Genomic DNA, 72089 nt, shown 5'->3' on the forward strand with positions numbered 1-72089 from the left:
ATCGGTATATAGCACATGTAGGTAACACCGGCACACAGCGGTATATAGCACATGTAGGTAACACCGGCACACAGCGGTATATAGCACATGTAGGTAACACCGGCACACAGCGGTATATAGCACATGTAGGTAACACCGGCACACAGCGGTATATAGCACATGTAGGTAACAGCGGCACACAGCGGTATATAGCACATGTAGGTAACACCGGCACACAGCGGTATATAGCACATGTAGGTAACAGCGGCACACAGCGGTATATAGCACATGTAGGTAACAGCGGCACACAGCGGTATATAGCACATGTAGGTAACAGCGGCACACAGCGGTATATAGCACATGTAGGTAACAGCGGCACACAGCGGTATATAGCACATGTAGGTAACACCGGCACACATCGGTATATAGCACATGTAGGTAACACCGGCACACAGCGGTATATAGCACATGTAGGTAACACCGGCACACAGCGGTATATAGCACATGTAGGTAACAGCGGCACACATCGGTATCAGAGCCGGATTTAGACCTCATAGGGCCCTAGGCAGGATACTGTTTTTGGGCCCCCTCCCTGGAACAATCCATTGCACTATATTTTTGCAGCCTACCATATACCCCTATAGTTACGTAGACATGAAAGCATGTGCCGCCGCGCAGCGGCGGCACGCCGCCAAAGGAGGTGAGGGCGTGTCTTGCATCTTTGGGGGCGTACCTAACATGTGAAAAGAGCAAGGCCACCCTGCTGCAGAAAAAGGCACCCCTAAATAATTACCAAGCAGTCCCGTTTTTTTAAGTAGTTAGGTCAAAACAACATAATAAATATTGAAGTCAGGGCAGAAATACTTACTTAAGTTGTTTGCAAAAATAATACGCATAAATCCAAGTATGTGCTCTTGTCACTTTTGTCCCTCTATCATCACACTGTGCCCCTTCATTGTCACTTTTGCCCCTTCACAATATCACATGTGCCCTTTCCCCCTCACCTCTGTGCCCATCACCATCCCCACCTCTGTGCCAATCACCACCACCACCAATGTGCCAATCACCATCACCACCTCTGTGCCCATTACCACCTCTGTGCCCTTCACCATCACCACTTCTGTGCCAATCACCATCACCACTTCTGTGCCCCTTCACCACCTCTGTGCCTCTTCACCATCACCACCTCTGTGCCCTTCACCATCACCACTTCTGTGCCAATCACCATCACCACCTCTGTGCCCTTCACCATCACCACCTCTGTGCCCATCACCACCTCTGTGCCTCTTCACCATCACCACCTCTGTGCCTCTTCACCATCACCACTTCTGTGCCAATCACCATCACCACTTCTGTGCCAATCACCATCACCACTTCTGTGCCCCTTCACTACCTCTGTGCCCCTTCACCATCACCACTTCTGTGCCCCTTCACCATCACCACTTCTGTGTTTTACTTACCTTTCTATTGCGCGCTGCTCCTCCTCCGTCAGTCCAGATGTAAAGAAAAAAAAAAAAAAAAGAAAGAGTCACGTGATCGCTCGTCGGGTCCCGGCAGCCTCTCCTCCTCTCTCTATCACTGAGACACTGAGAGGAGAAGAGGCTGCCGGGACCCGATTCGCGGCACCCCCCCCCCCTCCCCCGACTCGCGGCACCCCCCCCCCCCCCGCACGAGTCGCGGGGGGGGGGGGGTGCCGCGAGTCGGGGGAGGGGCCGAATTTTTTTTTTTTTTCATTTTTTTAAAAATTACTCCTGTCCCCCCCCCAGCTGTGCCCCCCGAGAGCCGCTAGGCCCTAGGCAGGTGCCTAGGTTGCCTAGCGGTAAATCCGGCCCCGATCGGTATATAGCACATGTAGGTAACACCGGCACACAGCGGTATATAGCACATGTAGGTAACACCGGCACACAGCGGTATATAGCACATGTAGGTAACACCGGCACACAGCGGTATATAGCACATGTAGGTAACACCGGCACACAGCGGTATATAGCACATGTAGGTAACACCGGCACACAGCGGTATATAGCACATGTAGGTAACACCGGCACACAGCGGTATATAGCACATGTAGGTAACACCGGCACACAGCGGTATATAGCACATGAAGGTAACACCGGCACACATTGGTATATAGCACATGTAGTTAACATTGACACACAGCGGTATATAGCACATGTAGGTAACACCGGCACACAGCGGTATATAGCACATGTAGGTAACACCGGCACACAGCGGTATATAGCACATGTAGGTAACACCGGCACACAGCGGTATATAGCACATGTAGGTTACACCGGCACACAGCGGTATATAGCACATGTAGGTAACACCGGCACACAGCGGTATATAGCACATGTAGGTAACACCGGCACACAGCGGTATATAGCACATGTAGGTTACAGCGGCACACAGCGGTATATAGCACATGTAGGTAACACCGGCACACAGCGGTATATAGCACATGTAGGTAACACCGGCACACAGCGGTATATAGCACATGTAGGTAACACCGGCACACAGCGGTATATAGCACATGAAGGTAACACCGGCACACATTGGTATATAGCACATGTAGTTAACATTGACACACAGCGGTATATAGCACATGTAGGTAACACCGGCACACAGCGGTATATAGCACATGTAGGTAACACCGGCACACAGCGGTATATAGCACATGTAGGTAACACCGGCACACAGCGGTATATAGCACATGTAGATAACATTGACACACAGCGGTATATAGCACATGTAGGTAACACCGGCACACAGTGGTATATAGCACATGTAGGTAACACCGGCACACAGCGGTATATAGCACATGTAGATAACATTGACACACAGCGGTATATAGCACATGTAGGTAACACCGCCACACAGCGGTATAGAGCACATGTAGGTAACACCGGCACACAGCGGTATATAGCACATGTAGGTAACTCTGGCACACAGCGGTATATAGCACATGTAGGTAACTCTGGCACACAGCGGTATATAGCACATGTAGGTAACACCGGCAAACAGCGGTAGCTGAAAGGAAAAGTGGAGCAAGATGGAATTGTCCTTGGGCCCCCCATCAACGATTCAAAGTAGTCACCTGTGAACTGAGTTCAGACACTGATAGCTTGAGCAAAGTGATTCCCTTAATTAGACTTTGGAAAAGCAACTTGAAAAATTGGAGGAGATGAAACAAATAAATTACGCTAAGTATGTCAGACTTGTAGATGAAGTACTTTAATCACTTCGCCAGGATCAAAGAGCTAACCACTACTGGAAATCGTATAACTACATTTTGGTGACTATGATTGATCCTAGGTTTAAGAGCTATGTCTTTTTATTTCCCACTGTCCCAGATCACAAGAGATGCAATGAGCTTCTGGTGAGCAAGTTGACAGCTGAAGTGGTACCTGACACAATTGCGTCCCCTCCTTCAGTTTCTCAGGCTACTGCTACTAGGAAAAAACTAAGCTTTTCTAAGAGACGGTGGATTGCAGCTGGGATTAATGAGTATTGAGTGATGTTGTACACACTGATGAGGGTGAGGATGATGACTGTGTAGATAGCTGGTGCTGGGATTTATCTGAGAGAAGGGAGCTAGCTGATGCTGGCATGTTTGTTAATGTTTTGGGTAGAATGACATGTTGGCAATTTTATGTTTTTCTACAGTAAACTTTCACCTTTATTAGAGGGTGTTTTTTTTCTTTAAAAAGGTACAAGCTTTTTTTTTTACATATTTTTTCCCCTGACTTAAATAAAACCACTTTAGCACATACGTAGAGGGATTAGTATCATGACTGAGACTGGAGAGTGAGAAGGACACTGCCACCCCTCCTGTTTCTGTATGAGCTTTGGCACAGTAGAATGTGACTGGATACTTTAAGAACACTGACAGCCCTATTATTGTAATTTCTGTTTTGGCACTAATCCCTGCCACCTCTCCTGTTTCTGTGTGAGCTATAATAACACAGTACAATGTGACTGCAGATTTTGAAGAACACGGACAGCCCTATTATTTATATTTCAGCAATGACAATTTGCAATGGAGCAATGGCACGTAGACTGTAGACTGGCAACAACACTGGGACCTCTCCTGTTTCTGTGTGAGCTATAGCTCAGTAGAATGTCACTGGAGACTTTTAAGAAAACTGCCACCCCTCCTCTTTCTGTTTTAGATATGACGCTGCCCAACTGTACTAGAGATTGCCAAGAACCGTGCTGCCCCTTCTGTGTCTCTCTGTGAAATGGCGCCAGATCTCCGTGGACGGCGGTACTTATAGAATCCAAAACTTGCGAGATCCACCAATGACACTTTGCCTCATTTTCACTTCCAAGGGCGCACGAAAGTACCAAGCCGGTTCGCCTTGGTACGCGAATCGGCGAAGTTCTGGTGGGTTTGATTCTTGGAGAACCGAGCCTGAGCATCTCTAGTATATACTAAGATCACAGTGTTTAGTATAAACTTAAATATATTTAGATAATTAGTAGAATGAGTTTAATGAGTACAAATAGCGAAAGAGAATTACAGACAAGTGCTGCATTTACTACAAGTAACTACAAGTGGCAGCATGAATATAGGCACAAGTATGTACTTTAAATGGTGGAGGGTGTAATATACAGACAGATACAAAACTACCTTTGGCAGGGGCGGGCTGGGCCGGGGGGCAGGGGGGCATCGGCCCCCCGGGCCCTCAGACTTTCCGCTATTAGGGCCGGTGCAATTTCTCCGGATTTTTACCTGTGGCCGCATCTGATGTCATGCGTCAGCGCACAGGCGGCCGCATCACATGACACGGGATGCGGCCGCGTCATCAATGACGCGGCCGTATCCTGTGTAATGAGATGCGGCCGCCTGTGTGCTCCCCGTCTGAAGTATCCCAGCCCGCGCCTGACCTTTGGCCATTTCTAATTTATTGTTCAGTCTATGCAGGCTGGGGGCTATAGAGACTGACACCAAACTGCCTTTGTCCATTTCTATTTATATTCTACAGTCTATAACGGCTGAATAGTTTTCTATTTTACTAGTAGTGGAGAGGGGGTCTGATGCAGACAGATACCAAACTGCCTTTGTCCATTTCTATTTAACGTACAGTCAATGCAGACTGATTTTTTTCTATTTAACTACAAGTGGAGGGTGTAATATACACCCAAAGATGAAAAACTTTCCTGTATAACCACATAACAATATCTGTTCCTAATTAAATCAGGAATGATTCATCTGCTATCTCCTGGTCTGCATGTCTACCTGTGAATAGGTAAAGACCGGAAAGGACCAATCAGGCAGGTCCTGGAATTGCTGATGAGGTAATTTCTGGGCTTAAAAGACAGCTAGAGAAGACAGCAATTTTGCATTCACTTAAGAGTGATAGCTGAGGTCAGGCTGGCGTTGATCTGTATTAAGCTCTGCCCCTGACAGGAAAGGGACAATCGGTCCCTTGAGTACTGCTGTGCCCTGATCTACCTCTCAAGGTCTTAGGGAGCTGTGTGTCCTCCGAAAGCGGAGTGACAGTGACTTAAGGCCACTACGTTTGCTGGTAGTCTTAAAGGAGAGAGGCAGCAGTCCCTGACAGTAACAAGGATACTGGTGAGGTGTTTTATTATACCCTGTATGTTGTCTATGCCAGACTGTAGTGATATTTGTTGCAAGTTATTATTATTTATATCTGTTTATTGCTGTTTTGTGTTACCATTTTGTTAAATAAACTTATTTGTGTTATTTTCGCATATTTGCCAGGGCGATGTTGAACCTTGGATAGGTACCGAGTAGGCCAGCTCTGTGGTCCAGAAGGTTACGTTAAACCCGGTATCCTCACAGAAGGTAATCCAGATCCAAAACCAAAACCAAAACATGGGGGTCAGTGACCATCTCTAATAATATCTGAAAAGACAGGCTTTATCACTGTAGAAGTCCATTCGTATCATACAGTAAACTTAAATATAGTATATTTCTGATTAAAAATATAAATGAATGGTATAAACATATTTACAATCAGAACAATTCTAGACAGGTAGACAAGAGTCTATGGGGCATTAGCTATATGCAAAGTCCTGTCATAAAACAAACTTTACAAACTGCAGAATCTAAGGGGCTGTTTGGAAGCAATTTGTTATTGCACCACAGCCTAGATCAATTACTGGTGTCCATCTATCATCGCTCCATATCCCATGTCTTCCTCACCTCCTGTAGGATATCGCTCACTACTACAGGGAAGGACTGTTTGTCTGGTGGAAACCTGACTCTGCAGTATCCACAATAAGTACCTAATAACTACAGTAACAGAATGTTCAATACACAATCCTGACAACTGTTGAATGCCCCCAAACACACTCACAGCCCAGAAAAGCATGGGATCCCCAAAATACTCTTAAAAACCTCCACAATAAAGCGATACCTGTGCAAATTTGGGCCATGCTCTTTTTATCTCCCCTAGGTACTCATCCCGTGGACAGCCACACTTTCCCATGACAGGAGAACCAGGTGATATTTATACTTCAATGACATTATCGGAGCCAAACCTGCCCTACAGACACTGCCTGGGTGGTCCCTCAGTGGCAGCAGCTCATCAAAGTTTAACTTCAAGATTCTCTTCTCCTACAACAGTTTTTGACTTTGTCCCTCTCAATCCGCCCATGGATGGTTCATCTCATGTTCATAGTCAAGTAGGTTGGAAGGAACCGTGCTGAACTCTGAAACTCATTATGCTGCCTCCCCTTATCCATGTATCAAAGAAATAAAAGGAGGTTCCCGAAGCCTTCTATCCACCGAAGAGGGTCCTCTAAGAATAGGCCACCGAGACTCAATTTAACAAAGGTTGACAGAATGAAGAGCACTGGGTTTATCACACCCACTCTCGGTTTGTAGGTCACAGCCGATGACCCCAGAGCATTTATAGCAGTAACCTGGTCCATAAAGACTGGCAAAATACATACCTGCCGTACAGGAGAACAAGAACCTTGTGAATCTTTATAAGGCAACAACCAAACTGCTATCTCACTGCACCCTCAGCTAAACCACTAGAGGCCGCCACTGTTCTGTTCTACTGAATTTATTTCATCAATAAATGACGTTTTACTTTCTGTCCTATCCTCCGGGTACTGCCAAATATGAGATGATGATAACACCACCACAAAAGTCATATGGAACCTTCGCTGGTGAGAACTAACAATACGCTGGGGGGGGGGGGGGGGGTAACTCCTGGGGTAACTCCTGGGGTAACTCCTGGGGTAACCTCCTCAATATATTAGGGAAAGCAAAAAAAAAGTTATTTATAAAAGTTACTTTATAACAGTTTATTGTCAAGAGAACTTTTTGCTCTTTGATAATGTGTCCTCTTATTATGTATCACTCTGAAATGTAGCAAGTGAGACCCTAATGAGAGAGGGGGGGGGGGTGCAAGAGAATAGTTCTCCATTGTAAAAGTAAAATATAAGAGAAAATTGTAGTAAGGTAAAGGCTGAAGACATCCTTGGCGGGCGCTTGCGGATAAGTGAGTCGGAGAGACGATGATGGCGTCAGGCGCAGGTGTGACCTCGCCCTTCACCCTCAGTAGCGCTCATTCATACCTCCGGTCCACGATACAGTTCTGATTTTAATAAAGACGAAATGAGTGACAAAGATTACTGTGACCCATGTAAAGAGCCAAGTGGAGCTGAGTTTCGAAAATACAGGGACATAAACATTGGTTGGGGGTTAAAGGAAGCCGGATTTTAAATTAAGGACGTGTTAGTTTTGACCTTCCACGTGTTAGCCTGGGGTGGAAGGTGAGTGGGCACTACGAGTGTATCAGGTAGACTGACAGACAAGACGCCACACACAGACTGGGCTCTGTAATATCTTGGATCAGATGGAATTCCACTATGGACGGACTGAAGAGGATGTTTTAGTGTTGTCCTATCAAGATGACCTGTTATCCCCCTGAACTCTGTGGTAACCAGGGGTTCGTAATATGACTGAGAACCAGTAAACAATAATGGCCCAGCCATGTCTGCTATTCAATATTGGAGCTTTCTCCGTATGCGATCAGTGGGATCAGTAAGCATATTACTACTGATAATGGAGGGTAAGACTGGGTCAGTATTAGGAGCAAAGAATGCTGGGACATCTAGTAGCCCTGTGTAACTACGTAGCACCAACCTTTCCGCTCTGAGTGTGGTACAGAATGCCAGCTGCACCTCAGAGCCCAATGTCATTACAAGTTGGCCTCGCTTGGATGAGGCGGAGGTTCTTGTCGCCTCCTCAGACTCCGACCCTGACGGACTTTCCTCCTGAGGGGTAAACACTGTGGCTCATGGTACTGTGACCTCTTAGGCCGGCTCCGGGCTCCTCCACGCTGCCAGCTCTGGGCAGACTAAGTGTGCCAGCTACAGACATGACTGGAATGTCTGCTCTGGGTATTACATGCTGCCAGCTACGGCACTGCCAGTGAAAGGGGTAAATGCCCAGGAACAAGTTGGTTGGAACAAGGCTGTATTACAGCACAGTTATTAGAACCTGTGTGTGTAGCGTTTATCTCTGTGACCGCTGAGCAGGAAGAAGATAAGATGGTTCTGTGGTCTTGAACTTTGGCCTCTGTCAGACTCTGAGGGAGAAGAATGTAAAACTTGTCTGACAGGATTATTTCTTATTGTACTTTGTACAATATAATTCCTCTGCTGAGAACTGAGGGAGACGCCGCATTTCTAGTGTTCTCCTGTCAGCGCTGTAATGGCGGATATCTGTAACCTGTCTGTCAGACACCGCGTCCTCCATGTTGTCGCTGAACGAAAACTGTGATAGTGCGCAGAACAAAACTGTACATTTTACACTAAAAGACGGTGTAATAGTGTTATATACACAGTGTGTGATGTGTGTCAGTGTATAGTGAGGTAGTGTGATATATACACAGTGTGTGATGTGTGTCAGTGTATAGTGAGGTAGTGTGATATATACACAGTGTGTGATGTGTGTCAGTGTATAGTGAGGTAGTGTGATATATACACAGTGTGTGATGTGTGTCAGTGTATAGTGAGGTAGTATGATATATACACAGTGTGTGATGTGTGTCAGTGTATAGTGAGGTAGTGTGATATATACACAGTGTGTGATGTGTGTCAGTGTATAGTGAGGTAGTGTGATATATACACGGTGTGTGACGTGTGTCAGTGTATAGTGAGGTAGTGTGATATATACACAGTGTGTGACGTGTGTCAGTGTATAGTGAGGTAGTGTGATATATACACAGTGTGTGTAATGTGTGTCAGTGTATAGTGAGGTAGTGTGATATATACACTGTGTGTGTGATGTGTGTCAGTGTATAGTGAGGTAGTGTGATATATACACAGTGTGTGATGTGTGTCAGTGTATAGTGAGGTAGTGTGATATATACACAGTGTGTGATGTGTGTCAGTGTATAGTGAGGTAGTGTGATATATACACAGTGTGTGATGTGTGTCAGTGTATAGTGAGGTAGTGTGATATATACACAGTGTGTGATGTGTGTCAGTGTATAGTGAGGTAGTGTGATATATACACAGTGTGTGATGTGTGTTAGTGTATAGTGAGGTAGTGTGTGATGTGTGTTAGTATAGTGAGGTAGTGTGATATATACACAGTGTGTGATGTGTGTCAGTGTATAGTGAGGTAGTGTGATATATACACAGTGTGTGATGTGTGTTAGTGTATAGTGAGGTAGTGTGTGATGTGTGTTAGTATAGTGAGGTAGTGTGATATATACACAGTGTGTGATGTGTGTCAGTGTACAGTGAGGTAGTGTGATATATACACAGTGTGTGATGTGTGTTAGTGTATAGTGAGGTAGTGTGATATATACACAGTGTGTGATGTGTGTCAGTGTATAGTGAGGTAGTGTGATATATACACAGTGTGTGATGTGTCAGTGTATAGTAAGGCATACTTGCCAACTCTCCCGCATTGTCCGGGAGACTCCCGCATTTTGCGAGAGTCTCCCGGACGAGTGTGGCAATCTCCCTGATAGGAAGGGGGAAAAATTTAGTTTAAACGCCGCGATTCACCCGGAATCGCGGCGTTTAGCCCCGCCCCCACTGTAAAATGACGCGATTTGCGTCATTCCGTCACGGGGGCGGGGCCAAAATGACGCGATTTCGCAGCCCCGCCCCCTGCACGCCCACGTCCCAGCCGGCATCTCCCGGAAGAAAAAAAAAAAATGTTGGCAAGTATGTAGTAAGGTAGTGTGATATATACACAGTGTGTGATGTGTGTCAGTGTATAGTAGAGATGGTCACTGACCCCCGTGTTTTGGTTTTGGATTCGGTTTTGGATCTGGATTACCGTCGTGTTTTGGTTTTGGTTTTGCAAAACCGCCATTGCGTGTTTTGGTTTTGGTTTTGTTTGGTTTTGTTTTGCTATTTTTTTGGAAAATCCATGTTTTTGGGCCTAAATTAACCCAATTTAGTGCTCCAACTGTTTTAGAGACAAGTAATCTAATTGTTGAGGTAATAAATCATCCAAAAAAACAGTTTAATTCTTCGTTGGTAGGCCTTCATTTATTCTACACACAAAACAGATTGTCTTCCTCTCCATCTATGCATATTGGCAATGCAGCCATCATCTTTGGATGTATATTACACCCTACACTTATAGTTAAATATGTAAAGAAATGGAAAAAGACAGTTTGCTTTCTGTCTCTATAGGCCCCCTCCACTTTTTTAAAAAAACTAAAAATTCAGCCATTATAGACTGTACAATATTAATTGACATGGAGAAAGCCAGTTTGGTTTCTGTCTCTCTAGGCCCCCCTCCACTTGTATAAAATACTAATAAATTCAGCCGTTATATACTGTACAATATAAATTGAAATGGACAAAGGCAGTTTGGTATCTGTCTGCATCAGATCCTCTCTCCAATAGGAGTAAAATAGAAAACTATTCAGCCGTTATATAATCTAGAATATAAATAGAAATTGAGAAAGGCAATTTGGTATCTGTCTGCATCATAATCATCAACATCCTCATTAGCGCCCTCGTCGCCTACACAAATCTCCCTCTCATCCTCTTCTAATTCCAAAGTGGCATCCTCAATTTGGGTATCACCGGCTACACTCGGGCTATTAAGGCACACATCAGCAGAATGCTCACGATTAGACATCCCACTGTTGGATGGACTCTCCACAGGGATTGTTGTCATTTGTGAATCAGAGCAAATATTCTCCTGTAATGCCTCACTGTTATCTTGCAGCTCGGCTTTGACGCGTAACAGTAGTTGTGCACCAATTGTAGGCTGGGTAACTTTTTGGGATCTGCCACTAATAGCCAAAGGTGAAGGCCTCATTCTCTCTTTGCCACTGCGTGTGTAGAATGGGATGCTTGCAATTTTTTTTTTATCGTCACTTAACTTTTGCTCAGTTACACTTCTTTTTCGCTTCAATACAGTAAAATATTTTTTTGGTTTTTGTTTTTTGCACTAATTTGGAAACACTCTGTTGTTTGACATCACCTTGGCCAGATGACGTACTGGGAACACTAACATCAGGACTGGTGACAGAACCTGGTTGCTCATTCAGATCATATGTGGACTGCTTTGAATCCATTCTGAGCGCAAACCACTGGGGAGTGCTAAAAATTATTTGGTAGATACTGCTGACAGATATGACTTTTGACAGCCAGAAATATTAATGCACAATTAGGGAGGACACCCCAAAAGCACTGAGGAGTGCTAAAAATTATTTAGTAGATACTGCTGACAGATATGACTTTTGACAGCCAGAAATATTAATGCACAATTAGGGAGGACACCCCAAAAGCACTGAGGAGTGCTAAAAATTATTTAGTAGATACTGCTGACAGATATGACTTTTGACAGCCAGAAATATTAATGCACAATTAGGGAGGACACCCCAAAAGCACTGAGGTGTGCTAAAAATTATTTAGTAGATACTGCTGACAGAAATGACTTTTGACAGCCAGAAATATTAATGTACAATTAGGGAGGACACCCCAAAAGCACTGAGGAGTGCTAAAAATTATTTAGTAGATACTGCTGACAGATATGACTTTTGACAGCCAGAAATATTTATGCACAATTATGGGGGACACCCCAAAAGCGCTGGGGAGTGCCAAATATGAAGAAAAAATAATAAACCTCTATCCTCCTCTCTGCACTAGCGATTTTGGTTAGAGCAATTGCAAGAACAATATTGTATTCTCTGTCCCTGCTCTAATTAGCCTATGACTACACCCTGCTCTCTCCCTCTGTCAAATGGCGATGGATTGCTGTGGAGGCGTGTATTTATAAAGTTGAAGTATCGCGAGAACCGAGTCCCGAGATCCGACAACGTCACAATCACGTTCGGCCTCGATTTGGATTCGGAACGGGCGGGAGAGTACCGAGCTGCTCAGCTCGGTACTCGGATACCCAAAGTTCGGGTGGGTTCGGTTCTCGGAGAACCGGACCCGTCCATCTCTAGTGTATAGTGAGGTAGTGTGATATATACACAGTGTGTGACGTGTGTCAGTGTATAGTGAGGTAGTGTGATATATACACAGTGTGTGTGATGTGTGTCAGTGTATAGTGAGGTAGTGTGATATATACACAGTGTGATGTGTGTCAGTGTATAGTGAGGTAGTGTGATATATACACAGTGTGTGACGTGTGTCAGTGTATAGTGAGGTAGTGTGATATATACACAGTGTGTGTCAGTGTATAGTGAGGTAGTGTGATATATACACAGTGTGTGATGTGTGTCAGTGTATAGTGAGGTAGTGTGATATATACACAGTGTGTGACGTGTGTCAGTGTATAGTGAGGTAGTGTGATATATACACAGTGTGTTATGTGTGTTAGTGTATAGTGAGGTAGTGTGATATATACACAGTGTGTGACGTGTGTCAGTGTATAGTGAGGTAGTGTGATATATACACAGTGTGTGACGTGTGTCAGTGTATAGTGAGGTAGTGTGATATATACACAGTGTGTGACGTGTGTCAGTGTATAGTGAGGTAGTGTGATATATACACAGTGTGTGACGTGTGTCAGTGTATAGTGAGGTAGTGTGATATATACACAGTGTGTGACGTGTGTCAGTGTATAGTGAGGTAGTGTGATATATACACAGTGTGTGACGTGTGTCATTGTATAGTGAGGTAGTGTGATATATACACAGTGTGTGATGTGTGTCAGTGTATAGTGAGGTAGTGTGATATATACACAGTGTGTGTGATGTGTGTCAGTGTATAGTGAGGTAGTGTGATATATACACAGTGCGTGATGTGTGTCAGTGTATAGTGAGGTAGTGTGATATATACACAGTGTGTGATGTGTGTCAGTGTACAGTGAGGTAGTGTGATATATACACAGTGTGTGATGTGTGTCAGTGTATAGTGAGGTAGTGTGATATATACACAGTGTGTGATGTGTGTCAGTGTATAGTGAGGTAGTGTGATATATACACAGTGTGTGACGTGTGTCAGTGTATAGTGAGGTAGTGTGATATATACACAGTGTGTGATGTGTGTCAGTGTATAGTGAGGTAGTGTGATATATACACAGTGTGTGATGTGTGTCAGTGTATAGTGAGGTAGTGTGATATATACACAGTGTGTGATGTGTGTCAGTGTATAGTGAGGTAGTGTGATATATACACAGTGTGTGATGTGTGTCAGTGTATAGTGAGGTAGTGTGATATATACACAGTGTGTGACGTGTGTCAGTGTATAGTGAGGTAGTGTGATATATACACAGTGTGTGATGTGTGTCAGTGTATAGTGAGGTAGTGTGATATATACACAGTGTGTGTGATGTGTGTCAGTGTATAGTGAGGTAGTGTGATATATACACAGTGTGTGATGTGTGTCAGTGTATAGTGAGGTAGTGTGATATATACACAGTGTGTGATGTGTGTCAGTGTATAGTGAGGTAGTGTGATATATACACAGTGTGTGATGTGTGTCAGTGTATAGTGAGGTAGTGTGATATATACACAGTGTGTGATGTGTGTCAGTGTATAGTGAGGTAGTGTGATATATACACAGTGTGTGACGTGTGTCAGTGTATAGTGAGGTAGTGTGATATATACACAGTGTGTGATGTGTGTCAGTGTATAGTGAGGTAGTGTGATATATACACAGTGTGTGTGATGTGTGTCAGTGTATAGTGAGGTAGTGTGATATATACACAGTGTGTGATGTGTGTCAGTGTATAGTGAGGTAGTGTGATATATACACAGTGTGTGTGACGTGTGTCAGTGTATAGTGAGGTAGTGTGATATATACACAGTGTGTGATGTGTGTCAGTGTATAGTGAGGTAGTGTGATATATACACAGTGTGTGATGTGTGTCAGTGTATAGTGAGGTAGTGTGATATATACACAGTGTGTGACGTGTGTCAGTGTATAGTGAGGTAGTGTGATATATACACAGTGTGTGTGACGTGTGTCAGTGTATAGTGAGGTAGTGTGATATATACACAGTGTGTGATGTGTGTCAGTGTATAGTGAGGTAGTGTGATATATACACAGTGTGTGATGTGTGTCAGTGTATAGTGAGGTAGTGTGATATATACACAGTGTGTGACGTGTGTCAGTGTATAGTGAGGTAGTGTGATATATACACAGTGTGTGATGTGTGTCAGTGTATAGTGAGGTAGTGTGATATATACACAGTGTGTGATGTGTTTACAGGAAGTGTCATATAATAGAAAGTGAAAGTAGAATATTTCTGTGCAAAGGACGAAGCTGCAGCCATTCCAGGTCGGGGCTGTTACTGGGGCCACAGACCTCACATCAACATGAGACCCTCAGATATCCTCTACTTACTGCTGATACCCCTGATAGGGGCGGGTAAGTCACCCTGCTCTGTGTGATTATTAGTATATGTAATGTATGATAGGGCAGGTAAGTCACCCTGCTCTGTGTGATTATTACTATATGTAATGTATGACAGGGCAGGTAAGTCACCCTGCTCTGTGTGATTATTAGTATATGTAATGTATAACAGGGCAGGTAAGTCACCCTGCTCTGTGTGATTATTAGTATATGTAATGTATGACAGGGCAGGTAAGTCACCCTGCTCTGTGTGATTATTAGTATATGTAATGTATGACAGGGCAGGTAAGTCACCCTGCTCTGTGTGATTATTAGTATATGTAATGTATGACAGGGCAGATAAGTCACCCTGCTCTGTGTGATTATCAGTATATGTAATGTATGACAGGGCAGGTAAGTCACCCTGCTCTGTGTGATTATTAGTATATGTAATGTATGATAGGGCAGGTAAGTCACCCTGCTGCTCTGTGTGATTATTAGTATATGTAATGTATGACAAGGCAGGTATGTCACCCTGCTCTGTGTGATTATTAGTATATGTAATGTATGATAGGGCAGGTAAGTCACCCTGCTGCTCTGTGTGATTATTAGTATATGTAATGTATGACAAGGCAGGTATGTCACCCTGCTCTGTGTGATTATTAGTATATGTAATGTGTGACAGGGCAGGTTAGTCACTCTGCTCTGTGTGATTATTAGTATATGTTTTGTATGACAGGGCAGGTAAGTCACCCTGCTCTGTGTGATTATTAGTATATGTAATGTATGATAGGGCAGGTAAGTCACCCTGCTGCTCTGTGTGATTATTAGTATATGTAATGTATGACAAGGCAGGTATGTCACCCTGCTCTGTGTGATTATTAGTATATGTAATGTATGACAGGGCAGGTAAGTCACCCTGCTCTGTGTGATTGTTAGTATATGGGTGACTTACCTGCTCTGTCATACATTACATATACTAATAATCACATACAGAAGTGCAGGGTGACTTATCTGCCCTGTTACACATTACATATACTAATAATCTCCTGGACAAAACCATGTTACAATGCAAGGGGTGCAAATTCGTTTTCTGTTTTGAACATAAGTTAAATACTGTTTTTTCATGTAGCACACAAATATCAACTTTAAATTTCAGTGTACAAATAAGCTATCAAGTATTTGTGTGCTACATGAAAAAACAGTCAGTATTTAACTTATATTCAAAACAGAAAACTAATTTGCACCCCTTGCATTGAAACATGGCTTTGTCCAGGAGACTGAAATAAGAAGTTTCTTAAATTAAGATCCTTAATAAATCAGGCCCCTGGTAATTCTACAGACACCGCCTGCTCCCACTTGTGCACAGACGTGTAAACTTGAGTGGAAAGATACGTCCATTGTGTTGGATAGGCCCTTCTTTTACAGGGACAGGTTAGGTTTGGCTGGGCTTTAATTGGCGAAGAAAAGCCTCCCTAATTTAAGTTCACTCAAAACTTACCTGACCCTGGACAATTTGTGTCACATGTGAAAAATCAGAGAGTTAAATTACAGTGAAGTATCAGACTGGGAGAATGTGTGCTGGGAGCAGGGAGGATCAGCAGCTTGTAGAAGGGGCGCTGGGAGGGAGAGACCCAGCAGTCTCGGAGAATGTGTGCTGGGAGCAGGGAGGATCAGCAGCTTGTAGAAGGGGCGCTGGGAGGGAGAGACCCAGCAGACTGGGGAGAATGTGTGCTGGGAGCAGGGAGGATCAGCAGCTTGTAGAAGGGGCACTGGGAGGGAGAGACCCAGCAGACTGGGGAGAATGTGTGCTGCGAGCAGGGAGGATCAGCAGCTTGTAGAAGGGGTGCTGGGAGGGAGAGACCCAGCAGACTGGGAGAATGTGTGCTGCGAGCAGGAAGGATCAGCTTGTAGAAGAGGTGCTGGGAGGGAGAGACCCAGCAGACTGGGAGAATGTGTGCTGAGAGAAGGGAGGATCAGCAGCTTGTAGAAGGGGTGCAGGGAGGGAGAGACCCAGCAGACTGGGAGAATGTGTGCTGGGAGCAGGGAGGATCAGCAGCTTGTAGAAGGGGTGCAGGGAGGGAGAGACCCAGCAGACTGGGAGAATGTGTGCTGAGAGAAGGGAGGATCAGCAGCTTGTAGAAGGGGTGCAGGGAGGGAGAGACCCAGCAGACTGGGAGAATGTGTGCTGGGAGCAGGGAGGATCAGCAGCTTGTAGAAGGGGTGCTGGGAGGGAGAGACGCAGCAGACTGGGAGAATGTGTGCTGGGAGCAGGGAGGATCAGCAGCTTGTAGAAGGGGTGCTGGGAGGGAGAGACCCAGCAGACTGGGAGAATGTGTGCTGGGAGCAGGGAGGATCAGCAGCTTATAGAAGGGGCGCTGGGAGGGAGAGACCCAGCAGACTGGGAGAATGTGTGCTGGGAGCAGGGAGGATCAGCAGCTTGTAGAAGGGGCGCTGGGAGGGAGAGACCCAGCAGACTGGGAGAATGTGTGCTGCGAGCAGGGAGGATCAGCAGCTTGTAGAAGGGGTGCTGGGAGGGAGAGACCCAGCAGACTGGGAGAATGTGTGCTGGGAGCAGTGAGGATCAGCAGCTTGTAGAAGGGGTGCTGGGAGGGAGAGACCCAGCAGACTGGGAGAATGTGTGCTGCGAGCAGGAAGGATCAGCTTGTAGAAGAGGTGCTGGGAGGGAGAGACCCAGCAGACTGGGAGAATGTGTGCTGAGAGAAGGGAGGATCAGCAGCTTGTAGAAGGGGTGCAGGGAGGGAGAGACCCAGCAGACTGGGAGAATGTGTGCTGAGAGAAGGGAGGATCAGCAGCTTGTAGAAGGGGTGCAGGGAGGGAGAGACCCAGCAGACTGGGAGAATGTGTGCTGAGAGAAGGGAGGATCAGCAGCTTGTAGAAGGGGTGCAGGGAGGGAGAGACCCAGCAGACTGGGAGAATGTGTGCTGGGAGCAGGGAGGATCAGCAGCTTGTAGAAGGGGTGCTGGGAGGGAGAGACGCAGCAGACTGGGAGAATGTGTGCTGGGAGCAGGGAGGATCAGCAGCTTGTAGAAGGGGTGCTGGGAGGGAGAGACCCAGCAGACTGGGAGAATGTGTGCTGGGAGCAGGGAGGATCAGCAGCTTATAGAAGGGGCGCTGGGAGGGAGAGACCCAGCAGACTGGGAGAATGTGTGCTGGGAGCAGGGAGGATCAGCAGCTTGTAGAAGGGGCGCTGGGAGGGAGAGACCCAGCAGACTGGGAGAATGTGTGCTGCGAGCAGGGAGGATCAGCAGCTTGTAGAAGGGGTGCTGGGAGGGAGAGACCCAGCAGACTGGGAGAATGTGTGCTGGGAGCAGGGAGGATCAGCAGCTTGTAGAAGGGTGCTGGGAGGGAGAGACCCAGCAGACTGGGAGAATGTGTGCTGGGAGCAGGGAGGATCAGCAGCTTGGAAAAGGGGTGGTGGGAGGGAGAGACCCAGCAGACTGGGACTAACACTGTCCCCACAGTCACCCGGCCACGCAGAGAAGGCACAGCCCCTGTGGGTGCTGCTGATCTCCACTGGTCAGAGGAGCATGTGATGGGCTCCTCCAATCAGAGCTCAGCACATGCTCCACTCATCCCTCAGCAGAGTCTCATGGGAATTATTTCCCCGACTTCCCAGCAGCCCAGTCCGAGCCTGTTGTGGTGTTTAAATTGGTTTAAAGAAAGAAAGATGAAGGAAAGTGACAGGTACCTTATGTTAAACACACAAACTACAAACTAATGACACCTAGTGCAACAAATACCTTCACACTTCAAAAGTGAGTCACCACCCGCAGCTGTAAAAGGATGGTGTTACATCCCCGAGAAAATGTATAACAGATAGAAAGACAGACAGCGCTGGGGGGAGCTTCACAAGAGCGTATATCAATTAATACAATAACAATCGATAAATTGGACATATGCATCCAAGGCTATAATGTAAAATACACTTTAATAGCAAAACTCTAATATATCCCAAATCACATTGGTACGACCATAAGTCATAGGATGAATAAGAAATGGAAAAAATAAAAACAATAATGCAGTATTAGTAGAGAACTGATTGTTAGTGGTGTATAGGACTTAAACACCTCATCCGATAATGATCCCAGATGGAATCTTGCTGCTGACTTGCACACAATGCCGTGTTACAGCTGATGGAAGAAGAAAACGGACAAAGTTACGGAATACAGGAGATGTCTGAGGGCTTTGTAGTACATGAGGGGGATTAGCGTCGATGACCCCGACGGATCCGCTGATAATAAATCAAGTAACGACTAATACTCCTCTGTGGCCGGTGCTGTCAGCGTGTCGGCTCCAGTGTGGAGAAGCAGGTGCGCACCTGTAAAGGACCCGTGTAGTACAATCTTTCCACAAGAGCGTTCCTAGTAGGTCCGTAGATGTAAAGTGACATTAGTGACATGTGAATAAGTCAACGATCTGCTGGTAAATACACAGACAAATACACTGAAATGTAAAGTTGATCTAGGACAAGCCCTACCCCAACTATAAATCTGTCCCCACATTTACCTCCCATCCAATGCAACCTGGTACAAAGTTACTACTTTTTTGCTTTGCTCTGTGTGATGATTTAGGCCCCCTGACACTACAAAGATCCAGGAAACAGAATGAGAAGCAGACTAGTAAATGCTGAGTGTCCAGAAGTTAACGTTTAATATTTTATTCATTTTTTAGATGCGCTTAGAGTCACTATGAATAAACCATTTATCGAAGCGATGAGAGAGGAGGATGTGACTATTCCCTGTGATATCTCTGATTTTGAACCTGGGAGAACTATCACAGTGCTGTGGTCCAGGATATTGAATGGAAGTAAAATTGATGTCTATGATAATATTCCTGGAAGTTTAAACACAAATAGACCAGGAGCTTTCATGGTGGAGAGTGAGATAAAGAAAGGAAACGCTGAACTTCACATCCTGCGTGTCCAGTTCTCTGATGAAGGAGAATATACCTGTACTGTTATAGTCACTCCTGATAAAGCGGAGGGGAAATCTGCTCTGGAGGTGTCAGGTGAGTGGTGAAATATAAGGGATAATATATCCTTAAACTATTAGATGGCACTAAAGATTTCTTCCACTATGTAGCAGATTACAATGATTACAATCCTGAAATAATAGCACAAATAAGAACAAACTGAAATGAAAGACATATAGAAAAATGTATACTTTTAAAATATAAGATTTAATTAAAAGTAATGTTTTCTCAGATATATGCATAAGGTATCTTATTCCAAACCTGCTACCTTTCAGTTGAATGATGATTCTTAAAGTCTTTACGAGGGCAAAAGTTACATGATGGTTCTTTGTCAACCAGAGTGATACAAATGAATTTCTCACTTTGCATTTCTTGAATAGATTCTTCAGTGTGAATGGAAATGATTGGCTTTCTCCATTAACCAATACTAAGGGGGGTATTCAATTGACGGCGGGATCGCCAAAAATCCCGCGCTCTAAAAATATTACCGTTAATACGGTAATCCTGCGCGTAAATACCGTTAATAGGGTAATTTACTCGCTGGATTTCAGCTCGCAGCTCAGGGAGCTGCGAGCTGAAATCCAGGGAGATATTACCATATTAACGGTAATATTTTTAGAGCGCGGGGTTTTTGGCGATCCCGCCGTCAATTGAATACCCCCCTAAGTGTGAAGAGTATATGGCAGTAGTACTCTATCTAAGTATAATATTTGAACTGTATTTATTATTTAAAGCCGCAATCCCATGAAAATATGAGGTGTGTTTTTAAACATAAATCACACTGGCATTCTATAGGGAGAATGTTGGTATTTACCATTTTATCTTGGTTTGTTTCTTCAGGCTGCTTTAATGATTGATAATTCTTCAGATTTCTGTTATGTGACTTCCATAGCAACAACAGTCACATGGCACATGATGATATGAGCAGAAAGGCTTTGGCAGACTCTGTTTTCACTGTGAGATCCACACCCCTTGCCCTTATATGACATGCTGAGAGCTCTGACCATGTGGCAGCCATTACTGTTTGCCCTCTAGAGAGGTACTGAAAGGAGATACTGATCTGTAGTAGAACAGCACAGATGCATGCTTAAAAGGAACTGGACTGGTATTTAAAGGAAAAAAGTCCTTCTAAGTGGGATTTGCTGATTTAATCATTTGTAGTTACTTATTTAGATAAAGGACAATGCATCAGCTTATTTCATTTCATATCTAGGTGGTTTTATGTAATTTTTAATCTGATCTAATGTTTAACATATTGGTTTGGAATGTGAAACCGTCTCTTATCTGGTCTTAGCTGTCAACAAACAAACATTCCTGTTTCAAACATATAAAGAAGGAAGCTCCATTTATTTTTAGTGAAGGCCCTTACTCTCCTAGTTCTTTATACACAGACACCTGTACACCAAGACAATGTACAGGCTTCCCTTACACTGTATGTATGTGTGTATAATATATGTATAAACATACACATATACACACAGGCATTGTGAAAATCAGACAATGTATGTGCAAAAGGCATATATAGGTGAACAATAGGAGAGATGTTTTGCCTTTATACTTGAAATGTACTTTTAGAACTATACAATGAATAAGAATTATGTCTTGTTGTGCAGCTCGTCCGTCCGCTACACTGACCCCGGGAGATATCAGTATTGAGCTGGGAACAGAGAAATCGGTGTTGTGTGAGGTCACCAATTTTTACCCACAGTTAGTGGTTATACGCTGGGTCCGACACAGTAAGGATCCCCCTGGCTGCGTGGCCTTGGATCGGGGGACCTGCACCTCTGTTCCCGCTACTAATGGAGATAAAACGTTTAATGTTACAAGTCACCTGACGTTAAATCCTACACGAGGAGATGATGGGAATAAATACTCTTGTATTGTGACCCACAGATCTCTGGACACTGAACTTGTCAGAAATTTTACTCTGACAGTAACAGGTAATCTTTTATATTTGTAATACTAACGTTGTTATGTTTATAAGTTCATAACACACAGAAGGCAAAGCAGAGTGCATAAGTGTGTGCATGAATATATTACCCCAGTGATTATTATTAGAGGAAATGTGGTGTATTCCTGGGACACAGCTAGATACATATTTATTGAAGATGATTATATAAAATATTATATTAAGCTTAAATTCAACCACACACTACCTGTAGGAGCAGACCATAGAGGTAACCGCACACTACCTGTAGGAGCAGACCATAGAGATAACCTCACACTACCTGTAGGAGCAGACCATAGAGGTAACCTCACACTACCTGTAGGAGCAGACCATAGAGGTAACCTCACACTACCTGTAGGAGCAGACCATAGAGGTAACCGCACACTACCTGTAGGAGCAGACCATAGAGGTAACCTCACACTACCTGTAGGAGCAGACCATAGAGGTAACCGCACACTACCTGTAGGAGCAGACCATAGAGATAACCTCACACTACCTGTAGGAGCAGACCATAGAGATAACCACACACTACCTGTAGGAGCAGACCATAGAGATAACCACACACTACCTGTAGGAGCAGACCATAGAGATAACCACACACTACCTGTAGGAGCAGACCATAGAGGTAACCTCACACTACCTGTAGGAGCAGACCATAGAGGTAACCTCACACTACCTGTAGGAGCAGACCATAGAGGTAACCGCACACTACCTGTAGGAGCAGACCATAGAGATAACCTCACACTACCTGTAGGAGCAGACCATAGAGATAACCGCACACTACCTGTAGGAGCAGACCATAGAGATAACCGCACACTACCTGTAGGAGCAGACCATAGAGATAACCACACACTACCTGTAGGAGCAGACCATAGAGGTAACCGCACACTACCTGTAGGAGCAGACCATAGAGGTAACCGCACACTACCTGTAGGAGCAGACCATAGAGATAACCGCACACTACCTGTAGGAGCAGACCATAGAGGTAACCGCACACTACCTGTAGGAGCAGACCATAGAGGTAACCTCACACTACCTGTAGGAGCAGACCATAGAGGTAACCGCACACTACCTGTAGGAGCAGACCATAGAGGTAACCTCACACTACCTGTAGGAGCAGACCATAGAGATAACCGCACACTACCTGTAGGAGCAGACCATAGAGGTAACCTCACACTACCCGTAGGAGCAGACCATAGAGGTAACCGCACACTACCCGTAGGAGCAGACCATAGAGGTAACCTCACACTACCTGTAGGAGCAGACCATAGAGGTAACCGCACACTACCTGTAGGAGCAGACCATAGAGATAACCGCACACTACCTGTAGGAGCAGACCATAGAGGTAACCGCACACTACCCGTAGGAGCAGACCATAGAGATAACCGCACACTACCTGTAGGAGCAGACCATAGAGGTAACCTCACACTACCTGTAGGAGCAGACCATAGAGATAACCTCACACTACCTGTAGGAGCAGACCATAGAGGTAACCTCACACTACCTGTAGGAGCAGACCATAGAGGTAACCGCACACTACCTGTAGGAGCAGACCATAGAGGTAACCGCACACTACCCGTAGGAGCAGACCATAGAGATAACCGCACACTACCTGTAGGAGCAGACCATAGAGGTAACCTCACACTACCTGTAGGAGCAGACCATAGAGATAACCTCACACTACCTGTAGGAGCAGACCATAGAGGTAACCTCACACTACCTGTAGGAGCAGACCATAGAGGTAACCGCACACTACCTGTAGGAGCAGACCATAGAGATAACCGCACACTACCTGTAGGAGCAGACCATAGAGGTAACCGCACACTACCTGTAGGAGCAGACCATAGAGGTAACCGCACACTACCTGTAGGAGCAGACCATAGAGGTAACTACACACTACCTGTAGGAGCAGACCATAGAGGTAACCGCACACTACCTGTAGGAGCAGACCATAGAGGTAACCGCACACTACCTGTAGGAGCAGACCATAGAGATAACCACACACTACCTGTAGGAGCAGACCATAGAGATAACCACACACTACCTGTAGGAGCAGACCATAGAGGTAACCTCACACTACCTGTAGGAGCAGACCATAGAGATAACCACACACTACCTGTAGGAGCAGACCATAGAGGTAACCTCACACTACCTGTAGGAGCAGACCATAGAGGTAACCGCACACTACCTGTAGGAGCAGACCATAGAGGTAACCGCACACTACCCGTAGGAGCAGACCATAGAGATAACCACACACTACCTGTAGGAGCAGACCATAGAGGTAACCACACACTACCTGTAGGAGCAGACCATAGAGGTAACCTCACACTACCTGTAGGAGCAGACCATAGAGGTAACCTCACACTACCTGTAGGAGCAGACCATAGAGGTAACCTCACACTACCTGTAGGAGCAGACCATAGAGATAACTACACACTACCTGTAGGAGCAGACCATAGAGGTAACCTCACACTACCTGTAGGAGCAGACCATAGAGATAACCACACACTACCTGTAGGAGCAGACCATAGAGGTAACCTCACACTACCTGTAGGAGCAGACCATAGAGATAACCACACACTACCTGTAGGAGCAGACCATAGAGGTAACCTCACACTACCTGTAGGAGCAGACCATAGAGGTAACCGCACACTACCTGTAGGAGCAGACCATAGAGGTAACCGCACACTACCCGTAGGAGCAGACCATAGAGGTAACCACACACTACCTGTAGGAGCAGACCATAGAGGTAACCACACACTACCTGTAGGAGCAGACCATAGAGGTAACCTCACACTACCTGTAGGAGCAGACCATAGAGGTAACCGCACACTACCTGTAGGAGCAGACCATAGAGGTAACTACACACTACCTGTAGGAGCAGACCATAGAGGTAACCTCACACTACCTGTAGGAGCAGACCATAGAGGTAACCTCACACTACCTGTAGGAGCAGACCATAGAGGTAACCGCACACTACCTGTAGGAGCAGACCATAGAGGTAACCGCACACTACCTGTAGGAGCAGACCATAGAGGTAACCTCACACTACCTGTAGGAGCAGACCATAGAGGTAACCTCACACTACCTGTAGGAGCAGACCATAGAGGTAACCTCACACTACCTGTAGGAGCAGACCATAGAGATAACCACACACTACCTGTAGGAGCAGACCATAGAGATAACCACACACTACCTGTAGGAGCAGACCATAGAGGTAACCTCACACTACCTGTAGGAGCAGACCATAGAGGTAACCTCACACTACCTGTAGGAGCAGACCATAGAGGTAACCTCACACTACCTGTAGGAGCAGACCATAGAGGTAACCGCACACTACCTGTAGGAGCAGACCATAGAGGTAACCACACACTACCCATTGGCATAAGAGGTAACCACGTAGCTCCTGTTGGGGACGAGCCCTAGAGGAATCACATACTACATTACCAGGTCAACTTACACCTAAAATACCCCTTTTCATCCTGACAACCTTGGCAGAGTCTCGCGGAGGAGTTCTGAACACGCACCAGATGGTCTAGCACAAATATATTCCCCAAATCATAACAGCTTCATTTAATCACCATCCTAAGTGAAATCCACAATGCTGGATGTCCTTGGTAACTTCAGAGCAAGGACCATAGAACCCAGCAACATAACCTTCCTCATATCACAGCACCAACCCCCGTTTCATGGTCAAAATAACATTGTAAACCGGATGGTCCAGATTATTCCCCTTATGAGCACATCCTGCAGCTTTCACCTTTATAACAAGTCACCAAATACAGAACAGCTACGTGTCAGGTCTATGGGAACTCCGACAACTACCTCCAGACCCAATCATAAATTACCGTTCACCCAAATATATCTACCTCATCTACAGGGCACCCACATAGAAAGACAACTAAAATAAAAATGTATCAACAAAGATATATATAAAATTATATTTAACAACTAACATCCAACATTTCCTGTTACCAAACATCCACACTGCTTCCCCAAATAATGATCTGATACTGAGTGTAAGAGGAGTCTGAAAACACTTAGTGATAGACCATCGGACCCCCCACCCCGTCCCCTCAGAGAACCAGCATTTATGAGCACGAGATATAATCTATCATTTCAAACTCATGAACTGCAAATGTAATCATACCCTAACATGGCTACACTACCTGTCACCTGGTGGTCTTTATGCCCGAGTTGTTCGTTGGAACATATGAATATATCCACAAGTCCCTTACAAAGACTATATACAAGCGGTGAAATGCGTAGGGTCACATTTTGCAGTATCACACATACATGGAATTTAAGGAGGCAACAAGCGAACATTGAGAGTATTAAATAATCACTTTTAGTGCGTAAGAGAAAACTCCGTAGGCAGAGCCGCCAGTTACAGTAATTGTCAGAGTTACGGGCGTGAAAAACTGAACCAGCATTTCCAACACGCAGTTCTACAAAATTTTCAAACAACGTCAACTATTTCCCCATTAATAAATATTATAAAAATCATCCCACAAGGCAAAGAGTGGCGCTAGATTTTCACTGCAGATTCACTGAACAAGATTAGGACATTTTACAAAGAAGCCACAGGGGGAGAAGTTGGGTGTAACATGCAGAGAAGGCAGCGTGTGCGCCAAGCTGTGTGCAGCTATGCAGAAATCTCATTTCTTTTTGCTGAGCAAGGTCACTGTCATGAGATAAAGGGTGCAGATGGTGCATTTTTGGGGGCTTTCCTAAATAAGTCTAAACCGAGCAGTTTTAGGAGAAGAATGGAAATGTTTACTTAATTAAAAGTGATGAGATTATGGACTTTACACTCTTGCACAGGATGCGCTATGTCTGGAGATTTCCCGCCAGTCTACACCCCTAGGTACATGGCTAGTATGCTGAGGTTCTAGGTAGCGGAGGGTAAACACGCACCATACAGGCGTATCGGTGAAACGAAGGCATTTTGCAGTAGGTGCCGGTGTTTCTCCTAAATGACCTCTATTAAGTTTCTTTATTGATTTAGTAAATAGGGGTCATGGGACGTTTACACAATTCATGGACTAGTTAATATGTTATGTTTGTAACATTCACTTCATTCCAGATACTTATTGAGTTCTATGTGATTACAGAGCGAGAAGATAACACTGGGGCAGTTATTGGAGCTGTGATTGGGACACTTATCTCTACGTTACTTCTAGTTGCAGCCGTTTTATTCTACTTTACAAGGTTTAAGAAAGGTATGAACCACATTATGATAACTACACACTGTATATTGTCATTGTTACCATGAATTTTACATAAAAGAAAGTGGAGTCATTAACGTTCACTGGAGGCAGCCGCCATTGACGGATAAACGGCCTGTACATTTATTAGTGACATCACTGAGGCGTCCCATGAAACACCGACTCCAGGGGACTTGTTAGGCTGTATTACCATGAATATAGGCTGCGTCCACTCTTTATGTTTCCTATAGTAACTGGGAATAACCAATGGGTGAGAAGACCTAGAGTGATGTCAGAGGATCACAGGATGTCACTATGTCATAGTGGTGTTTAATGTGCCAAATTGTATTGCTCTACACAGCAGACATATGTGTTTATATGGTGCCGTGTATTGTACACAGCACATTACAATATTACTAAGTACAGGACATTGTTGGGAGAAACAACTGCAAAAACATTTGCTAAACTCTGCTACAAGCGCTCACAGTCTAAGTTCTTTCGATCTAATATAAAATTATTCCAGTAACTTTTCCTGTGTCTTTTGGCTTTGAAGGTTCCTGTGGTCAGTACTGATATTAATGGTTGATATGTCAGTGTATTGTATAAGACACTGGTCTCTGGCCAGTTTATGGATGTCAGTGATTTTACCATTTCATGTATACGGAGTTCCCAGCCTGCCCTTTGCACAGTACTTGCTGTAAGCACTTTGTTATAACGACTGCGTGCAGTCTGCTTTATGGATCAATAATACCTAATAATCTCAATGCCTAACTGAGAACGGCACTTGTAATGCAGTGAATGAAGCACATGAGAAAACACCTCAGATTTTAGATAATGATGAACGTTTATAAGACAAGTGATCAGAGGGGGTGCAGTGGCTGTAATGAAGCTGGTAACATATGTTTATTTGTCCCTATAATCTGATAAACTAACCCAGAAAGCCTTGATGTTTAACACTTAAAAAACATTCTCTAGAATTGTATCTCCTTATCTCCTGCTTCATCCGAGTGTTCAAAGATCAGAGAAGTTGAGACCTTGACTTGTTGCATCTACGTTGTTTAATGACTTGATTGCCTCTATCACATGTACATAACTTTCAAGCAAGTTCTCTGTGCTGGTTTTATGTGTTTGCACATTGGTCTCTGTCACGTGGACCATCTGCCTGGGCTGCTCCTTCAATCAGGAGAGGTGACCCCGGAACCTTATCTCAAGTGGTACAATTGAAGGGGCTGCAGAGGTTGGAACCTTTATCACCTTCAACTTAGTGACTGGATAACACAATGATATCCCTTTCCGCAGAATTTATTTCGCAAGTCAGTCTCCCAGTCTCGTGGCTTCCAAACCTCCATGTCCAGGGAGGCAAGGTCCCTCACCCATTCTGCCTTGTGATAGTTATGCATGGGAGGAGCAGTGTCAATCCAAATATATTTGGAATATCATTCATTGACATATGGGACGATACTTGCAGATGTGTTTGAATGGGGTTAGATCCCAGAGAATATGAGCTTGGGGAAACAAGTGTAAGAAATTCCTTATTTGAAAGTATTCAAATGAACTTAGTGTATGGGAGAAGGTCAGCAAGGGACAGCCACTGACCCTGCCTACAGAAGTCGGTGGGGAACTTGAGGTTGGCTTAAACCCATATGGTAAACCAGGGCATGGATGCCCCCTGCGGGAAAACTGACTAAACCCGGATAGAAGTCATGGGGGATACAGGGGAGGTGATGTTCAGTTTCATTAAGTATAAGTCCCAGAAATTGGTTAAGAGTCTTAAAGTTGGAAAAAGTTTGGAAGCAGGTGGCTTTCTATGTAGACTCAACAAGGGGATTAGAACAGGCCACTTTAGGAAGCGAGATTTGATGTCTAGCCAGGAGGTTGTACGCTGCCGTCTGGGAAAAGGGCATTGCCAGATACTATAGTGTCATATCAGGGAGTCCCCTGCTGCCCCAAGAATAGATTTATTCAGGAAATAGGTGGTCAATCTAAGGGCCTATTGTTCTAAATGAAATGGATGAGGATTTTCTAGACGTTGTTTAGCAGGAAGAAGGGGACCTTCAATGGAAGAGTCTTGAAAAGAAAGAACCATTTAGGAATAAAATTAATTTTAATAGCTAAGAGGTCAGACCCAACCATGATATGATCGGACAGCTCCAGGAAGACAAGTCGGTTTGGAATTTGGAGAAAAGTTGGGGGAAGTTTTCTTGGAATAGTAGGTCATATGGTGATGAGGAAGACCATTACATATTTTATTTTGATCGCCATTTAAAGTAAAAATTTGATTTAAAAATTTTGGCCCCCTGAGGGGACACATGGAGAAGCATGGCTTCTGACTTTTAGCAGCTGACTTTGTAGCTGGATTTTTCACTGTACCTTTTCATAATTTTGTAGTGGTTGAACAAGGAGATTCTCAGTTGGGACACTAACGGTAGTATGTTGTCTATGAATAGCGAAACTCCCTGAATGTTGGTATTGGACCTAATGTGCAACGCAAGTTGTTCAATCATGAGGACAACGATCAAGGGGGGCAACAGGCAGTCCTGTGTTGTCCCATTAGACACCTTATCAGATGTGATGCCATTGATTATGACTTTAGCTGAGCTCCGTAGGATGCCAATCAAAGTTATGCTGAAAGACCTGAGCGTAAGCTTTATGAAACTCCAGGAGATTCTGTCAGACACTGCCTCAGCAATGAGCAACGAGTGTGAGAATAATCTATGGCTTGCCTTGCATTGTCACTCACCTGACGACCTGGTCATAATTGGTCATAATGAATTAGGGAGGGGAGAATTTGGTTCAATCGATTGTCGAGGATTGTGGCAAAGATTTTAACGTCATTATTAAGGAGTGAAATAGGCCTACCGCTTATATATTTGTGTGGCTTTTTTTCCTCCTTATGCATCACCGCTATCCTGGCCTTAACGATTTCATTGGGAACGGGTCCCCTTTTCAAATTTTAGTGAATAGAGAGTGCAGCCCAGCAGTCTACAAGTCCAAAATTTTCTTACAATATGCAGCAGTAACCCTATCTGAGCCAGGGGATTTGCCGTACTTTTAATCTTTCATGGTGGACTCTATTTTCTCTACCAAAATCTCCCTGTTTCGGCACTCTGAGCTGCGTTGAGATAATTTGAGAAGCCGGGCTTAAGCAGCAAATTTGTTGATTGAATCGTGGATTGGCTGGAAGAGGGGGAGGGGTGGGTATATATATATATACACCTACATCCGTTTCTATTCTATTATGTGTGTTACTCCAGTAATTTAATAAACATGTCTGCCTTAGGCCTCCTACCCACTGCTGTTGGATATGTTTGATATATTACTGGCTGTAAGTGCCAACTTTGTACCACCATAGTGCCCCCAGTAGTAGAACAGTCAGTTCCACCACCAGGCTCCTTCACAGACACCTGGAACCACTTACATCTGGGTGGTTGGTAAAGCTGCTGCAGCACCTCTTTGCTGGTGACTGCGACCAATTTATTTGGATTAAGTCTGCATGGGTAGCAGGCAGGGTGTTTGTCACAGCTCAGGGCCCCCCAGGTTGCCTGAGTTACCCCAGTATTATAAAAGAGAGGGGGCATCACCAGACCGAGAGCCTTCTCTGAGTTTTTGTTGCAGGTCTGGTTTCTACGGGGGAAGGATGTAGCTATTTCCTCCAATGCTCTATCCCTGGATGTAAGAAGTGACTAGATGGTCACGCAGAGCTCCTGCTCTACAGTAGTCCCAAGCCCTAGTCCGGGTTGTCCACAGCTGGACAGGAGCGATCACACACAAATACTGTTTCTAAAGCTGCTGTGACCAGAGCCCCCTCTGGCCCTGTGGGCGCATCACTCTGGGAACAAAAAGAATTTAAGCCATGTAGCCAAACAGTTTCATCTTGTATATATCATCACCATCATCATCATCCATCATCCTCCATCCACCATCATCATCCATCAGCCTCCATCCTCCATCCTCCATCATCATCCCAGAGAGCATCCTATCCTCCCTCACTATGGGCAGCTGACAATGACTTCCCCAACTGGGAACTACTGTAGAGATAATAAAATGTTACACATAAAGTAACGGGTGGGTTCAGTTTCAAGGAAACCGAGCCTGAGCATCTCTACTTAGAACACACTAACAATCCAGTCACTCTTCCTGCAGACTACACTGAGCCAACCAATCAGGGCTAGATTTGACTGGGCCAATGGGCAAGGACTTTATTCTCATGTGTGGTTTATTTCTTCCCTAGTCAGTCATGAAGGCAGACGTCTCTTGCAAACAGGATATTACATATTAATAATGGTTAGAATCAGTGGTAGCTCTGGCCACAGGGAACAATGAATTATCTCAAATTTGGATTTAAACACAATACACAGCAATGTGAATTCCCAAATAACTGCATAGTTCATTATTGGGACAGATTCACCAGAACGCAGACACACGGGATGACTCCTGGTGGTATTTAAGCAAAGGAATGCGGTTATCAAGGTAATGCCGCTCCGCTTAGACACATGTTAATTTACATGTGATTTTCTTTTTCAATGTTAAACAACCATACTGCATCTATAAATCGCAGTACACTTCTACATGTACAATGATATACACCATGTGCCTATAATAGAAAATAAATATGTTTATGTTTTTTCTTCCCTTTTGTATGTCTGGGAGGTGGATCCAGCCACAGTCATCATCATTTATTTATATAGCGCCACTAATTCCACAGCGCTGTACAGAGAACTCACATCAGTCCCTGCCCCATTGGGGCTTACAGTCTAATTTCCCTAACACACACACACACACACACACACAGGCAGACACAGAGCCTGAGAGAGACTAGGGTCAATTTTGTTAGCAGCCAATTAACCTACCAGTATGTTTTTGGAGTGTGTGAGGAAACCGGAGCACCCGGAGGAAACCCACGCAAACACAGGGAGAACATACAAACTCCTCACAGGCCATGGTCAGGAATTGAACTCATGACCCCAGTGCTGTAATGTAGACGTGCTAACCACTGAGCCACCATACTGCCCAATGACAATGACACAATGTACCTTCTCTTGTAGATTGTAAGCTCATATGGACTGGGAAATTTATTCCTAATGTTTCATTATATATTTATTTCTTGCGGCTTGCATTATAATTTCCCTGGTGGTGTGGGTTAGGTATCATTCCCCGATGACGGTAATACCGACATCAGAGAAATCTCCAAAATAAATCCAATTATAAGAATGCCTAAGAAAATAAAATAATGACTTACAAGAAAAACGACAGTTTACATAGCCGGCTGACAGCGGACCTCCTTACGCTACATCCCGAGTGCTATAAATTCCGGCACTTCAGACTCACGTCACTGCCCATAGTCGCAGTGATATGTTTGTATTTAAAGCGCCAATGACAGGATCCTAACTTGTAAATTAAATATTCAAGTGATGGGATCCTTAGGCATTCTTATAATCGGCTTTTTTCTGGAGGATTAGTAGTTGTCAGTGTAGTAGTAGTCATTAATATGACTACCACCGGATTGCACAGGGCTGCAGGGTTTGTTGGTGATTTATAAATGTTAATTGATGTTAATTATTTATGTATTTATTTTCCATAGACCCTCCCATTCTTTCTGAGATTATGGGGAATAAAGAGATAATAGACATGACCAGGACGACACTCACCTGTCAGATCATGAACTTCAGGCCCAATGACATTAAAATCTCTGTACGTCTGAGAAGAGGAGAGGAGATGAGGATTATCCACAGCTGGAGGTCCAGAGACCACACTCCCCCAGCCCTGATGACCAGAGATAGCAATACTGGGGGTGATCCTGTGATTATAGATGTAGATGAACACCAAGGACTGATTAATGGGGCTGTAAATCATGAGGAGAGACCCCTACAGATAGAAATGGTTCCTGTTATAAAACCCAGGAGATTTGGATCTTTCATCTGTGAGTGTTCTATTCCTATAACTCCCAGCATTGAGGATAATGGATCAGAACTATCTGTAGAAGTATCACACCCAGCTCTGACGTCACCGGTCTGTGTACGGAGAAGACTGAACGTCATTGGAGGTAAGACTCTTCTCTGATGGATCTTTACGTGTTCACTTACTGGAGTCATTTGTTATTATAGTCTAATATCCGTGGGGATGTACAATATACATACAGTACTAGAGACACATTAATGGCAGACACTGCTAATAATCCTGCTCTGAATCAGCTTAAAACAAGGGGATTATTTATCAATAATTCAGAGTGATGAGGGATAAATTACTGCTTCGTTGAGCCAGTGTCTGCAGTTCCTCTAATGTGGAGTAGTAGGAGGAACAGTTTAAATATGAATTAATTTACATCAAATTAAACTTTTATTCATTAAAAAATGATTTGTTCAAAGAGTTTATTCTGTTATCATTATACTGAGATGGGAGATAACAGGAGGTAGTAGAGCAGTACATGTCCTGCGCAATACTTGGTAAATAGGCTTCCCCGTGGCGGCCAATGTTACCGCTATGGCCAATGGTAACCGTTTCACCCCTCCACCTGCTGGAAGCTCTCCTGTGTGGATCAGAACATTTCCTGATCGGATAATCCATTAGAATGGTTCATAGCTGTAAACCTCTATGTAGTTGGTGGAAAAGGGAGATAACATTGGAGTCGGGGGCTGGAAGGTTGTTGCAGATGTGAATTAAGAATAAGGAAAAGTCCAATATGAGTAGTAATGTGAAAGGTAAATGTGACTTTACTTGTACAATAATTCATTGTTTAATTCCCATCTAGTGGCTCCTAAATTATTAACAATTATGGCCCCAGAATGTCTGATACATGACGAGATGGTGACTCTGACTTGTCCGATTAATGGATTTAAACCCAGAGCTTTGTCTATTATTTGGCTGAAGAAGGATCAGAACAATCAGGAAACAGAACTTGTAACGTGTGATTCTACTGGAACCATCATTCAGAATAATAAATATTTACACAATGTAAAAGAGATTGAACATGATGATAAATCTTACAGCTTACTAAGTGCCCTGAGGATGAAACCAAATGTGTATGAAGATGAAGGAGTGAAATATATTTGTAGAACCCATCACCCTGCGACACGGAGAACTGCAGAACAAGAGCTGGATATGGAGGTGACAGGTGAGTGATATCCTACAGAATATATACGTGCTGGGGCTACTTGGGTGATTTTCAGTATCGGAGATTATGGTGGACAGAGCTTAGCATGTCTGGGGTCATGAGTTTGTTTCCCAACCAGGGTTTTATCTGTGTGCCAGTTTCCTCCTGATGCTCCAGGTTCCTCCCACACTCCAAAACATACTTGTAGGTTAATTAGCTACTGACAGAATTAACCCTAGTGTTTATTTGTTAGGGAGTTTAGACTGTAAGCTACAATGGGGCAGGGACTGATATGAATGATAAATAGTTTCTCTACAGAGCTGTGCAATTGGTGGCACTATATAAATAAATGTTGGTGATGTTGATTCTTTTCCTCATGAGAATGATCACCCAAAGAAAAATAGCTTCCTAAAAAACAAAGTGTACTGTGGACTATTGGTACATTATACCATGCAATAAGGATAGAATTTCATTCATTATACTTTAGCCTACAGCACCTGGTATTCCCAGGTGGTCTCCCATCCAAGCACTAGGCATATATCAACATAATGTCCTTTTAAAGTGATGTGTGCTTTCTTCTTAATAGATCACATCTCTTTAAAAGGACACATGCGTTGATATGCGCCTTGTCTTGTCTGATCATGGGAGCTAAGCAGGGTCAGGCCGGTTTAGTACTTGGATGGGAGACATTGTTATTTAAATCCATTTTGCATCCATTTTAAAGCAGCGCAGCAGCATTCATCACCATCATCATCATTTATTTATATAGCGCCACTAATTCCGCAGCGCTGTACAGAGAACTCACTCACATCAGTCCCTGCACCATTGGGGCTTACAGTCTAAATTCCCTAATATACACAGAGACAGAGAGAGAGACTAAGGTGAATTTAATTTAATAGCAGCCAGTTAACCTACCAGTATGTTTTTGGAGTGCGGAAGGAAACTGGAGCACCTGGAGGAAACCCACGCAAACATGGGGAGAACATACAAACTCCACACAGCATTGGTTATTAACCACTACAATGCTGTGGAAATCGTTTACTAACACAAGGGGCATCCGGTCCCAATGAGGCATGTGCCATATTATCCCATTATGCTATATTATAGGTTCTATTGTCATGTGCAGGGCTGGTATTTGGGTGAAAAAAGGACAGTTTTCCCTGGGAGCATAATATCCAGGGGTGCACGGCCCTTAAAGACATGTGTGACTACAGCAAACACCAGATGCTCACAACAAGACCCTCCCTTTCTAATGTACCTTGAACAGAGAGTAAAGACATATGTAACTCATTCTAGACAGATAAAATAATGTACGTGTCGCACAATAGTGAGAGAGATGCCAATGTGGTCCTAGTGCCCTCCTGTGAGTGGCTACCTCTTGTGAAAGATACTGTGTGATATATTACATCTCCTCTTATTACTGACTGTACTGTATGATATATTACATCTCCTCTTATTCTTACTGACTGTACTGTGTGATATATTACATCTCCTCTTATTCTTACTGACTGTACTGTGTGATATATTACAGCTCCTCTTATTCTTACTGACTGTACTGTGTGATATATTACAGCTCCTCTTATTACTGACTGTACTGTGTGATATATTACATCTCCTCTTATTATTACTGACTGTACTGTGTGATATATTACAGCTCCTTTTATTCTTACTGACTGTACTGTGTGATATATTACAGCTCCTCTTATTATTACTGACTGTACTGTGTGATATATTACATCTCCTCTTATTACTGACTGTACTGTGTGATATATTACATCTCCTCTTATTATTACTGACTGTACTGTGTGATATATTACATCTCCTCTTATTATTACTGACTGTACTGTGTGATATATTACAGCTCCTTTTATTCTTACTGACTGTACTGTGTGATATATTACAGCTCCTCTTATTACTGACTGTACTGTGTGATATATTACATCTCCTCTTATTATTACTGACTGTACTGTGTGATATATTACAGCTCCTCTTATTCTTACTGACTGTACTGTGTGATATATTACAGCTCCTCTTATTACTGACTGTACTGTGTGATATATTACATCTCCTCTTATTACTGACTGTACTGTATGATATATTACATCTCCTCTTATTACTGACTGTACTGTGGGATATATTACATCTCCTCTTATTCTTACTGACTGTACTGTGTGATATATTACCGCTCCTCTTATTATTACTGACTGTACTGTATGATATATTACATCTCCTCTTATTACTGACTGTACTGTGGGATATATTACATCTCCTCTTATTCTTACTGACTGTACTGTGTGATATATTACAGCTCCTCTTATTATTACTGACTGTACTGTGTGATATATTACATCTCCTCTTATTCTTACTGACTGTACTGTATGATATATTACAGCTCGCCCTGTGCTGGATAATATACAGAAGACACAGACAACTGTCTCTGTTGGTGACCAGATGGATCTATCTTGTAGAATTCATTCATTTTACCCAGCACGGATCCAAGTTACATGGTACAAGGAAGATGGGACCCAATTACCCTCCCGCACCAGTGACCCCCTGTCTGAAGGAAGTAATCTGTGTTATGTTACTAGCACTATGAATTTTAAACCAACCATAAAGGACGTGGGGAAGATATTCAGATGTCAAGTTCAACATGACAGCCTTGTAGAACCTAAAAGTGTCACATGGACATTGACTGACCTGAGTAAGTAAATGATAATCTATTTCCTGACTTTTATTACTGTTCTGTATATAACACTGCTGTTACTGTATATTACACTATTACCGACTCCATACTGTACTGTACATAACACTGCTGTCACTCTATATTACACTGTTACTGACTTCATACTGTACTGTATATAACACTACTGTTACTGTATATTACACTATTACCGACTCCATACTGTACTGTATATAACACCGCTGTTAATCTATATTACAGTTTCTGCAGGCAGTGTAAGTGATATAAAGTGTCACCCTGAAGACCCTGAGATTGGAAAACCGGTGACGTTATCCTGTATGATCAGTGACATGTGCCTTAATAGTTATGAAACTCGGTGGCATTTGAGGGGTAGTAGGGTGGACTCTAAAATCTGTAAAAACTACATCCAAGAAGACCCGGAATCTGGGATGTCGTCTGGACCCGCTGAGCTGACGCTCACACCGACTATTGAACACCATGGGGCTGAATTCCGTCTGGATGTCATTAAGATGACAGAGACTGTAAAAAAATATTTTACCATGAGTCTGAGAGGTAGGTGTGGAGGAGTGATGGGAACATAACATTGGGGAAGAATCAAAATCATTTTTAAATTTTTTGACCCCCGCAAGACACATTTGGACAGCCCATTCCCCAGTCTCTGTATAATAATTAATCAATAATTAATTGTGGTAATTTTTTGGGGGGTCTGGGTTTCTTATGCTTGTGTGTGGGCTTCTGGCATTTGTGTCCGGGTTAATTGTAATCTGGACCCATAACCTTTTAGCAGATCAGCGCGTATTTCACATACTGTGTCAATAGGCACACATTGGAAAGTTCTTTGTGGTATAACTATTTATAATAAACTGTTTAGTTATCAGCATACAGACGTCACCGGTCTGACAAGTACAACATTACTAGAACATACCTGTACCACAGAGTACATCTCTATAATACAGAGTGATAACACAGTAACACATTTTGTAACAGCGCCATCTGCTGTCCCTCCAGTGTAATCACTCATATAACATCACTAGAACATACCTGTACCACAGAGTACATCTCTATAATACAGAGTGATAACACAGTAACACATTTTGTAACAGCGCCATCTGCTGGTCCTCCAGTGTAATCACTCATATAACATTACTAGAACATACCTGTACCACAGAGTACATCTCTATAATACAGAGTGATAACACAGTAACACATTTTGTAACAGCGCCATCTGCTGGTCCTCCAGTGTAATCACTCATATAACATCACTAGAACATACCTGTACCACAGAGTACATCTCTATAATACAGAGTGATAACACAGTAACACATTTAGTAACAGCGCCACCTGCAGTTCTGCCAGTATAGTCACTGAAACAACATTAAGGGGTATGTTTACTAAACTGCGGGTTTAGGAGTTGTTGCCTATAGCATAGTTGCCAACTCACAAGTTTCCGGGAGAGGGGGCGAGACTGGAGGGCGGGACGAGGCCAATCGCGTCATTTTGGCCCCACCCCCCGCGAAAACGTAATTTGTGTCGCGGGGGGCGGGGCCAAAATGATGCGATTGGCCTCGTCCTGCCCCCTCCCGCCCTCCAAAATGGCGTGATTCACCGAGAATCGCGTCAAATGACGCGATTCTCTGTGAAATCCGGGATGCGGGAGAAATGCCATCTCCCCCGGGAGCCCGGGAGACTGACTCGAATTTCGCGAGTCTCCCGGACTTTCCGGGAGAGTTGGCAAGTATGGCCTATAGCAACCAATCTGATTCTAGTTATCATGTATTTAGTACATTCTACAAAATGACAGCTAGAATCTGATCGGTTGCTATAGGCAACACCTCCTTTTTTCTCAAACTGTTATAACTCAACATTTATAACTAAGCTTAATACACTTGGCGTGTCCGCCCCATTGTCTTACATTGTTCTGGAATGAGGAATTGTACTGCACGGAAACGGATGGGTTATGAGCAGTGATCTCTTTCTATAGAGGGACTGGTTTATTAGTTAGCAGCAGTCGCTCACTGTAGTCTGCGGGATGTGTATTTGCTGTTTGTGATGGAGTATTTTGTTTCAAAATTCCATCCACACTCAAGAATGAGAGATACACTCAAACAATTGCCATTGTCCATGAGAGTAGATAGAGATGAGTTGTAATTTGTCATAGAGGCAACAATAAGGGCATTACAGGAGGAATACTGCTCCAATTATGCTCCAGTTTCAAATTAAGATGTAATTAGTATACGTATAAGCAGCCAGTGTTTAATTCTGTGTTTTACCAGAGTTGCCCAATTTTACCCTTCTTGTAATGTCGAGGACAGTCTTCACCTTCTCCACCAGTTCTCCCCACTCCCCTGTGCTTTCTATTCACTCCCCAATATATGTTCCCCAGCACTCCCTCCCCCAGGGAGGCTCAGGCTCTCACCTGTCTGCAGAGCGTTGGTTCCTAACGCACCCTAGTTGTGATTGGCTGACGGATCTGGACGGAGGTGTTGTGTTGGCTCCTCCGTTTACTGAAATATGTAAAGATCTGTGTATGGGGCAGTTAGGGATGCTTCAAACTCAGAATTCAATTCACAACTTCCTCAAATCTGAAGGGTTTTAGTGACATTCAGCTGCAGATAAACATAAATGTTCATCCAAACTTAATCCTGATCCCCCTGTGATTTTCCACTTTTTACTTCCTGGTACTAAAACTAAAAATTAATTGTTCTCCTCCTGCTCAATTTGAATATGCAAATTGGTATTTAGTTGACAGTGCAGTATTATTAGTAGATAGTGTCAGTATATTTATATAGCTATGTAGTTGTTGTATGGTGATCCTACCTACCTTATATTTACAGCCCCGAGTTAGTTCATAGTCAGACAGCAGCTGTTAGATGTGATATAACCATATTATGTTGTGCTGGTCATTGAATGACGTGTTCTGACTCCTCAGGGATTCCGATACTTAGTAAAATCTCCAGTGACCCTAATAATCCCAGCTATGGGAGACCTCTGACCCTTCGCTGCAATGTGATTGGCTGTAGACGTGAAGATATAATGGTGGACTGGTTAGAGAATGATAAACAGCTGGAGAGACACCGGGCGACAGTCACTGTAGAGAAGGAGTCATTATCCTGTGTACTGAATATAACACCAACAGCTGAGGACTATGGGAAGCACTATACCTGCAGTGTGACACACAAGGATATTACAGAACCAATCAGGAAACAGATCTGTTTATCTCTCCCAGGTAAGTTGTTTCCTTGTTTACTCTGTTTTTCCTTTTCAGTAACGAGATATATAAAAACACAAGGTACGTTTCTACTTTATGTGCTACATACACACTTTACAGTGCATGTTAGTTTGTGTGTATTACAAAGGGTTAAAATCATCTATACAACAACACGTATGCCTGGTTCAAAGGTCAAAGCCAATATATTAAAAGGTGCTTTTAGGGAGATACAAAGATATTCTCTTAATAAATATTTCTTATTTAATTCCCCTGTGTCAAAAGAAGCATCTGCAAGTTGTACACGTGGTCCAGGGTACTCAGTGGACCCAGCAGATGAACAGATAGGGTAGTGCAGTAGATCACGTATGTAAGTTACCAACAGTTTCCACAATTCTCGATGCTTCATATTTGTGAGGATATGATAAAGTGGGTTTATCCTTCTCCTGATCCTCACATCAGATTTATCTACAGTTCAGACATCAGAGAACTGATGTATTTTGACATTTTCTGTTGTAGATAAACCACCCTCGTTATCGGATATTATTGCCCAGCCAGCGAGACCTGAGGTGGGGAAGGAAACATCACTAACAGCAACAATATCTGGATTCTCACCAAGAGAAATTCAAGTCAGGTGGTATAAAGGATTCAGCACATTTCCCAGCAACGCTGTGACCTCATCAGATCTACGGATTGGAGCGGACAGTTTATATACTTGTTCTAGTACCCTGAGATTTACTCCTGAGCGCAGTGACCATAACACGTCCATCCGGTGTGAGGTGACACATACGGTCACTAAGTCAATCCGAGAGAAACATTATAATCTACGACTCGCAGGTAACAGGATTCTGACTAGTTACCAGTTACGTCTGTAAAGTGCGTCTGAAAAAAGATGCTGTATCCTGAGTTTTTATGATGATGAAGTTAAATGTAAAAAAAAAAAAAACTTAAAAGAGAAACTGCAACTACATAATCAATATAGAGCCTGTTCTCTGGTCAGTCAGATCGCACACCTGATTGGTTAGTAGCAGTTAGAACCCATGTGGGGTCAATCAGCTATATTGATACAATGTAGTTAATTGATAAATTAATGTCTGTATTTATGGTGATATCTCATGTCTGTATTTCTTTTCCTTTATTAGGAGAACCTGACCCTGTAGATGGAAGCAGGAAAACATCACAGAGTCCAAGTAAGTGATACAGACAGTTACAGTATTGGGATACTCTGGTGTGTCACTATTCTCACACAATAATGTGTGTATAACATCTGTGTCACACAAGAAAGAAATTATCTTTAAATTCATTTACTAATGTATTATCCTTTTCTCCACAGAAGATGAAAAGAGATTTGAAATAAGAGGAATTGAGTGCGTGACGGAGAGACCCCGAGTGGGTGAGGAAGTCACACTTAGATGTAACGTTGGAGGATGTGATGAGGACGACTCCATGTTCTCCTGGTATAAAGGAATATTTCCTATTGATGGTGAAATGGAAAACAGAAACCTAGAGGACGGATCTGGCAGCTTCTCCACAGTCACCTTCAAAGCGGAGGAATCGGACAGAAATTGTACAATCAGATTTGAGGCGTGTTATAACTATCAGACAATTGAGGGAACATTTACTCTGACACTGGAGGAATAGGACAAGATCTGATGTTTATGTGAGGACCAGAATGAGTAATATCTTCCTGTGTACAATACTCTGTATTAACGATGGAATCTCCTCCTAGTATGGGGATAGGGAATCCCCGGCTCAGGAATCATGGGATTGGGAAGGTCCCAGTAATACTTCCCGTCAGAGGATCTACAGTGACCTCCACAGAACGCAGAACAGACCTTATGTTCTACGTCACTTGTATAAATAACAGATCGGTCTCAGTTAATCAGGATATATCGGGTTAGGGGGGATGTTATCAACAGAAGTAATTGTAGCTGTCGCCCTTTCCCAATTTATGTGATTTCTTAATCCGTCTCTGAGTGGTTTTTTATAGATCACTTGTATTGTGGGACAAGAGGAAAATATTTGCTAAGTGTGTGAACTTAGGATAGATTATATGAAAGGTTGAACCTGATTGAACTCTGCCCCCCTGCCCCCCAGCCCAGCCTGCCCCTGGAAGTGATATTGGTTCCTTATAGTTAATTTATTAAGGTCACAGAAGTTGATGTGGGGTGTAGCCCTCCTTCTTTTTTGCAAAACAAAAAGCATGAACTCAACTGGTGATTAAAAAGATAAATAAGAAGATAAAACATTTCTCAAGGTTTTCTTTTATGTATTTATCCACAGACTTGACTTCAGTAGCAGAAAAAGAATATTGTCTAGCTTTAGGCAATGAAACCCCAGGGACAAGGACAATGGCACTGTCATATGATCTTTGAGGAGGCAGAGTGTTAGCAGAACTTTTACTGAAATCCTCAGCAAACTATTGGTATGGAGCAGGCGAGTCCAAGGTGTCTTGACTTAGTGAATCACTCGAGCAACTGTGATGATATGAATCACTCCAGCATACTCTCTCACTGCTGATTTACAGATTGTGTCTAACTACCCATGGGTAAAATAATCTAATCTGATTGAAAGACCCCAATGTTCACAGTCACTGGAGGAGTAGAAAACTTGATGGGTCTTACAGGTGAACCATCCAACCCCTTCAAAGAAATGCTGTTCTGTATATCAAGGAGTGGTACTTGCAGGGTCTTAGGCAAAATATTACCAAGGAACTTACCTGTGTCCCCACTATCTTTGAAGGCTGAGGTGTGAATTGCTGTGGTAAGAAAAGGCAATCTTGTTGGAAGTTTTAGGAAGAGTTTCGGATTTGAGACCAATTCCTCATTCCCTAGATCCTGTGGGTTCCCAATGTCTTATTCTTGTTTGGACAAGAATCAGCGTAATGCTCAAGACCAAAGTACAAACACAATCTTGGAGTCCAACGTTGGTGCTTCTCTAGTGTGAGATGAGATTGGACACATTTATACATGGATTTCTTGGGGGCACTATCATCTTCCAGAGGCTTCACTTTCACCATTCTACTATAACTATGGCCTTCATCCCAAGGCTTATTCTCCTTCAGCTTCTCCTGAACCTTCAGAATTTCTTTTTACTGTCAAGACACTCGGGACAGTTTGGAGAGAGGTTTAGAATACTTTAGGCCATGCATCAGGTCAAGCTAAAAAATCTTTTGATTTACATCAAACATTTTAAATACTGTGTTGGAGATTATGTCCGGTTGTCTGTCTTTGTTTGTATTCTGCTGTTGTGTGGAGATTTTCTTTTTTAGGTTTGACATGGAGATATATTCTTATCATGGCACACATATGTACAATTGCCATCGCACATTGGAGATTGGAGGATGCTCCTTAATGAAGAATGCACAAAATCTCAGTCAGTTTGTTAGGTACAGTAAGTATCTCAGTATCTCAGGGTGGCACTAGTGGTTTCTTCTATTTTTAGTTTGCTGGAATAAACAAGTCCCACCTTTCATGACCTCAATACTATAAAATATATGGATTGTGCATAGGATAGAGCAGTCCATGGTATCATCACTGATTCATCTGCCAAATTTGTCACCATTTGGAAAAAGGAAACCTGATGCAATATAATGCCCCACATATAAGGCGTCTTTGTGCTGGATGCGTTCATACACCACCATCTACAATACAGTGTCGTACAATAGTTACAGTGTGTCGTTTTCTTACCTGAGTTCACCATTGTGTTATGTGCATGAATCATTGTCCAATACTTAGTATATCTGATAGTCTGATGACATTGAACTGAACAGATCCAAACAATCCCTAACGGTTGAAAGTTGATGATGATGACTGTCACATATTTACTACTGGGACCATACCCAGGGGCAGGGGGGGCATCTTCCCCCCAAGCTAAATTTCGCCAGCCCTCCCCCCTCCCCTGATCATACCTACACTATTCTGTGTGACACTTCCTATATTTATATTATGTGCAATGTACGTACATTATGTTAGTGTGTCAAGTGATTATTAAAAATAATGTAATACATGTAAAATAATAAATGTGATTTAGAATAAAATGAGTACTTTAATTTTAAAGCAAATTATACTAATAACCATAAAATAAAATAAAAAGAAAATGAAAGGGGATATATGGAGAGGGTCCTTGCTCGGTTTGGTTTTTGTGGTGAAATACTTAAACCTATATTTGCTCTATATAGGGGCCCCTCCGCAGCGGTTTTTAGTAACGGTTTCACATCAGATAAATTCATACTTTCCAATGGTACTAGGCAGAGCTGCCCCCTTGCGCCTCTCATTTTTCTTTTAGCTATTGAACCCCTGGCCGAGCAAATCAGACAACACCCTCAACTCCCAGGCATCACTTTAGCCGCAACCACTCATAAACTATTCCTTTTTGCGGACAACATTTTGCTATATGTGACTAGTCCGGAGACCTCTCTGCCGCTCCTACATGATTTGCTACAGAAATTCGGAAGCGTTTCTTACTACAAATTGAACACGTCCAAAACAGACGCCCTCCCTATTAATATAGCGGATTCTTTCCTCGTGCGCCTGAAGTCGGCCTTTCCATGCACTTGGAAGTCCCTTTCTATGCCCTATCTAGGGATTATGATCACTCCTCTTCTAGATGCCTTGATTGAGACTAACTATACTCAATTATTGATGCAACTAAACGCCTTAGCAAAATCGTGGCAACACCATGAGGTCTCTTGGCTAGGCAGGATAGCCGCGTTTAAAATGTCCCTCCTACCCAAAATGATGTATCTATTTAGGACCTTGCCCTTTAAGATGCCCAAACTTTATATGGATAAATTACGTGGCCTACTTACCACCTACGTATGGAAGGGGAAACCACCTAAACTCACTCATACGACTATGTCCCGTCCACAAAAGACTGGGGGTCTTGCCCTACCGAATCTGGTAAAATACCAGGAAGCGCCCATTTTAGCTCAGCTCCGAGACTGGTCCCTTCTAGGTTTCCACAAACCTTGGGTTGACCTGGAAAGAGGTCTTAATCATGCATTCCCGTTGGCTGATCTTCTTTGGACCCCCAAGTCCTGGAGGCCCCCTCAGGCTACCCTACCACGATTTACGAGTGATGCCCTCATAATTTGGGACAAATTTCTAAAGATATCTAATCTTGTCTCCCTCCCTACCTCTAATCTCTCCCTCCTAGCTTTAGCTAAACTCCTACCTTCAGTAGACATTAAGATCATCCTCATAAATGTAATTCATGGGGGGGGGGGGGGAAGGGGGGTGATGTTTTATTACTGTTTTATAAATAATGCCTTTGTTACTAACTGGTGACATTAGTTCAATATTTTTTAAGAATATCTTCCCCTCAAGAATAGAATTTGGGGTCACTGTGAGCCATAGAAGTAGGGTATATTTGGCCCTATACAATTGACCTGCAATTAAATAGAAAAAAATAAGTAATTTCAGACAATGTGATGAATTCCTACATTGCATCAATGTGGGGTCCAAAAATGTGGCTTTGGAGTCCATATTCTATTAGGAATCATGATGTGCGGTACTTACTAAAAATTTAGTATCCATTGTTCTCAACATGACTAGTTTAGACATTTTGTCTAGAGCCCAGCAGGGGACCTTCTGTGGGAGGACAGCTCATCTCCACTCCCCCTCCAACCCCCTTATACAGCACCCAACAATGGTTAAGAAGGATAGACCCAGGGGTTTGTCCAGGGAGGGGAAAACACTGTGGAAATTAGACCCTAGATATAAGGAGCCACTCCGGGGGTGGGGAAGGATATTCATCCTGGGACTGGAGCTGCAGGGTGGCTGGTTCTTAGAGTTGCCATTCTCTAACAGAGTCTACATATGCAGCTGAGAGAGCTCCATAGGTCATCAAACTCCATAGGTCATGACTAACTCCTTAAGCTAGTGGGATAAGGGACAGATATTGTGGTAAATCTGCCTGGCATTTATTTACTGTTTGTACATAATAATCTAGTGATTGTTTTTATTACAATAACAGTATTGTTTTACTTTCTAACTACATTTGCCTGAGTGACTGAGAACCCTAGAAGGTACTGGGTAGACTTCCCGGGCATAGTAAGGCACCCGTGGGTGGCCAGCCAGAGTGAAGTAGGTAGACTTGGGCCAGAAAACCCGGTATCTTCTCATCCGGTTTTGTCAAACTGCTGATTTTCTACAATGTTGACGTTCATATTTAAAACGTCAATTTAATTAAAGGCAAAATCCCGCAGCTTTTACCTTAAATTAAATTGTCATTTTACATATAGACAACAAATTTGCAGAAAATCAGCAGTTTGACAAAGCTGAGTTTCATACATTTACACCCGTCTTTTATTTCAAGAGTAACTTAAAACTCTGGAAAATGCAAATATACATATTATTTTTAATTGTATATTAATATGTCAGCTTTATCTGGTGTACATGTATAATATTCTAAGAGCAGGACAGAATAGACAAACACCCGTCACTAAATTCAGGAGATCCTTTATAAAAGGCAGTGAGAGGATTCAGCGTCATTACACTAACAGAGAGATGCATCAGGTTTCAGTGTCCTGTGGGACATATTACTTCTCTGAATGTTACATTTATGGTCTGATAATCTGCATTTTATTGGAATACATTGTGCTGTCTATTGGAACAATGGCTACAACTACAGTGGGCATTTATTTATTTAAACTGTTGTATTTAATGACCCTGTGTGTGACCTTCTGCAGACCTGTCACCCAGAACCCGTTACCAGCGTGTCATCTGTAGTTAAGAAATACATTGGAAGACTATGAATGTTTCCAGGACGGAGACATCATAATATAAGGAGTGTTCACCGTGAATCGGCAAATTCTAGGAATTACGCAAAACTAAATTGTCAAACAAATAATGTGTATAAAGTAAGTAATATCGGATTTATACACCGAGAATTAAGATTACTCATATTGGAAAATGAGCAAATTATTTGCAGCATTTGAAACATTGACAAGTAACACATACACAAACTCTTCATTCACTCAACAAGAGGAGGAATTGTTACATGAACCTGTGTCAGTGAGATGGCAACTGTCTCATGTCAGTGGTAATAAACATTGTACTGCACTTCAGCTAGCTGTAGCCAGAACAGGAGAAAGAGAAAATGAATTGACAATGAAAATAATTAGTTTGCCAAGCAAGGATTGTTAGATCTATTGCAGATGACCCTGGATGTAAGTGAGCAATAAATAGGGTGAATGAGGGATGTTTTGGGGTGTTTTTATTTCAATGAAAGTAATCTTTACAATTACGTGTGTATTTTATTTACATTTTTCTTTAGTGCACTACAGGTCCCAGCCGGCTCTGGGTGCCAGAGCATGTTGGCACTTGTGGTGCCCCAAGTGCCAGCATGCTCTGGCATGCATAGGTATGCTGGTGCTTGTAGTACTACAAGATGCCAGCATACCCAGACACTTAATGACAGCCTGGCCATGCTGGAACCTGTAGTGCACCAGGAACAAAATGTTTTTTTCCATTAAAGCTATTGTTTTTAAACCACACCCACCGCCCAGGGGCGTGGGAAGAGCCTTAGTGCTTTAAGCACAGGGCTCGGGACACCTGGGGTGGAGGTGTCCACATTCGTTTTTGCAGACCAGATCTCCCTAGGGAATTTAGTTCCAGGCTGACCAGGGCTGGTTTGACATTATGTCAGGGGGACCCCGCTATAGTGCCACCAGCCTAGGCTGGTAATAGTAAAATTGGGGAGACCCCACACTTTTTGTCCCCCTGATTTTGCTAGTACCAGCCTAAGCTGGCAGCATTAGGGTAGGTTAAGCTGTTTGTGTGGGGGGGGGGTGCATTTTTTTCTTTACTGTACACCCGAAGGTACAAACATTTATGATGACGATATTATAACTAGAGATGGTCACTGACCCCCGTGTTTTGGTTTTGTATTCGGTTTTGGATCTGGATTACCGTCGTGTTTTGGTTTTGGTTTTGCAAAACCGCCATCGCGTGTTTTGGTTTTGTTTGGTTTTGTTTTGCTATTTTGTTGGAAAATCAATGTTTGTGGGCCTAAAATAACCCAATTTAGTGCTCCACCTGTTTCATGGATAAGTAATCTAATTGTAAAGCTAATAAATTATCAAAAAAACAATTTAATTCCTGGTAGGTAGGCCTTCATTAATTCTACACACAAAACAGATTGTCTTCCTCTCCATCTATGCATATTGGCACTGCAGCCATCGTCTTTGGATGTATATTACACCCTACACTTATAGTTAAATATGTAAAGAAATGGAAAAAGGCAGTTTGCTTTCTGTCTCTATAGGCCCCCCTCCACTTGTTGAAAAAAACAAAAAATTCAGCCGTTCTAGACTGTACAATATTAATTGAAATGGACGAAGCCAGTTTGGTTTCTGTCTCTATAGGCCTGTCTGAGATTTCCATATCAATTACCTCTTGAAAATAATCCTCCACCATCCTTTGCATGTTTATACTCGGATGGAGTTATGGGCAAGGTGACACATTATTTTGAAAAATCCTTCAAACCAGCCCAGATGTTAAATTGTTCTGGTCTGCCCCCTGAGTCTTCCCTGCTTCTTTTTGGGAAATGTAATTTTTTACGAGCAGCAGCAGCTTGAGAAACTGAAGGAGGACACGTCGTCAAGCCGAGGCCCAGTTCAGCGGCCAACTTGCTGAGCAATAGCTCCTTGCAAAAGTTCACATCTCGCTCATTTACAAGTAAAGACTCAATGTAGGTCTTAAACCTTGGATCAAGCACAGTGGCCAAAATGTACTGATCCGAGTTCAAGATCTTAATAACTCGAGGATCATTGTGAAGCGAATGAAGTACTTGATCGACAAGGCCAACATACTTTGCTGAATTGCTTGCTTTCAGCTCCTCCTTCAGTATCTCGAGCTGCTTTTCCAATAGTCTAATTAAAGGAATGACTTGGCTCAAACTAGCAGAGTCTGCACTCACCTCACACGTCACAACTTCAAATGGTTTCAGCACCTTGCACAGCACTGAAAGGATTCCCCACTGTGCAAGAGTGAAATACATCCCTGCTCCTTTCCCAATGTCATGGCTTGTGCAATATGCTTGGATGGCTTTGCGCTGTTCCTCCATCCTCTGAAGCATGTACAGGGTGGAATTCCACCTAGTTACCACCTCTTGCTTAAGTTGGTGGCAGGGCAAGTTAAACTGGTCTTGGAGCTGCTGTAATCTCCTACATGCTGTGGTAGAATGCCTGAAATGGCCTGAAATTTTACGGGCCACTGAAAGCATCTCCTGCACCTCACGGTTATTTCGTAGGAAGCTCTGCACCACCAAGTTGATGGTGGGAGCAAAACAGGGAATGTGTTGGAAATCACCCAGCTGTAATGCTCGCACTATATTGTTGGCGTTATCAGAAATGACATATCCTGGGGAGAGTCCAAGTGGTATAAGTCATGTATCAATCACATCTCTTAGTTTGTGTAACAAATTGTCAGCTGTATGCCTGTTAGTGAAGCCGGTGATACAAAGAGTGGCCTGCCTGTGACAAATATTACGTAGTGGTGTACATGCTGCTCCTGGTGAAGGTGAATGACGAACCCAGTGGGCTGTCACAGTCATATAGTCTTTGGTTTGGCCACTTCCACTTGTCCACATATCTGTGGTTAAGTGGACAGTGGGCAGAATGGCATTTTTCAGCGCAATCTCTACATTTTTACACACTTTTTGGTATAGTTGTGGAATTGCTTTACGGGAGAAATGGTGTCGCGATGGAATTCTGTAACGCGGACACAAAACCTCAATTAACAGTAAAAAACCAGCTGCGTTTATTGTGGAGATTGGACGCAGATCTAACATTAACATTGCAGCCATGGCATCTGTGATTTGCTTGGCGACTGGGTGACTGCTGTCATATTTGCTTCCCCTCGCAAACGATTGTTTCACAGTTAATTGCTGAAATGTAGGACTGCTCATTTTCTTGACCTGCCTCTGGGATGACGATTCACCCCCAGCAGCAGCAACAGCAGCAGCAGTGGGACTAACGCTTTCTTCAAAGGAATCAATAATCGTGCAGGAGTCATCCAGCCTTAATAAGTGGGATGCCGGGCTAACTCCAAGCGCTACTGAGGATATTGATGAGGATGGTGTGGTGGGTGTATTTTGTAGCCGTTGGGATGTCGGTGACCGGATGGTCTTAGCTGATGATGGAGTGCTTGTAATTTTTTTGGGAAGAACTTTCAGCTTTTCCCAACACTTTGCCATGAACTCTCGTTAAATGACATAACATAGACGAGGTTTCAAGATGGTTAAGGTCCCTCCCTCGACTGACTGTGGCTTGACATACACTACAAATGGCTATACAATTGTTGTCTGGATTTGGGTAGAAATAATTTCACACATAAGAAGTGGATTTTTTTGTTTTATGCCCAGGCATGACAATGGCCTTTTTCTTGTCACGTGCCAGAACTGCTGCCACTGGTGCAGGACTTACACAAACAACCTCATTCTCATCAACATCCTCATTAGCGCCCTCGTCACCTACACAAATCTCCCCCTCATCCTCTTCTAATTCTAAAGTGGCATCCTCAATTTGGGTATCACCGGCTACACTCGGGCTATTAAGGCACACATCAGCAGAATGCTCACGATTAGACATCCCACTGTTGGATGGACTCTCCACAGGGATTGGTGTCATTTGTGAATCAGAGCAAACATTATCCTCTAATGCCTTACTGTTATCTTGCAGCTCGGCTTTGACGCGTAACAGTAGTTGTGCACCACTTGTAGGCTCGGTAACTTTTTGGGATCTGCCACTAATAGACAAAGGTGAAGGCCTCATTCTCTCTTTCCCACTGCGTGTGTAGAATGGCATGTTGGCAATTTTTTTTTATCGGCACTTAAATTTTGATCAGTTACCCTTCTTTTTCGCTTCAACACAGTAAATTTTTTTTGGGTGTGTGTTTTTTAGACTGATTTCGAAACACTGTGTAGTTTGACATCGCCTTGCCCAGATGACGTACTGGGAACACTACCATCAGGACTGGTGACAGAACCTGGTTGCTCATTCTAATCATATGTGGACTGCTTTGAATCCATTCTGAGCCCAAAGCACTTGTAGTGCTAAAAATTATTTGGTAGATACTGCTGACAAATATGACTTTTGACAGCCAGAAGTATTTATGCACAATTATGGGGGACACCCCAAAAGCACTGGGGAGTGCTAAAAATTATTTGGTAAGATACTGCTGACAGATAGTAATTTTGACAGCCAGAAATATTTAGGCACAATTATGGGGGACACCCCAAAAGCACTGGGGAGTGCTAAAAATTATTTGGTGAGATACTGCTGACAGATAGTAATTTTGACAGCCAGAAATATTTAGGCAAAATAAAGGGGGACACCCAAAAAGCACTTTGAGTGCCAAATATTGAAAAAAAAACAAAACTCCTCTATCCTCCTCTCTTCTCTAGTGATTTTTGTAAGCACAATTGGAATCAGAATATTGTATTCTCTGTCCCTGCTCTAATCAGCCTGTGGCTACACCCTGCTCTCTCCCTCTGTCAAATGGCGATGGATTGCTGTGGAGGCGTGTATTTATAATCTTCAAGTATCGCGAGAACCGAGATCCGACGACGTCACAATGACGTTCAGCCTCGATTTGGATTCCGAGCGGCTCGGTACTTGGATACCCAAAGTTCGGGTGGGTTCGGTTCTCGGGGAACCGAGCCCGTCCATCTCTAATTATAACCCTGTCGACCTAATGAACATGTCAACATTTCATACTCAATACCTGTGCAGAGCTGTAAGCATATTATCTTTGCAGTTTTACTGGTATACAGCCTGCCCCCAGTGGTGTTCTCTGTCATTACAGGGTCTAGTTCCCAATTGTTAAAGGTCTCTGATCAGCACGTCAGTAATGAACAGCTTAATTCTATATAACTGAAAATCAGACACGGGACGTAATTGGAGACAAATGAGAGAAATAATCATGAATTTTAAGTATACTGTATATTTTAATTATATTTGTTCAGAGAAGTATTATACAGGGACAATGTAGAACACGGGAATACGTAGACCTCTGGTAAATCCATCACTAAGAGCCCAATGTAGAGATGAAAATAATACATATTATATAACATATACCATAAGTACATAAGTACATAATGTGGACAGGCTTGGTTAATTATTGTGAAATATTAGATTGCAATGATGCTAATTTTCCTGTTTTCCTTGTATCAACCATGTTATAGAGATCTACTTAGACTTAAAGGTAACAGAGACCATGTCGTATCTTTCATGTCCACTCTGACCCAGTTCAGGGAGATCTCAGGTTGGGGAGTCCTTAGAGGAAGTTAGTGTGACACTAGTGACTCTCCCCACTGTGATGGACACATAAATCTATTTTTTCATGTAGCACACAAATACTTGATAGCTTATTTGTACACTGAAATTTAAAGTTGATATTTGTGTGCTACATGAAAAAACAGTCAGTATTTAACTTATGTGCAAACAGAACACTCATTTGCACCCCTTGCATTGTAACATGGTTTTGTCCAGGAGACTGAAATAAGGATCCTCTTCATTTAAGATCCTTAATGAATCAGGCCCCTTGAGAAGAGTCTTCCGACTTACCTGAAGGATGGACTGTCTTTATTCACATTGTGGGCAAGATGTAAAGTGTTCCTGATTGGAATCTGTCAATAATGACAAAAGAGTAGAATATAGGCAATTGGAAGTAGAAGTGAAAAAGAAGAGATAGTATTTTTCATACATTGGCTGTTTCACTTTTGGACACAACAGCCAAGTTTATTAAAGAATGCTAGACAAACAAGTTAACACATCACCAGGAGATAATCCAATAATCCAGCCCACTGAGCAGGATGATGACATAGAGAAAGATCATCAAGCTTGCCTGGGGATTCAAACCAGGACCTCCACCATTACTGTCGGCAAGCTCACTACTAGTCAACCAAACTAGTACATGATGTAAGCAGCATTGAGACTTTTATCAATGCCATCAAGGGGCCTGGAGCAAAATCAAAGGAGCTGTAAATATTACCTGGCTGGGGATTCAAACCAGGGAATCCATAGAAACTATAAACAGATCTACTATCTACTCGGCCACCAAGCTAGAACATTTGTTAGTGATTTGAAGAGACTTTTCTCAATGACCACATCAAGCCTGTTGCAACATTAAATGTGGTAAAAAAAAGAAGCCACTGAGGAGATTCACAGCAAGGCCTCTACTATGATTGTCTATGGGCACCTCACTACAAGTCCACTGAGCTAACTTACACTTTTCACAATGTCTTCAATCAGCTGCTACAACATTCAATGTACTAAAAGGAATCCAAACCAGAAACTTCTCTAAGTACCTGGTTCAAGCCCTCAGATAGGCTTTTTTTAACTACCTTGCATGATGCATTATGACACTAAGAGAAGTCTTGTTCCTGAAGTAAAGCATGTGCTGGCTCAATGGACTAGTAGCCTGATTCTGTAATTACAAAGATCATTGAGGTCCTAGTTCAAATCCTCAAACAGCTGTCAATTTTGGATCTGTGGTTGCCCAGAGCCAGGAACTAGTACAGTACCTGTAATTACCAACTGCCTGGAGTCAATAATTAGCACTGTGCCTGTATTCAACATCATGTATCTCCACCAACAGCTACAATTGTTATTCCATTATTATGTTTAAGTGTTTTCTCTGCATCTAAAATTATAAGCTGGGACAGTCACTGAGTAACCAAGTGCTCTACTTGCAGTCATAGTCAAGGTCCTGGTTCATTCCCCCAGGCATGCTTCCTCCTTAGTACCTTTGATGTTACAGTCTGATTAAAGACATTGAGGAAAGTCTCCACAATTGCTGAATATGTGATATAGTCTAGTAGTAGCCAGGTTCTGTTCTGGTAGTGCTAGTGGAGCCCACTGGTTCAGTTCCCCTGTCTAGATCCCTCTTTAATAAATTTGATGTTGCTGCAAGCTGGTTGAAGAAATTGAAAAAGGTTTTTCCATTTGCTAAAGCGCCAACATAGTACACTGAGGAGATTGTTATTTGTTAGTATCACATACATCCATACATGGAACAGAGGTGTAAATGACCCTGTCCAAACGCGCTTATAATTTCATAGGTGGAGAGAACACTTGATACGTAATAATGGGATAATAATTGTAGCTGTTGGTGGAGATCCATGATGTTGAATACAGGCACAGTGCTAATTATTGGCTCCAGGCAGTTGGTAATTACAGGTACTGTGCTAGTTCCTGGCTCTGGGCAATCACAGATCCAAAATTTATAGCCATTTTAGGATTTGAATTAGGACCTCAATAATCTCTGCAAACAGCGAACCAGGCTACTAGTCCATTGAGCCAGTACATGCTTTACTTCTCTTAGTGTCATAATGCATCATGCAAGGTAGTTAAAAGAAGCCTGTCTGAGGGCTTGAACCAGGGACTTCCCCATTAGCTATTAACAGTGAACCTGGATCCTAGACAACTGAGCTATCTGCTCTGCTCAGCTTGTGTAGAGATTATGGTCATGTCATTAATCACCCTGGAGCAACATCTAATCTGATAACAAAATGCTGTCTGTCCTAAACCAGGGCCTCAACATCTCTGGATATTGCTTAAAGAAGGTAATGGTTGATTGGAATAGTAGATGGGTTCATTACCACCGGTGATAGAGAAGTCTCTGGTTTGAATCCCCTGTCTGTCTTTTAGTACATTGAATATTACAGCAGGCTGATTGAAGACATTGAGAAAAGTGTAAGATAGCTGAGTTGAGTAGTAGTGAGGTGCTCATGGACAGTCATAGTAGAGGCAGTGAATCTCCTCAGCGGCTTCCTCTTTAGCACATTTAATTTTGCAACAGGTTTGATAAAGTCATTGAGAAAAGTCTATTCATTTCATCAACAAATGTGCTATCTTGCTGGCCCAGTAGACATTGAGACTCCACAAGTGTTTAAGCAAGGAAATGGCTCGGTGCACTAGTAGCCTGGTTCTCTACTGAAACTGACAGTGGTGGTCCTGGTTTGAATCCCCTGTATGACTGCACTTTTACTGTTGCAACAGGCTTAATAAAGTCATTGGAAAAAGTCTCCCCCCATTCCTACAACAAGTGTTCTAGCTTGGTTCCTCTGCTGATTGGTGCTTGGTTCATAGTCACCATTGATTCCCTGGTTCAAATCCGCACTTAGGTAACATTTACAGCACCGTTGATTTTGCTCCAGTCCCCCTTGATGATATTGATAAAAGTCCCACTGCTGCTTACAACATGTACTGGCTTGGTTGGCTCAGTTGATTAGTAGCCAGATTACTGACCTTGATGCGGAAGGTCCTGGTTTGAATCCTTAGACAGGCTGATGACCTTCCCTCTGTCATTAACCTGTTCAGTGGGTTCTCTCCTAGTAGTTCCTTGTGCAATCTAAAGTCTAGTGTTATTTAATAATTGGTTGTTGGCACCAAAAGCAACAGCCAAAGAAAGGGTTAAATTTTTTCTATCTCCTGCTTTCCCCCATTCTCCTCTTTCAACCTACAATTGCCAACCCACTAACTTCAATCATCACTAGTCTACTCTTTTCAATTCTATTGTCCATTAAGCACTTTACTGCTTTCCAACTTATACCCTTGACATGAATACAGACAGACAGACTATCTTTCTGGCAAGTAGGACTCATCTTAATGTCCTCAAACAGCCAGGTCCCCCAAACAATATACTAAAGGGGATTTGAACCAGGACCTCAGCCAACTATCAGCAGGAGAGTACCTGGCTACTAACCATCTGAGCCAACAGATGGTTTAAACAATAAAGACACTTTTCTCTTTCTTTTGTCTTCAACAAGCCAGTTGTAAAATCCAAGATACAAAAATTTCAGCCATTCCAGGATTTGAACTAGGAGCTCAATCATTTCTGCAACCAGAACAACAGGTTACTATCCCCCTGAGCCAGCCTCTGCTTTATATCAGATCATTGATTTTTCTCAGTGGCATAATTCATCCTGCTGCATCATGCAAGGCAATTAAAAGAATCCTCCATTGGGTTCAAACCAGGGACTTAACCATTAGCTCTCAACAGAGAATCTGGGCACTAGTCTAGTCTGAGCCAGCTTGTTTGCTGGATACAAGGTGGGAGATTATGCTTAATGTCATCAACCAGCCTCGAGCAACATCCTAGTTACTAACAGAATGCTGACTGGGAGAATTTATACCAGCACTTCAACATCTCTGCTAGTAGATCACAAGGGAACTAGTCCAGTGACTCAGCACAGTATGTTTAGGAGGTAAGACTTTTCTAAATGTCACCAAGCATATGTAATATCCTAGGTACTAAAATGACTGATAGGTCCGCAGCATACCTCTTATATCATTTTATCAGCATTTTGTTAGCACCTTAGATGTTGCTCCAGGGTGATTGATGACATTGAGCAGAGTCTCAGTGAATCATAAGCAACCCTGCTGGTTCAGTAGACAGGTGTCCATATTCTTTGTTGCCAGCTAATGGTGGAGTCACAGGTGTGATTCCCCAGAGAGGCTTCTTTATATTTTTTTAACTACCTTGCATGATGCACTAGGATGCATTACGACACCAAGAAAAGTGATGCACCTGAAGTAAAGCATAAGCTGACTCAGTGGACTAGTAGCCGGGTTGTTTGCTTATAGACATTATTGAGCTCCTAGTTCAACTCCTCAAACAGCTGTAACCTTTGTACCTTGGATTTCACAATCGACTTGTTGAAGACAAAAGAAAAGTATTTTCACTGACTTACACCATCCACTGGAACAGATAACTAGTAGTCAGGTGTTATCCTATTAATATATAATATTGATAGTTGAAGTCTTGGTTCAGATCCCACTTAATACATTGGTTGGTGGACCTGGCTCTTTGGTGACACTGAAAATAGTCTTCCCACTTAGCTGAAGGTTGGTCTGTCTTTATTCACATTGAGGGCAAGAAGTAAAGTGCTCAACTGACAGTAGAGTTCCTAAATGGAAGCTGTCAATAATGAGAAAAGAGTAGACTAGTGGCAATGTCTTCATACAGACTGCTGGAACACCCAAGGTACTATAATGCAAACTATACAAGGGTTTTGAACAAGAGCCTCCACTACTACTGCCTGTAGAACAATCCTACTGGCCCACTATGCCAATTGGGAAATCCCCATTGTATTAATAGAACCAGTCCCACTAAGAGTTCACTTTCCGCCAGGCGCTCCTTAGAGCTAGTTTAATGTTGTATATTTGAGTTTTCCCAAGCCAGGATTGTTTGGATCTATGACAGATGAAGACCCCTGGATGTAGGTGAGCAATAAATAGGGTGAATAAGGGATGTTATGTGTGTTTTTATTTCAATTAAAGTAATCTTTTACAATGGTGTTTAAATCTATTTTAGTTTGTTCTACTAGTTTTTAAATCTGAACTTCTTGGAAGTCAACGCTTGCTTAAAATGTCACTCTACTTCAATCAATACTTTTGCTATCATCGTTAGTGGAGCAGCATCTAATTCCTGGATCTAAATTTTGCTAAATCCCTGCACATTATGAGCATCAAATTTCCCAGTCCCATAACATTAAGAGGCAGAAATGGCTCATCAATTCCTGGGAGCCCTATTCAGTATCCCACTCCCCCCTTTTATTGTCACCTGACAAGGAATTTTGAGGGTTACTAGCTTAATTTAATTTGCGACAATTGTGTAATCTATCCTTTTCCCTTGTTTGTGTGTAATGTAATCCTCTGAGGGAGAGAGATCTGCTTTTAGCGCTACAACTGTGTTGGACAGTGAATTGTTTGTTTCTCATATAGTACATTAGCAGATGGTTTATGTACTGCCGTGTCTCTTTGGCCGTGCCATCTAAATTGATATGCATGCTCTATTGCAATAAATTTATGCTTCATCAATATCTGAACATTTAGTGTCTTTATCACACACTTGGTATGTTTCACAAAGAACAGATTACATTCTTTTTCACAACTTCTCCTGAATTTCTAGTATTTCTTGGATTTCCATGGTTGACTCAACATAATCCTGATTTCATATGGAGGACTGGGGAAAGCGTTTGTTGGAGTCATTAGTCCTGTCTTTTTATCTCATTCTGTATTACAAATTTGGAAACATGAGTATCATTACAGATTCCACTACCTACTCATCTTTTTGAATGCTTTTGATAAAAGATCTGAAAATGTCCTACCCCCTCACAAATCCTATGATTGTGCCCTCAACCTTGTTCCAGGGGTTCACTTTCCTTGTCAGTCTCTGAGTCCAAAGCTATGGATTACTATATAAAAATAATTCTTCAAAAAGACTTTATCCGCAAATCCAGATGACTAGTAAGGATGGAGGACTATGGCCCTGTATTGTATGGACAATAGAGACCTACAAAAAAAAATAACCATGAAAAACCAAATATCTGCTAGCATTAATTTTGGAATTGTTTAACCAATTAGGAGGAGCTACTATCTACTGTTAAGTGAAAAACAGCCTTCAACACTCATAAAGGACACTACAAATATCTTGTTATGTTTCGTAATGCCCCTCCTAAAATTCTTGGGGCGTTTCAATGTATTATACCAGAATGATATTTTTATCTAGTCTTCTAACCTTTCAGAACATTGGTCTCATGTACGTTAAATCCTAAAACGGCTTAGATCCAGTCACCTTTTTGCCAAAAGAGAAAAATGTGAGTTTGGAACTTTTCGACTGTCATTTTTGGGCTATGTCATTCCTCTAACTGGCTTTAAGAAAGTTCAAGCCACTTTAGTATTGGCCCATCCAACGAACCTTAAAGCAGTTTTAACATTTCCCAGGATTTTCCATCTAGTATAGGAAGTCATTCCACCTTTCTCCTAAATTGTGACTCCTTTCACATCATTAACCAAAAAAGGTGCAGACCCATCCTCCTGGTCTTTTCAGGCTCTGTTACCCAGTGAGATATTAAAGCAAGCCTTCATGTCTGCTTCCATGTTACATCATCCAAATAATCAATATCTGTTGTAGAGATGCCTCTGACGTAGGAGTTGGAGATGTTCTCTCTCAAACTGATCCTTTCACTAAGAAATTACATCCACGTGAATACTTCTCCAGTAACCATTTTTACTGATCACATAGACCTTGAATACATCAGTTCAGTGAAGCATCTCACTCCTAGACAAGCAAGGTGGGCTTTATTTTTCACCAGATTTGATTTCATAATAACATACTGCTCTGGGTCCAAAAATGTAAAGGCTGACGCTCATTCTACAAGTATTTTTATTCCATTATCCCTGGTGTGACAGGATGGACCTCCTATGGCACCCTGTCTGTGCTGCTGGGAACCGGCTGAGCTTGCTTTTCCACCCTCTCCTCTCTGTATCCCAAATTGTGCCCCACCAAAAGCAGTAGGAGGAGCTACTGCTGCCACCACTAGGCTTCTTCACTGGCACGTATGATCACATCCTTCTGGGTAATTCTCACTGCTAGGGTACCTCCTTACTGGGCACCTGGGCTGATACACCTGGCCTCTTGGACTTCAGATCAGGGTTGCTGTGGATGGTTCCCCCTGGCCTATCACATTGGCCAGAGCTGCAGGGCAGCGGGCAGAACATTGGTACTGGGTTCCAACCTCAGAACAGACGGATAACAGATTATATTGGTCTAATCTGTAGGTCACAGGAATTTCCGCAGGTAAGTAGGCATCAAAGCAGGATCTTTAAGTAGTGATGTTTCATTAGTTCAAGTGTCCTAATAAGAACATTTACACTAGTTTGTGGTACTAGTGAGTTCAGACGGTACAGATGGAATAATACATTACATGGTCAAACAGTGCCCTTTTTATACGCATACTGTGGTAGGAGGTAATCCAGCCTCTGCCCCTTTAACCAATCCAGGCTGCTTAATGCAGCCTGCACATAAATCAGTCTGGAGGGGTTTTACATTGCTGCTAGTGACACCGCGATGTTTGTGGTTTTATATTGAATGTTTACATGGAATCAGGATATAACATTTTCTCTAATCTTATATTTAACGCAATTTAACTTGCAAAATTCACATCAATCTGTGATCACTTGCATCCGGAGTCTTACAAAGATAGAAAGTCTACCAGCAAGTCTAATTACCTCCTCCTGTGCTTTCAGACTCAAAAAACGTGATTGTTACTCAGAGATGGGAAGGTTTAATTAACATGAGATTACCTGCCTTCAGACAATTTCATAACATACTGTTTAAGAAATCAATACATTTCATACAAAACACAAACCAATACAAAAAAATTGGTACATTTTCAATTCTATAAATTGGCGCACTGCACTATTAATTTAAATACATTTTTAAAATAAGTTATTTATAAGTGATCAAGCCAAACCAGGTTCTTGCAGGTCCGACTTCAGATGTGTCTGCACAACTTAAACAAAATCAATGCTTTAGTTCCATCTGGTAAACCCAATCAACTTTAATTTGTTCCTTAAAATATGCGACAACTAATGTTGTCAGAGTTACATGATCATAAAATCTCCAGTCGTCCTGGAATTAGGAAGATGAATAAGACTATCTCCAGGCTAGTCTGGTGGCCTACTTGGGAAAAGGATACTAGAGAAGGTCCTCTAAACTGTACTATTTTGCGTGCTGAATCCTCTGGCAATCCCCAAGTGTTCAGGGACAAAACTATGCATGGATTTCTTGGGGGAACTATTATCTTCCAAAAGCTTCACTTTCATCCGGGTCATGGTGGACAGGTTCAGCAAGATTTCATACCATGCACCAATTACCTACAGCATAGATGTTCTCTTCCCTCTTTGCCCGACATATTGTTAAACCATACACGGAATTCCTGAGATCAAGTTTCCGAAAAAGGGGTACAATTTAATGCTTAGTTCTGCAGAGCTTTTTGCAGTCTGTCGGTACTAATCACAGTTACCCTTCTGCATATCATCTACAAACTAATAGACAGAAAAGGTATCTCAGACTCTGAAACAATTTCTAAGATGTTATAGTTCACAACTCCAGGATGATTGGTCAGTTTTGGGGGGAGTATTCCTACAATAATTCTCCTCATTCTGACACAAAAGGTTTCTCCGTTCTACTATAACTATGGCTTTCATCCCAAGGCTTATTCTCTTTCAGTTCTCCTGACTCTTCAGAATTGTTTTTTTATTGCCAAGACACTCAGGACAGTTTGGAGAGGCATAACCAAACTACTAGAGGGGGTGTGGCAAGCCCACGAAGGACAGCCAGAACCATAGTGTATGTCAGGATAAGAACATAAATCTGATAGGATGAAATAGAATATTAAATGTCAGGGCCCAAATAAAATATTGCATTGCTACATAGAAGTGAACATGATTTTCCCCTCAGATAAATGTTTGTTTCCTTTCTAAAACATTTGGTCGATTAGCTCAGTAGGAGGTAATTAGGTTGAGCAGATCCTTTTTGAGGAGACCAGCTTAAGACATGCAGATACTAGACACCCAAAGGGAAGGCCATGGGGACGCGCTTCGCCCCGAGCTATGCCAACCTGTACGTGGGAGCCTTTGAAGAGTCCCACGTGTGGGCGGGTGAGTTCGGGGCGGACCTCGTCCTCTATGGCCGCTATATAGATGATTTGTTTTTTATTTGGAAAGGGGGAGAAGCACGAGCACAAGCTTTTGTTGATTACATGAATCAGAATGAATATCATCTTAAATTTACTCACAAATACCACGAAACAAACATGGAGTTTCTTGATCTGTCCCTAGTGGTTAAAGATGGTAATATTTCCACCTCCACTTTCTTTAAAAAGGTAGATTGTAATAATTATCTCCATTTCAAAAGTGCCCACTATCACAAATGGAAAAAGAATATACCAAAAGGACAGTTCATGCGTATACGTCGCAACTGTTCGGATAAAGATACCTACTTAGATCAGGCCAAGATATTATCCAAAAATTTCCTTGATAGAGGGTACCCTCCCCTACTGGTTAAACAAGCATTTGAAGAAGTAGAACTAATGAATAGAGGAACCCTGTTGAATACTAATGATGGGACTCTTGATCCTGAATTAAAAAAGACTGCAGGGGCTAAAAGTGATGAGAAAAGGGATCATAGTAGAGTCAACAAAAATAACGAAAATACAGAATGGGCTTTTATTTCTAAATATAATGAATCTTCTACAGCAATAAGAAAGATCTTATGCTCTAATTATTCAATACTAAAACAAGATCCGGTTTTGAAATCTATTTTACCAGAAAAATCAATAGTGGTTTTTAAGAAAGCAAATAATTTAAAAAATTTATTGGCACCAAGTTTTTTGAAAAGACATTCACAAATAAAAATAAAAAAGTCATGTGACAATTCTGGAAGTAGCGGTAGTCCTATGATGGAAACACAACTAAAATGGTTCGCCTCAGTTCCAGATGGTTCTTATAGATGTGGTGGAGCCCGCTGTATAACCTGTAAATATATTAGGAATAAGGAAATTTCAGTGGAAAACATAGAGTCAAAGAAAATGTATAATATACGGGGTTTTATCAACTGTAATTCTTCTTATGTAATTTACTTACTGAGGTGCAGTTGTAACCTATATTATGTAGGTCGTACGACAAGAAAACTTAAACTGCGTTTCAATGAGCATAGAAGAAATATTCTAAAGGGTTTGAGATCTCACAGTGTGTCGAGACATTTTTGTGATAAGCATGATAGTAATCCAGAAGGTCTCTCTATTACTGGTTTGGAGTGTGTTAAACCTACAGCAAGGGGAGGAGATAGATATAAAAAATTATGCAAACAGGAGGTATACTGGATTTATCTCTTAGACACATTGTACCCTGTAGGTCTAAATGAGTCTCTTGAACTTAATGATATTATATGAACGAGTTCTACCAGATAACTAGATGTCTGCCTATGTAGTGATCTCCCTTTTTCCTTTTTATTATTTTATTTATATATTTTTTATGCTCTATGTCTGCCTGATAGTAATGGTAGATTCTGGTTTCTATAATATATATTTTTTAAAAATTTTTATACCTTTCTCATTATAGTCAAATGTTTATTAAAATATGGATCTAGTAAATAGCAATTTTGCTAATGTCAATCTATTCTCACGTTAGAATGTTAGCTAAATAGAACAAAATACTTGTATATATATATATTTTCAAAAATGGTTGTGTGTGTAACTTGATAAATACTATGTATATATATGTATAATTATATGCATGTATATATGTGGAGGAACAACTAAGCACATGGATACTTGTATGTTTTTAAGAAGAAATGTTAAAACAACAAGAGAACATCACTACATATGAAAAATGTCCACTTGGAAATATGTGTAGAATTTTGTTTGGTTTGCTTTTTTATATATATATATATATGCTTTTTCTAATGGATATAATACCCTCTACAAGTATAGGGACGAAACACTCATGCATGATTCACAAAGGGTTAATTTTTTACCAGGTGTTAATTGTTTGTAATTTGCTGTGGTCTTAAAAGACGACTGAAGTCAGTGTGGAAACTATCTCTGAGGAAATCGCCTATATGGGGATGAAACGCGTCAGATGAACAGCAATTATTTTAACCATTCTTGTGGACTACAGTCTAGTGCCTATACCAGTGCATCTTTCTATCACCGTTCAACTTTATACTTTTGAAGAGTCCCGAGGAGTCCCGGAGGAGACGGGGACGCACTTCTATGACGTCGGTCACTAGCGAGACCACGCGCTAGTGTTTGGAGTTCATGTGGTGAGAACAAGAGCTATCCATAGAGCTCCGTATATTTTCTGCATCTAGAGGAGGAGGATCCATGTCGGTTACACAGTACATAGTACAGAATAAGGTACTGGTCCTATAATACATCGCCAGAATTGGTAAGAGACCTTTGTTACCTTTTGACATTTCGTATTGGATTTCATAAGTTATTCCGGAGTTGGACCTCCCAAATACATCACTTTATTCTCCATTTAAATTCCCTGACAGGGTTTGGAAATTCCGTGAAAAATATATCGCAATCTCTATAATATTAGAGTGGAACGGTTTTTATACAGTTGCTGGACTGGTACATATAATATCTGGTTAAACGTGTAGGTGCACCTACCTCGCAACCAATTGTTTTGGCACAGATTATAGTCCTCATTGGTTGTACCTATTATGGTTTTTTATATGTTAGAATAAACATTTTATAAATATATACTTTGTGCATGAGTGTTTTTGTGGCAGACTCGGACATACCACCGCATACCTTGGTTGTTTAACTAGACACCCATTGTTTTGATGATGTATTCCACTTCCTAATTGACTTCCTTTCAATAGGTACTGTAAACACAAAAGAACCACTTTGTGTAAATTAGAGAGTCATATGCCTAGGTGAGAATCTTGGAGACCCAGGTAAAACCTGAAGGCTCTATATGCTGGTATATAGAAATATGAACTTCAAAAGGAAATACCTTCATATTTCATATTTTGGGAAACCTGTGTGCCTTCACATGTCTTTGGGAAAGGGATGTCAGATTGGCATAATTCCATCATGTTTGGTATTTAAAAGTGCGGGAGATTATGACTGGTTTATTGAAGAGGACGTTATGTCTCTGGGATATATCTTTGGAGAGTTACCAAAGGTCAAAACTTTTGGAATATTTGTCAGCAAATTAAAGTGACACCCAATGGACATTCCTGCCCCCACATTAGCATCAATACTGCCCCTGTGAAGGCCATCCCATTTCATTTTGCTTAAAAAACCTGTGTTGTGAAGGGGCAAATTGTCAGCTTCTTGGGGATCAATCTAATTGAAGGACTGTCCATCTTTTCTGCCTATCCCCAGGCATCCAGATTATTAAACGTAAGTGATGCTCTGTACTTTCATCTCATTTGTTTTTATAACTATTTGCAGTTCTTTATTTGTATGTCAAATCTTTATCTAATTGTTTTCTTTTATTTCTGTAAGCATTGTACCTTTTGTATATTAAATCTAACAATTTAATAATTCTGTCCTTATTGCTCTAAACAGTCCATTTCCTGTTTAGAAGAGAGAGCTTACTTGGCTGGGGTTAACTCTTTAGAAACCTGAGTGTGAAGGGTTAACTCTTTAGCTACCAGAGCTCCAAGTGTGCATAATAGGGTGATTAAGTCATAGGTTTGCTACGGGCCTTATACGTAACTGGTGGCAGTTGACCGAGAGGTGTGGAAGCCGGTATCTGTGTTGGGAAAGGGACCATTAAATCTGTAGTCTTAGAGAAAGAGGCGAGTGTGAGATTTGGGCTGGAATCCTGTGTGTTCCCTTACAGTAAGCTTCCAAGTCACGAGTGCGCAGAGAGCGGCTTGTGACAGATAAAGGGGTTCATGAGCAATTTCCTGACAAAATAGAGGTGATATATTGTATAACTGTTGGAATATATGATAAGATGTCTAATCAGGGAGTAGCTAGAGGGGGAATTATCCCTGAGTGTAGTATAGAAAGAATGCAGTGTGTATATAAAGAGTACACAGTCTTGGCCTGCCCCTTAGATTGGGCAGAACAGTCACCAAACATTGGGTGCCATCACACACATTACATTGCCACAAGCCCCCATGCCATCACACACAAATTACCAAGCCCCTTCATCATCACCACACTGTGCCTCCTTACGATCACACTGTGCCCCTTATGATCACCCTGCTGGGCCCTCTTATGATCACACTGCACCCTCCATGCTGCTTTCCCCCTCTCACCTTACCCCCCTTCATCACACTGTGCCATGCTGCTTTTGCTCTTCCCTTCTCCTGGTCCCTATTCATCAGACTGCCCCCCCCCTTCATCACTCTGTGCCTTTCTGCTCCACCTCCTTTATCAATCTGTGCCTCTCTGCTCCCCTTCCTTCATCAATCTGTGCCTTTCTGCTCCCCTTCCTTCATCAATCTGTGCCTTTCTGATTTCTCCCCCTTCATCACTCTGTGCCATTCTGCCCCCCCCCTTCATCACTCTGTGCCATTCTTCTACTTCCCCCTTCATCACTCTCTGCCATGCTGCTTTTCCCCCCTTCATCACTCTGTGCCATTCTGCCCGCCCCCCCTTCATCACTCTGTGCCATTCTGCTACTTCCCCCTTCATCACTCTCTGCCATGCTGCTTTCCTCCCCCTGCCTCCTTTCCTTACCTTTCTGGACGGTATCTAAATAGGCCTCTGCACCATCTGGGCCTTCCAGGACTCTGAACCACCTAGGCCATAGTGGCCCCATCTAGGCCTCTTTACTTCAGGCCTCAGTATCTTGCAGACCTCTGCACCATGATGAACCCATCAATGTCTACTGTTCCCATTTGCTCCTTTTGTCTCTCATTATACACTCCCTTTAGAATGTAAGCTCTAAAGGGCAGGGTCCTCTACCTTATGTCTCATGTCTGCCCACTTTCCATTGTCCTCTCTGTCCATGTCTTGTCTGCTGAATTGTCTCTGCATGCCACGCGATTTGTTCTGTTAATTACATCCATGCATTTATTATAATATAATTTAGTTGTATGTTCAAACCCCCTATGTACGGGGGTTAGAACATACAGTTATTACCGCAGGTGTCCCAAATGCTTGACACCAACCTTGACAAGTCATGGGAAACTAGTCCACACGATATATTGGAAATATGCGGACTGTTACTCCAGTGCAAGTTAAACTAAAACCAGGTGCAGTCTTTCCCAGCAGACCACAATACCCATTGTCACCAGAAGCAGAAATGGGTATTTTTCCTGTAATCCAGGAATTACTTGAGAAAACACGAGTGCAGCGAACACACCAATATTACCCATTAAAAAGAGTGAGGGTCGTGGTTATTGACTAATTCAAGACCTCAGAGCAATTAATTCAGTGGTAGAGCCCTTGCACTCAGTTATCCCTATTCCAGCAACAATTTTAATGCAGATACTGCCTCAAAGCACATATTTTACAGTGATTGACTTGGGTTCCACTTTCTTTAGTATACCAATATACCCAGACAGTCAATGACCTTTCGCATTTACATACAGAACCACTCTGTACACTTGGCCCAGAATACCGCAAGGATTTATAAATTCTTCCACAATATTTAGTAAAAATCAGAAAACTTGGAGTCACTCACTTTACCAGGTGGATCCACATTGATTCAATATGTTGATGATTTGCAGCTATGTTCACCTGATTTTACTACTTCACTCTCACTCTAAAGCACTGCTTGTTTTCCTGGCAGAAAATGTACACAACGGGGTAAATTTATCAAGCTACTGGTTTGAAAAAGTGGAGATGTTCCTGTCAAAAAAAATGCATTGCTCAGTGCTCCGGCGTTGGGAATACCAAATTATGACCTGCCCTTCTCATTATTTTGTCAGATGGACATGGCATAGTTGTGCTCACTCAAAAATATGTAATGATTCCAGTCCCATAGCGTACTATAGCGCTCAATTGGACCCAGTTGTAAAGTGATTTCCAGTCTGTTTGAGAGCTATAGTGGCTGCAGCGCTCATTCTTGAAAAATCTGTGGATATTGTATTCAGGGTGCCCACTAAAAGTACATATTCCTCATGCAGTAGCTTTGCTCCTAAATTGTGAGAAAACAAGACATGCCACTATTGCTTGCAACACAAAATGGGAACTTTCATTAATACTACCCCAACACATACAGCTTGTATGTTGTAATGTTTTGAACCCTGCTTCACTAATGCCCATTGTTGAAACTGAAAAGTTTCAGAGAGAGGAGTGGGGGGTTACTGAAAATAGGGATAGCGCTGAAATTTTACATGATTGTCTGTTATATGTTGAGGAGCAATCATTGCCAAGACTTGATTTAAGAGAAATTCCCCTTCAAAACCCTGACTTAATGTATTATGTGGATGGAATCTGCCATAAGCAAACAGAAACAGGTGCAATACAGTCAGGTTATGCTGTGGTGGATGATATTCAAACTGTATATTAATCACCATTGCAACCGCCACATTCTGCACAATTAGCTGAACTCAAGGCATTAACCAAAACAACATCTACCAGAAAATAAAAGTGTTAATATATTCACAGACAACGCTATTCATTTGTGTCAAGATTTCCCCAAAATCATGAACAATGCCAAAGAGACTTTTTGACCGCAACAGGATCACCTATTGCACATGCAGAAGCAGTTAAAAAGCTACTGGCAGCAATACGGTTACCATCACAAATTGCTATCATTAAATGTAAGGCTCATAAGATAGGACATGGTGAAGTTACCAAGAGTAGCCATTGAGATGTTACTGCTGCTATAGCAGCAGCACATAAACCAATTGAACAAGACCAAGTATGTGACATACACAATGTTTGTTTACCTCATGTACAATTATTAATAGAAATGCAAAAATTTTGTGATTTCCAGGAAAGGACCAAGTGGGAAAATGTAGGATACTCACAGGATGAGGTCAGTATGTGGCACAGCTTTGAAGGTCCTGTCGCCCCAAATCACTCTTGCCCACTTTGGTATCACCTTAACATCTATCAAATACTGTGCTCCATGTATTATCTGCTTGCAGAGCAATGCAGGTAGACCAGTTTAAACAACACCTTCACAGCTTAACAGACAGAGGTTCCTTTCCAAATCTTGCAGATAGACTTTATTCAACTTCCAATATTAGGTTGTTGCAATATGTTTTGGTTTACATAGACCTATTCTCAGTTTGGGAGGAGGGATACGCCGTAGCTAAAGTAATAGCAACAATTACAGTAATGAAACTTGTCTAAGAGTTTGTGTGTAGGTACAGTATACCTTATGTTATATCATCAAACCAAAGTACTCATTTTACAGGAATTAGGTTGTTACAGGAATTAGGTGTTTAAAAAGATGTGTGAATTAGTGGGTATCACACAACAATTACACACATCCTATCTCCCACAATCAAGTGGAAAAGTAGAAAGGTACAATAGAACAATTAAAAAAATAAACTTTGAAAAATATGTTAAGAGACTTGGTTATTGTGGCCGGAAGCTCTGCCATTATTATTGCATACAATTAGGATCGTGTCGAGAAGGCCATTGAACATTTCCCCATATGAAATCATTTTTGGAAAATTGACTAATATTGTTTCAGCTCCCGCATGTGACCGCAGTAAAACAAATGATCTAACAGTGAATTATTTAATCACACTCAGCAACCAACTGAAGAAAATTCACGCTGCTGTGGTTGGCACACAATCTCTTTCAGTTGTCAATGCCTATCATAATCTACAGCCAGGTGACAAGATTATGGTCCGGAGTTTCCCGAGATCTGGGTTGCTGACCGACTGGTGGAAAGGGCCATCTCAAATATTGTTGGCAACAACTACAGCAGTTAAACTCAAGGAGAAATACACGTGGATTCACGACTCTCTCTGCAAGAATAAGGTAAAATCTCCTGAAAAAGATGTGGTAGAAAAACCTTCTGCAAGAAACACGCTTCATTTAAAAAGAGGAAGTGAAAGCATCAAAGTGAGAAATTTTTGCAAAGTAATTCTGGGTTTCTTGCCAACACACGCAAGCAACAAGTAAGTAATATTTTTACAGTCATAGTAACACTGTGGCAATTACCAACAGCAGAGTCCCTGATAATCTGGTCTAAAGCCTACGGAGGAGCTTTGTGGAGAAAAGAACACATAAAATGGATTATTCTGACAGACGTTTTGGACCAAGTCCTGATAAAAAATTGTGGACATGCTTATGTGCTATTTGTATAACTGCAGGAGCTCTGTTCATATGTATTGATGCTGTGGTCATAGGCATGCAAGGCAGGCAAGAGAATAAACAAAGGCAGGGGTAATGGAAAGGTACTCCTCTATAATAAACGGGAAAGAAATGGATGAGCAGGTTGATAAGTGTCAGGAATTGCCCCTATTGAGAAGTGCATGCATCAGTAACAATACAAGTTCCTGAGAGAAAGTGTGTTAGGTGGTGTGAGGATACTGGTAAGCAGGGGGCTGACATGGGGAGGTGTAGCAGGAAAAGTTTGAAGAAATGTCAATAAGAAATTCAGTTCTAGACATGCACAATAAAATTGCTCAAAGGCTTAATCAGAGTGAGTGTTGAGTATGTACATATTTACCAGATAGTGCCGCATCAGGCATATTATTGGTGGCCCATTCTGGTACACAAAAGGATGTAGAGGAAATGGATTGGAAATGTGCTTCTTTTGGAACTAACAATCAGGAGCTTAAAAAGTGTAGAAATGAAACAAATCTCCCAAACCAGTATCTTGCCTAGGGCCCTATGAGGTCTAAATCCGGCTCTGGTTGTAAGTACTGAATATTAATGGTATACCACAGCAGAAAATGGAACTTTTACTAGAAATCAGACTTTAAATAATATATCCCAAAATGGATGTGGATTTAACAACAGGTGTAACACAACAGTAAGAAGAAATCTGATGTTTTTCATGTCAGATTTCAGCCACATATATATCGCAATTGGAGCTCTTCCACTATAAAAGGGTTTATACTGGGTGTGTGGTAATAAAGCTTATGCTTGGATGCCCTGGGGTGCCTAGAAGTATTCCCATAAATCATGAATTGGTTCCTATAGGGATGATCTATCTGATGCACAAAGAAAAAAGAGCTTTGGGGAAAGGGGACAAGTTGTTTAGGTTTAGTGATGGAGAAACTGCTGGAACTTTCTTTACTTTGTCCACTATAGGAGAAGTATTTGTGGCAATTGATCAAACCATAAAAAGGGTTTCCCAAATTTGGAAAGTGGCATTGCAGAACAGGATGACGCTAGACCAGATGTTGGCATCTTTAGGAGGAACATGTGCTTTGGTGGGACAGGAATGTTGCACAGGCATAAAGGATAATGAGGCTGAAATACATGAACATTTGGCTACGGTGCAGGAGTTAAAGGATAGTTTTAGAGAATTTGGAAGTGAGGGATGGGATCCCTTTGGAAGGTTTCGAAGAGGACTTTCACAGATAGTGAGAGAAATTCTTTAGTATGTTGTTGTAGTACTGTCGAAGAAAAGGGGAGAACATACTAGAAAGGAAGAGGGAGAGTATATAGGACTCAATGGGGTATATTTACTAAACTGCAGGTTTGAAAAAGTGGAGATGGTGCCTATAGCAACCAATCAGATTCTAGTTATAATTTATTTAGTACATTCTACAAAATGACAGCTAGAATCTGATTGGTTGCTATTGGCAACATCTCCACTTTTTCAAACCCGCAGTTTAGTAAATATACTTCAATATTGTAATGGAGGGAGATGCTGATACACAGAGTTATGAGATGATAAAAGGTGGAGATCCAAATTAACAAAAATTCCACAGGAACTATAAGAAAGAAAAGTGGTAACTGAATAGCCATATGTTAAAGATTAAAAGTTTATGCACCTATGACCTTAAAAGTTAGGGCTCCCTAATATCCAATATAGAGAGTATTGGTGATTACTCTGTCACAAATGCATTCACCTTTTTCCTTTGTTGTTTGTCTCCTCTTTCCCCTGACAGACAGTGTGAATAAAGTTCTCTCCCGACGCCCCCCCCTCCCCTTCCAGCATGCATCACTCCGCCTCTGTGTGAAGAAGGCGCGGATCAGCTAGAGAAAAGAAAGAAATGGTAAGTAAAATCTACTTTTTTTTTTTAGTGTGTTTGCGGGGGGGGGGGGGGGGCGGCGAAATTTTGCCTAGGGCGCCGTGAACCCTAGCACCGGCGCTGGATAGGACGCCACAATAGTTTAGTAGTGTTATATCAACAAAACTAATCATACATACATGTGCCAATAGAGAAGTGTTTCACACATATCATACATATATAGATGTACAAGTCTCATAACAGAGACAGTGCAATTGTGAACACATTTTAAGCAGAGAGCGGGAAAAGCCTTCATGCATATCTCAAAAGCACCAAGTCTCTCCAGTAGTGAGAATGCGCACCAGATAGTAGATCTATTGAGTTACGCACCATCAAGTCTTTTTCTGTGTAATATATATATATATATATATATATATATATATATATATATATATATATATATCTCTATCTCTATCTGTATATATATCTATCTATCACCCCCAGTGTTCTCCCCAGAAAATTTTGCCAGCCAGGTGGGGGCAGTTGTAATACAAGAATAATGAAGAATACAATAAAACAATATTATTAAAACAAGAAAACAATAATAATGAAACACGTTGGAGGTTATTGCTCACACTGGTCAGACTGGTGGTCAGTAGTATAACACACTGCTGGCTGCAGTGTTCACATAGAGACTGTTCTAATAGGAGAAATGATGGTTTATTCTATCATAATAAGACTCTGTTGGGCTCCAAGAGCCGGGTGGAGGACCCGGGAAATAGGTGCTGAGGAGAACACTGACCTCTTTGGCATTTTGCACATTTTATTTTCTTACATTGTAGA

At 42.3% G+C, this 72089-nt stretch overlaps 2 protein-coding genes across 3 annotated transcripts in view; one reads left to right on the plus strand and one right to left on the minus strand.

Moving 5' to 3' along the window:
- The first annotated feature begins 14621 nt into the window (after nucleotides 1-14621).
- LOC142103524 (uncharacterized) lies at nucleotides 14622-43092 on the plus strand. Of its 2 annotated transcripts, XM_075187568.1 has the most exons (13): nucleotides 14622-14769; nucleotides 19429-19764; nucleotides 21342-21668; nucleotides 26791-26898; nucleotides 32465-32926; nucleotides 33632-33994; nucleotides 36366-36674; nucleotides 36915-37226; nucleotides 39604-39900; nucleotides 40399-40716; nucleotides 41022-41069; nucleotides 41213-41539; nucleotides 42163-43092. In XM_075187568.1, the coding sequence occupies exons 1-12, from the start codon at nucleotides 14718-14720 to the stop codon at nucleotides 41518-41520; spliced, it is 3240 nt and encodes a 1079-aa protein (XP_075043669.1). In that variant the 5' UTR covers nucleotides 14622-14717; the 3' UTR covers nucleotides 41521-41539; nucleotides 42163-43092. The 2 variants fall into 2 exon arrangements, with proteins under 2 accessions (XP_075043669.1, XP_075043668.1); XM_075187567.1 differs by having other exon boundaries at nucleotides 41213-43092.
- Nucleotides 43093-72051: 28959 nt separating this feature from the next.
- The window catches only part of LOC142103528 (uncharacterized), a 43679-nt gene continuing 43641 nt past the window's right edge, over nucleotides 72052-72089 (minus strand). Inside the window, exon 12 of the mRNA XM_075187572.1 lies at nucleotides 72052-72089. This exon is cut by the window's right edge and continues 1212 nt beyond it. The gene's annotated coding sequence lies outside the window, so the exon portion shown is untranslated.

This window comes from Mixophyes fleayi, chromosome 10, assembly GCF_038048845.1.
Source record: "Mixophyes fleayi isolate aMixFle1 chromosome 10, aMixFle1.hap1, whole genome shotgun sequence".
NCBI classification, from domain to species: Eukaryota; Metazoa; Chordata; class Amphibia; order Anura; family Limnodynastidae; genus Mixophyes; species Mixophyes fleayi.

Bases quoted from the DNA above. Each gene is read 5' to 3' on its own strand.
- LOC142103524 (XM_075187567.1), top strand. From the start codon at position 14,718: ATGAGACCCTCAGATATCCTCTACTTACTGCTGATACCCCTGATAGGG. The intron at 19,765-21,341 runs GTGAGTGGTGAA...CTTGTTGTGCAG, and splicing joins ATCTGCTCTGGAGGTGTCAG to CTCGTCCGTCCGCTACACTG. The intron at 37,227-39,603 runs GTAGGTGTGGAG...CTGACTCCTCAG, and splicing joins TTTTACCATGAGTCTGAGAG to GGATTCCGATACTTAGTAAA.